The 59,626-nt window shown below is 40.7% G+C and overlaps 1 protein-coding gene across 2 annotated transcripts; it reads left to right on the top strand.

The window, feature by feature from the left end:
• Positions 1–252: 252 nt before the first annotated feature.
• On the top strand, positions 253–35,719 carry LOC125458129 (trypsin inhibitor ClTI-1-like). 2 transcript variants are annotated; one of them, XM_048543029.2, is made up of 8 exons: positions 253–687; positions 10,147–10,288; positions 10,406–10,592; positions 18,717–18,757; positions 33,435–33,552; positions 34,206–34,246; positions 34,463–34,572; positions 35,578–35,719. In XM_048543029.2, the coding sequence occupies exons 5-8, from the start codon at positions 33,498–33,500 to the stop codon at positions 35,627–35,629; spliced, it is 258 nt and encodes an 85-aa protein (XP_048398986.1). In that variant the 5' UTR covers positions 253–687; positions 10,147–10,288; positions 10,406–10,592; positions 18,717–18,757; positions 33,435–33,497; the 3' UTR covers positions 35,630–35,719. The 2 variants fall into 2 exon arrangements, with proteins under 2 accessions (XP_048398986.1, XP_048398987.1); XM_048543030.2 differs by lacking the exons at positions 10,147–10,288; positions 10,406–10,592.
• The last annotated feature ends 23,907 nt before the right edge of the window (positions 35,720–59,626 follow it).

The following is a 59,626-nucleotide window of genomic DNA, read 5'->3' as shown; positions in this document are numbered from 1 at the left end:
AATTCTCCAGCATCTGCAGTTCCCATTATCTCTGAAAATTCATAGTTGCTGTTGTCCATTTTAAAACAGACTCTTGAAAGTGGAACAAATCCAATTAATTGGGAAATTAAAACATTGTTTTCTTACTGACTGCATTGCGACAAGAAACTCACATAAATTTTTAATACTTCGAGAGAGGAGGCACTCCAGATGTGCCATTACATGTTCTGCAGTACTTGGTTTCTACCACTAGATGTTGCAGTGACCAAATCTCGGAAGTGAAGTAGGAGATTGTGTATCAACTGTCTCTATTTACGGAAATTTTCCATTAATGTTGCGTCACAATCTTTAGTAGTGATCTATTGAACAACTGAGCCAGTATTTGAACAAGCTAAATGTTTCACATTCAAACTCAATTGAAGACTGTCAGATCTTATTGAGCAAGCCTTCATGCAGTGCTTAAATAGATAATCAACTATTTTCCTCCTTCAGCGTCTGAATGGCAGTTGAAAGTCTTCAATTATTGTTCGAGCCTGCGATGCAATTATCGAAAGCTGCAGTGGGACAGAGAAACAAGGCAGTTATTTAAACAATAACAGATATTGTCATCTATGCTGTCACAAGGAAATGAGGATAGGAAACTATTTAGGAGAGTCATCTAACCTCATAGCCTCGGGTGCCATCATATTTATGGTTTTCTACCACTATGTAAGTATATGTAAACTGTTTGGGCACAGACGAGTGTTTATTTTAATGCATTATGCTAAAATATATGGTTGAGTCAGTATTTCTTTCATTTGTCTTTCATTCAGAAATAAGTAGGACAAAGGTAAATTTTAAAATGGCAGTAAAATGTGACAAGAATTAAAATTAATTCAAGAAGTGACAGACATTTGCACAACAGAGATTTGTGCTGCCTTTTTACACTCCAGGTTTAATTCCGATCCCCAAAATTATTGACCATGTGATACAATTCAATTAATATATGACAAAGATGACCAGATGAAGATGCAAGTTGTGCATTGTTCTCAGCTAATGGGTATACATATGGAAGAGCAGACTTTAGGCGTGTGGCTCCACTGGCAGTACTTATATTGGAATTGGAAAGTTGTAGGTTAAATTCTCAGTTCAGAATTTGAACATAAAAGTCAAGGCTAACGTTCCAGGGAGTGCTGAACTGTCTTTTAAATAAGATGTTAAACTGAGACCTTGTCAATACTGTCACATGTGTATGAAGTTCTTATAGTGCTATTTGAAAAAACAATAACTTGGGAGTTATCTCTGGTGACATGGTCAATACTTATCCCTCAATCAACATTATAAAAAATGTATTGGATACACTTTTGGGTACTGTTTCCTAATTGTGAAGGAGGCCTAAAATCAGCTTCTTGATGGCAGCATGAAACTATGGGTTAATTATTTGGAAGTTTGTAGGGGTTCTGGATGTGAGTTTGCTCGCTGAGCTGGAAGGTTTGTTTTCAGACGTTTCGTCACCATTCTAGGTAACATCATCAATGAGCCTCTGGTGAAGCGCTGGTGTTGTGTCCTGTTTTCTATTTATCTGTTTAGGTTTCCCTGGGTTGGTGATGTCATTTCCTGCATTGGTGATGTCATTTCCTGATTTTTCTCAGAGTGTGGTAGATGGGCTCCAAATCAATGTGTTTGTTGATGGAGTTCCGGTTGGAATGCCATGCTTCTAGAAATTCTCGTGCATGTCGCTGTTTTGCTTGTCCTAGGATGGATGTGTTGTCCCAATCAAAGTGGTGTCCTTCCTCATCTGTATGTAAGGATACTAGTGATAGTGGGTCATGTTGTTTTGTGGCTAGTTGATGTTAATGTTTCCTGGTGGCTAGCTTTCTGCCTGTTTGACCAATGTAGTGTTCGCAAAAACTGTGACAAACACTACATAGGACAAACAGGCAGAAAGCTAGCCACCAGGATACATGAACATCAACTAGCCACAAAAAGGCATGACCCACTGGACAAGCCAAACAGAGACACACACGAGAATTCATAGCAGCATGGCATTCCAACCGGAACTCCATCAACAAACACATTGATTTGGAGCCCATCTACTGCCCTCTGAGAAAAAGAATAGGAAATGACATCACCAACCCAAGGAAACCTAAACAAATAAATAGAAAGGGGGTCATAACACCAGCACTTCACCGGAGGCTCACTGATGATGTTACCTAGAATAGTGATGAAACGTCTGAAAACGAACCTTCCAGCGCAGCGAGCAAACTCACATCCAGAACCTCAACCTGAGCTACAAATCTTCTCAAAACTCGCTAGTTTGTAGGGGTGTTGTGATGCCTCATTGGTTAGCACTGTGGCCTCACAGAGCCAGGGACCCGGGTTTAATTCAACCTTTGGCTGTGTGGAGTTTGTACATTCTCCCCGTGTCTGTGTGAGTTTCCTCCAGGTGCTCTGGTTTCCTCCCACAGTCCAAAGATGTGCCGGTTAGGTGGATTGTCCATGACAAATTGTCCAAGGCTGTGCAGGCTAGTGGATTAGCCATGGGAAATGCAGGGTTGGAGTGGTTTGGGGTGGGATGTTCTTTGGAGGATTGGTGTGGACTTGTTTGGCTGAATAGCCTGCTTCCACAATGTAAGGATTCTATGAGAAGGAAAGCTTAATGGGAAGTAGTGAGAAGTCCTTTGGCATGCATGTGTTTGATGATTAAAAGGTAACCTTGCCAGAATTAAGTGCACCTTTCATGTTATCCTTTGGAAGTAAGAAACGCATGTCTTCAAATTCACAACTACACATAAACGGCACACAGTAGGCAAGGTAACAAACATGCTGGAGTTAGAGTGACTAGATGCTTCTGTTTACTGGAGAGTGTTCACGACAGGTCATGATTGTGATTTTGCAGCAGCAAGCTAAAGACAACAGTGCAGGTAGGGCTTTCCAAGGGAGAGAAGGAGTTGGCAGTCCGCTGATCTTTCATGGGTGACAGATGAAGAATACTGAATCATACAGGGAACTTCAGACCATAGATGTTCAATAGTTGTGGGGATAGCAAGGCCTACGTTAGGAAGCTTATTTGCAAAGGTCTGAGACTCAAGTGTGATTGTAGGAAGCTTAAGGATGATGGAATGTATCCTGAGGATGATGATTGGCAGGTTGAAGATAATGAAATTGCTAAACTTGGCTGCAGCCTCAGTCAGGCAGGAGGGCCACTTGCTGCCATGCTGGGAAACAGGACCTCTCGCCTTCCCAGACAGTCTGAGGAGAATCAGCAATATGGTATCAAGAAACCTGGAGGCCACTTATTGTATCAGAGATGACATACTCCTGAATAGCAAGTGGCAGCAGATGACATCCTGGCAGGGAAGCGCAGGAAGTTTTGTACACTGCAGTCCACTAAGACAACCTGACTGATGCTTTCAGACTGCAGGGAATGAATGCCTATCCAGGTGCCCTTTAAATATGGTCCTGGGACCGTCAACCTCAGGAGGTGACGGGGTTTGGATGTGAGGTGGGAGAATGGCAGAAAAGTGGACACGAATTTAGGATTGATCAAAGTTTCAGGTCTGGGCGGAGTGTGGTTTTGGAGTCAGCTTGATTAGAGGATGTAGAAACAAAAACACAAATTGCTGGATAAACTCACCAGGTCTGGCAGCAGTGAAAGTGAGTTAACGTTTCAGATCCAGTCACCCTTCTTCAGTTCTGAAGACCTGCCAGATCTGTTGAGCAATTTCTCTTCTTGTTTATAATTACCAGCATCTGCTGCTCTTTGGTTTTTCTTGGTTAGAGGAAGTAGTCAGGATTTGGGGTGAGTTAGGAGCTCAGATCAGGTGTCGCAGTTTGAGCCAAAGTGACTAATTTTACAGCCTACGTAATAACCTTCTTAGAGGTGATCTACTTCCTCAGACACTTAAACATAGGTAAGATATTTTGATCCTGCTTGTTAATCATTAGCTTGTACTTCTGTAGCATCCTCATTTACTGTCGTACAGCCATTTTGGATTTGTAACACTAACTCTGTTTTTCTCTCTCCTCAGATGCTGCCAGATTTTCTGAGTTTCTCAGGCACTTTCTGTTTTTATTTCACATTTAAAACATCCACTAGATCATCTGCTTTGTCCTTGCCAGCTTTGAAAGGGCAATGAAATGATAACAGAAGCAAATGCCAAGTTGTTGCCTCCATTTGAGTTTATCACACATGGGTACAATTTAGACCTTTGCAAATATGACCTATGTCTCCAACTTTGCATCCTTTGGAAGTACAATTTGGCTAAAATGAAAATAACAATTGAAAATGCTAGAAAATAATCAGTAGATCAGGTAGTCTTTATGGGGAGGCAACAGCAATAACTAGGATTTATTTTATCCTCTTTACAAAGTACAGCATGTCAAGGGTGAAAGTGTGGAATCTTTTACTCTCATGATTACTTCAGGGCAGAAAGGGCACATAATTAAGGAGGATGGTGGTGTACCTAAACATGACCACCCCTTGCCTCTGTCAGAATTACTATCCAAACAGGAGGGCCAGAGTCGAGCCTCCTTCTCCACCAGTTGTGGTGCTTTAATCATCAATTAGTGATTATTTAAGTGCCTCATCCTGCTTCCACTTGGATAAATCCAGCAGCAGGAGAACCACTCGCCATGTAACATGCATAGCAACTAAAACTATGCATTCAGCTTGTCATCTTCTGTTGAGGGGGGTGTAGTCTCTTGATAAAGCGGGGACTACGGTGGCTCAATGGTTAGCACTGCAGCCTCACAGCACCAGGAACCCAGGTTCGATTCCAGCCTCGGGTAACTGTCTGTGCGGAGTTTGCACATTCTCCCCGTGTCTGCGTGGGTTTGCTCCGGTTTCCTCCCACAGCCCAAAGATGTGCAGGCTAGATAGATTGGCCATGCTAAATTGCCCGTAGTGTTCAGGGGTGTGTGGGTTATACGGGGATGGGTCTGGGTAGGATGCTCCCAGTGTGGTCTTGTTGGGCCAAAGTGCCTGTTTCCACACTGTAGGGAATCTAATCTAAAAGACATTCAGTGAGAGCCAACTCCCTGCCTTTGCTACTCTCTGGATGTCTTGTAATGCCCACTACACCAGTCCAACCCCACCACCCATAACTATCACCCTCGAGCATATCCCACCACTGTATTACATCCCTTTGGCCCGGGTTTCTCTGTGATGCTGGGAATTTGGTGTCTTTCCTTCCAGTATTGGCCATGACCTCCCTATTGATGCTGCTGAGCACAAGAGCTGCCAAGTTTTGATTGGCTGCCAGGGCTTGTTATCAAGATCTCCACCCCAGAGTCTTGATTCCAGGAGGAGTATCTGCTGCCGGCCTTAACTTTGCCTGCCTGGCTTTACTGGTTGTCTTTTGCTGGCCCCTTCAGTCTGGAGGTGAGAACCTTAATGCCACAACAGAATTCTCCCCAATATTTCAGATCAACGATCTTTCATGACAATTAACATGTTAGAGATGAACAGATTTTAAGCAAAGGCAGAGGCCAGAGAAGAAAGAAATGGGGTTGCGTTTAGACGTGCTTGCTCACAGAGAGGAAACCAGTGGAGATTCAGAGATGAAGTGTGAGGCAGAGTGGAGCTGGTTTAAACTCTCACTGTCTTACTGTTCAATTTGAAATATTTCAATGATCTGACTCTTTTCTAGTCTTTAGAAGCAAAATCAAAGCTCTATTGCTTAACAAAAGCACAAGTTGTATTTTTATGACTAAGCACGACAAAAGTAGAATTTAGTGTCATTACATGTAACAAATACTACTTCTCAACACTGTGACTGACTGTGTTTTAAGGTACATCCAAATGGTTTTTAACTTGAGGTGATTGATTTTTGTTCTTGGCAAGCTTTGTGGAGCAAAGAATTGCACATTTCATTCTATTCTTTAAAACCAATAATTTTTCAAACATTCAGTACAAATATTTCTTTTCCTTTGACTAGACATACAGTTTTATTAGAATTAATTGCTATTTTTTATTGATGTTGTCATCTCTGAAAATGATCTCACTGAGACAAATACAATTACCTTAACCTGGAATTCCAATAACAATCCACATGATACTTTAAAACTAATTGTATATTTGCAAGACCACATCATATCTTTAGAGAATTGAAGTAGCTGTAATTGGGCGTCAAAGCATCTTGCTGTTTTATCTAACCTCTGTAAACACTGATATTATACAGCTGCATAGTCTGTCAGTTCAAAATATAAATATGTAAATAGTTTTTATTTCTCAACTCTAAAGTAAATCCACTGCCTGAGTTTCACAATGCATTCCCATATTAGTTAAGAAATTATCTGGTTTTGAGAAGCTTTTATGAGCAAACTTCTAATACATATTTGTCTACAATGATCTTATTGCAATATATATTTATCTGGCTAATGATTTAAGAGCTTGATTGATAAATGCCAGCAATGTCTGGTTTAGCGTGATTCAATTATTGCGTGCTTTGCTTGAAGTGAAAAGAGACATTTTTCTAATCTTGTACTGTTGTGTGGGCGTTTGATTATTTATCTATATGGTGCCCCTTACGTGAAAAGAAAACAGTATTAGTTTATACACGCAAATTGATGACACTCAGGTCCACCGACCACAATCTCTTCCAACCCGTCTGCAATCTTCAAATTGTCAGACTGATTTAACATCAAAGTACTGTGAATGCTGGAGACCTGAAAGAAAAGACTGAAAGTGCTGCGGACTCTTAACATTTCACATCCCTCTGCAAAGAATAAATCTGTTTCCTTCTCCATGGGTATTGCCAGAATTGCTGAGTTTCTCCAGAACATGTAGTTTTTCTTGTCAGACTGATTTCTACTCATCCACTACTGGTTGTTAGGCAACTTGCTGAACCAAATAGTGGAAGCCCTAAGCCATTACCTTCAATTCCTCCACAAACATTTTCCGCTGGATATTGTTTTCGTCCCTATTCTTGGCTGCAGTCTGAGGCTTAACCAGATTAATTGCAACTTTATGGCTGTATTTGACTCTGAAATGTTCTCCCACCCATATCCATACCATAACAAAAACAGCCTACTTCCAGCTATGTAACATTACTTGATTCTTTCCCTGCTCTAGCTCGGCTGTTGAAAAATCCTCTTCCTGACCTTTTGTTCCTTCTATGCTTGAAAATTCCACAAGACTCCTAGTCAGCATCCTGCATTTTAATTTCTGAAAATTTGAGGTCATCCAAAAATCTCAGCTTATGTCCTAACACACACCATCACACCTGTGCGCATTGATCTGTATTGTTTTGGTGCCAAAGCCCTCCATGACTCTTGCCCCATCCTAAAATGAAACAAAGAACTGTGGATTTTAGAAATCTGAAACAAAAACAGAAATTGTTGTAGAAATGCAGCAAGCCTGGCAGCATCTGCAGAGAGAAAGCAGAATTGATGTTTCAGGTCCTCAGAACTTAAAACTCCCTATCTCTGTAATCTCCTCCAACATCATGACCCCTTGTGTTTCCTGCGTTCTATTAATTCTGGTGTCACACACCCCTGATTTTAATTCCTTTGCCATCAGCTGACCGGGCTAAAAATTCAGAACTCCTTACCTGAAGAAGTAAACCACTCTCCTGCATTTTCCTCCTTTAAGAAACACCTTAGTCTTTTTGACTAAGCTTATAGACACAGGCATTCAGATCTCAAGTTAATTCTTTGTGTATTATCTTTTATTTCATTACAAAGCTCAACTGAGTTAATCTCTGATTTAGACCAGGTATGACCAGTATCAATTTTTATTGGGTTAAGTATTAAGTCCTCTGTAGTTGGCTCAAATCCCTGACACTGAGCTCAAGTTTCAAGACACTCATGAATGTCCTGGGCAATAGAAATCAACCCACTGGAAATTTAAAATACCATAGCCATTATAGTGTACATGAACATATCAGAACTTATGCGAGGGCCCCGATGTGCAACATTCTTAAGCTCAGACTTCATCAGTCTGGACAAAGGCAGATTCAAACTTGTAATGATCAAATGAATAAAGTTTTATATGTATATCTTAGAAAAAGAAAAACAACAAATTATAATCTTTGAACGTTCTTCTAACTCATTTCATTTGTTATTCTTGGGATGAGTTTCTCTGGGAGTTCTGCTGTTCTGCCATAACTCTACTCAAAGAACTGTAGAAATCATGGGAAAATCAAAGGAGGGTTGTCATTTTATTTCTGGGAATCTGAAGCTCTTTTGGATGCAAGGGTGAAGCCCCATCGGAATTCACCCTCTTTAATTAGATGTGCCCTGTTTAAGAATGTCAATGTATTTTGCATTCTGTGTTTTTCTTCTCAAGACTGGAGAAGAAACAGCTAGAAATGAAACTTGCTCATAACATATAATGTTACAACCTTAATGTATTAACAGCATATTCAGAGTAACAATTGCAATTTAATGAAAATGATCTATACTACTTAGTTTATACATTATGGTTCATAAATAAAATTTCTTTTTGTAAAGACACAACAACTGCTTAAAATTAGTTTATAGTCAAAGTATCTGAACGTCATTTATCTGATCTATTTCCTTCCTGTCTCTCTTGGCTCATGATGATGAATTTGTTGGATTCTTGTATATCTATCTTAAGAAGTTTTTGCTGTATATTGTTAGCAATGATTTAGACAAGGTAATCCTATAATAAGCAATTAGATTTATATTTAAGATGGATGTTTAAGTTTAACCAAATTACTAATTTGGAAGCATCTGGCAGCTGCACAGTGGCTGCAAATTGGCTGTAATGCTCTCCGCAAAAATTTTAGATCATGGGAGGCTGAAGGAATACTAGAAAAAGTAATTTGTTACAATTCGACTCTACATTCCAGTCACCAAGAACATTGCTTTAATCACATTTGAAAATTTCTTTATTTTTAAGCTCCTCAGAAGAGAAAGATTTGCCTTGTTTTCTCATCTCTTGACATTCCCAAGCCTTTCCATCATCTACATGGCACAAGTCAGGAAACTCTCTACTTGCCCAAATGAGTGCGATTCCAATTATGTACATGAAAATTATTATGGCTAGAAATCTTTGGTCCACCTACCTGGAGACACACACAAACCACTAAGCAAGAGAGGAAGCTTGCCACAAATTTATCTTAAGCTAGTTGCTTAATTTAAACCAATGAAATACATTATTCAACAGACAGCTGAGTTTAAATAATGTACAAAATTGAGATTCATAGTTATCAGGCCACCATGATCTAAGAGAAATATTTATCAGATATTTTTTGCTTTTATTGGTGGCTTGGAGACCAGGGGCAGTCTAATTAAACTATCAACAAATAGGTTTTTAAGGTGCTATGTTGTTACCTCCAATGCACTGAAATAACCCAAGGTGCTTAATTGAAACATTGTAAAATTAAATTTGACACTAAACTCCATAAAAAGATGTTTGGCTAAATCTTAGTTTATTTGGCCATGTGTGAGTTGCACTGACTATTTCTGATGGATTCTTGTGTCAAGGCTGAAAAAGATTTCTTGCCGTATCTTAACAAATTCGCCTGATTAGCTATCTACCTCACTCCTATGGCACCCTTCACATCTGATTCCATCCCCATCTTACCTTGCGCCATTCCTGGAACAAATCACCACTCACTGGATATTCACCGAGAGACCAGTATCCCTGGCATCCACACCATGTTGAAAAGGCTGCTGTGTCATGCAGACAAGCTGTGGCACTCCAAAGGTGCTCTATTCAGTAATGGACATATTGAAAAGTTGTCGGAGAAAGGGAAGATGGCATTGTGATTACAGGGACTGGAGGTCCTGCTAGACAGGATGGTGTAAAGGAGTGGTGACCTCTTCCCTGAAGACAGACAGAACTGGTCACAAACACCAGACACAGGCAGCCTGGTACAAGGTCACCTCATGGGCAGTGCTGTCTCAGTGGTTTAGAGGAATAGCCAGCAGTGGTGCAAGAAGTTCAATGACCTTTACTGTTCTGTTTAAAGTAAGTGGTACACTCCATCTCTGCGACTGCACGCATCTTCCATCAAGACACATGCTCTGTCATTTTCACTACTGCATGCAATACCTTCTCTTACTAGTTCTCACCTGCTCAATCTTCCACAGCACTAATCTTGCAACTCCTCTGTATTTCCTACTTAATCACCTGGGATGCCGCACCCCTTGAACCAGCAGGAACAGTTGTTTCATCCACTTTAGACACACTCAATTCCTCCCTTTCTCTCATTCCAGGAGAAGTTAGCCCACCATAGGCAGAATGGGTTGCCTGACAGTAGAATCCTCCATCAGCACAAGGACAGAATCCTGTCCCTCACAGAAGAAGAACACAACCTCTCCTACGGGAATGCCAAGACATCGATGTCCCATCAACCAAGTAAGTACCAATCTTCACTCCACTATAAGTCTCACGGTAAATGCACCATTGATGTCACTCACTGCACACCACTTCTAATCATTGGTCACTTTGCCTTGTTTCACTTTTGTCGTGCAGGACCAGGTCACCATCTCTGTGTAGACAGGGCTACCTTCTCCAGATGCTGCTTTTTTGACCACCGAGTACGAGACTAACAAGGCCTCAGAGGAAACATTGGCAAGACTGCCTCCTACACCTCCCACTCTCTCAGATGTTGACAACTCAGCAACAATGTTAGCTTTCAAAATTTTGGGAGCATAAGCTGGTGAGCACCTCTTTGCAGCAGCACAGGGAGGAATAGGAGAGGCAGGCACATATATGGGATGCAGTGGTCCTCATTACCCAGTGGCTGCAGGAGGGCAGCTATGTACACAACTATTTGTCAGCATTGTTGGGCAAATTGGCAGCTGCCATGGGTAGCCAGGTCCAGCACATGTTGTGTTAACTTTCTCAGTAAAACTTTCTTTTCCCCCTGCATCTTCAATAAATAGAGGGGTCTATCAGAAGGTAGATCACCAGATCTACCTTCTGTACTGACAATGTAACGGGAGATTTAAGCACAAAGAAGGTCTGAAGATCGCAAACCAGGGACTTTGCATTCCATTGCCATCAGGTCTTTAAAAGCATGAATGGAGATTAGGGTTAAGATAAGAAAACAGAGTATTTACATTGAATTAAGCCTGTAGTTCACATTTAGTTGAGGAAATCCTTTGTCTGTCATTCCATCTCTTTATCAGGTCTCTTTCTGCCAAGATGGCTTTGCCTCTAGACAGTGTCTGATGAACTGTTCAGGATCCCTTGCTCACTCCATCCCTCAACATCACCACTTGCTGTTGGAGGCCTCAGCAAGCTTATTCCCTGTCATTGGAAAAATGACTAACATTGAAATGACTAATATTGAGAAGCATGTATTTAAGGCAAGAGAGGGAAAGTTCAAAGGAGATTTGAGAGGCAAGTTTTTTTTTACATAGGGAGTGGTAAATATTTGGAATGCATTGCCAGGGGTACTGGAGGCAGATACAATAGGGGCATTTAAGAGGATTTTATATAAGCACATGGATATGCAAGGAATGGACCAAGCACAGGCAGAAGGGATTAGTTTAATTTGTCATCATATTCAACACAACATCATTGGCTGAAGGAGATAATGGGAACTGCAGATGCTGGAGAATCCAAGATAATAAAATGAGGCTGGATGAACACAGCAGGCCAAGCAGCATCTCAGGAGCACAAAAGCTGACGTTTCGGGCCTAGACCCTTCATCAGAGAGCTCCCTGATGAAGGGTCTAGGCCTGAAACGTCGGCTTTTGTGCTCCTGAGATGCTGCTTGGCCTGCTGTGTTCATCCAGCCTCACATTTTATTATCATTGGCTGAAGGTCCATTTCTGTGCTGTACAGTTCTGTGGTGCTCAGTTCCCTTGCACGCTGTCATATGTTAATACTGGCCTTCCTATTAACGTTGATTTCAGCTTTGTTCATGTGTAAGCCACCTTGTTGGTTGGTCTGGAAGTTGAAACAGTTTCTCTGATATCAGTGGTGGAATATGTGCAGGGCCTTTCTAATTTTTCAACTTCACTTCAATGGGAAATCATTGGAAACTCTACAGAAACAGTTGCTTTATAACTAGAAATACTTACCTGGATTAAAAAACAACAGTGATATTTTTCATGATCTACACTTAATTGAACAGAATTACACATTAAATAATGTACTTCCTGCAGCAAAAACTTATTTTTGGTTGTACAGTAAATGGAGATGCGATGCTGATCAGCTACACATGGTGCAACAAGATTAAGGGGTTAGTGTCAACTCCTGTTTCTAAAGCATTTCATTGTTACCAAGAAAAGTAAATTAAAACAAAGAACTGCAGATGCTGAAGATCTGAAACAAAAGAAATTGCTGGAGAAACTCAACAGACCTGGAAATATCTGTGCAAAGGAAGCAAAGTTAATGTTTCGAGTCTAGTGACTCTTCATCGGAACTGTCAGTAACTCAGAAAAACTGGTATTTATGCCGAAGACAAAGTGGAGTGGCGGTGGAGGAAGAGTGAAGGGAGTGGATAAGTGGAGATGGTGCCAAATATAAAGTCATAGAATTCCTATGGTGCAGAAGCAGGGCATTCAGCCCATCAAGTCCATACCAACCCTCTAAAGATCTTGCCACTCAAACCTCTCCTCCCCATCTCTGTAATCCTGCACTTCCCATAACTAATCCACTTTAGCTTGCATACCCGTGGACACTATGGACAATTTAGATTATAGAATCCCCACAGTGTGGAAACAGGCCCTTCAGCCCAACAAATCCACACCGACCCTCAGAGGATCCCACCCAAACCCATCCCCCTATAACCCACCTCATGTACAATTCCCTGAACACTACGGGCAATTTACTATGGCCAATCCATCAAATTTGCACATCTTTGAACTGTGGGAGAGAACCAGAGCACCCGAAAGAAACTCATGCAGACACGGGGAGAATGTGCAAACACCACACAGGCAGTCACCCTAGGGTGGAACCGAACTCAGGTCCTTGGCACTGTGAGGCAGCAGTGTTAACCACTCAGCATCTATGCCACCCCTGAAGTGGGTAGATAAACAAGAAGATTATGGATAGCAGGTCAAGATGAAAGAAAAGCTGCATAACAAATAATAAGAGCCAAGAGTGAGAAAATGAGTTAGCTGTACTTAATGCAACCCTACATAATGCGATAAAAGGCCAAGACTGTGCTAAGAGCAAACCACATCATAACAGGACTGGGTGTGGGGATGGTTTAAAAAGCATGACTGGATCTAATCAGGCTCTAAAGTTATTGAACTCAATGTTGTGTTCTAAAGACTGCAGGTCCCCAAGAGAAAAATAAGGTGTTGCTCTTCAGCTTGTGCTAAGGCTCACTGGAACACTGCAGCAAGTCTGTGACAGAAATGCTGGCATTGGAACACTGTTGTTGCAGGCAATTGGAAACTTGGGGTCAATTCTGCAAACAGAACAGAGGTGTTCTGCAAAGTGGTCACTCTGTTATGATGCTGGTCTCCTACTCTCAGCTCTCATTATTACATATTCACCTGCCTTTCTGTCTTGGCCTACTTTCAATAATCCCCTTGTTTACCTCACCCTTTCATATGTCTTTCCTTCTGGGCTCTGTGCCCACCTATCTGCTTACCTCTCCCTTTCTCCCTCCCTCTAGTTTCCTGGGCTTCAGCAAAAATGCCAGTTTTTCCAAGCTACTAACCGTTCTGAAGAAGTGTCACTGGACTCAAAATGTTAATTTTGCTTTCTCCAACAGATGCTGCCAGACCTGCTGAGTTTCTGCAGTAATTTCTACTTTTGCTACCAGGAAAGGCACTTATTTCCCTAAGTTCTGAATACCATTTTGGTCTAATATGAAAGTAATTCACTCTCAATCAGTTAAAGGAAACAATTATTTTATTTTATATATTACCTTTCATGATCTTAGGACATAGAGCATAAAGCTTACATGGTATGGAGCTATTTACCTGTGGTCTAATATCTTAAAGTTTCAATGTATTCAGAGGTGGAATCAGAGCCTTTCAAGTTTTACTTATATCCTCACATCACATTCATGTGAAGCTGCTGTGTATCAAAGTGTAACTGTAATGTAAGTTCAATGAAACCTCTACTTTTGCAAATCTTTCAAACTCCAATCCACAAATGTTTACACCGTTAATTAAGTTAGCAGGAATGCCCATCCAGTACTTTGAGAGTAATTTATATCCTTCTCTTCACAGAATCCCTACAGTGTAGAAGCAGGCAAGATGGCCCATTTGAGTCCACACCAACCCTCCAAAGAGTAGCCCACCTGGACCCATCCCCCCACCACTGTAACTTTGCATTTCCCAAGGCTAACCCGCCTAGACATCCTATGGGCAATTTAGCATGGCCAGTCCACCTAACCTGCATATCTTTTGGACTGTGGGAGAAAACGCATGCAGATACAGGGAGAATGTGCAGACTCCACACAGTCATCTAAGGGTGAAACCGAATCTGGGGCCCTGGCAGTGCTAATCACTGAGCCACCATGCTGTCCTTTGAGCACCCGTGCCACCCTTATGTTGTAGTCATGGCAATTCTAGATGTTAGAACCCTGTAAAAACAACAAGGCTACTTCCAGTGATAACTACTAAAGCCATGTCATTTGACATTGGTTCCAACAATAGTTCACAAAGTTTTGTTAAATCCTTTGGCAACATGTTCTGACCTTAAATTATTGTACTGGCAAGCATATTAATATTATTATATTTACCAGTTCTCACACAAGATTTAGCCACACAGTCTGAATAATACAGAAAGCACCAATTTTGCACAGAAAATGATTACCAAAAAATACACTGCACACTTTTGAACAATGCCTGGAAATTAAGGAATGTGGAACAAAAAAGTTAAAGTATAAAGTAAAAATTCTCTATTAAAAGATGTTCCTAGTATCCTGCTACAAACAATACAATGACTTTTCAAACTATACATCCATGTGATTTGATTGCAAAACAAATGACTTGTCTCCTGAAATTGGTTTACAATGTTGTGAAGCATAGATTTGCAGACAAATAAATTTAGTCGGAGACAATTTACAACAAATGAAGCATGATTGTTGCCGTTTCATCTGGCAGTAAAGATACTTATTTTCCCAACTATGGATTATGTATAAGAAATTAAATCTTGAAGATATATTAAGTTCCATTTCCACTTACTTGCGCTTATTTCCTTGAGCTGGATTGCCTCAAGTCATCAGAAATTGCTCAAAAGCTCACCTCGTTTTAAATTGGATTCAATGGAAATCACATTTCCATGATTATTTGCATTGGTTTTAAAAGCAATTTTCTCTTGGAGGGTTCCAGATGCAGGGGAATTGCCCATCAATTTCCCAAGCAATTTCCACAGGATCTGCAATGTTGGGGATTCTACATGGTCGCAACAAGCGACTACAGTCTGTGCTGCTTCAACAACATTGGAATATCTGGGTCACCGCACCAAAAGCTGCTACTGCCCATGAAACTGTTCATGTCCTCCTGATGTTTTAATTACTGTTTGGATATTCTGCTAAGTACCACATTTTAGCTTGGCTTTGGAGGAGGACCCACATCATATTTTTTATTTTCTTGTCCAAATTTCGTTCATCGGCATGTTTTAAGAACCCTTTCTGATGAAGGGTCTAGGTCCGAAACATCAGCTTTTGTGCTCCTAAGATGCTGCTTGGCCTTCTGTGTTCATCCAGCTCCATACTTTGTTATCTCGGATTCTCCAGCATCTGCAGTTCCCATTATCTCTGATCACGTTTTAAGAACTGTTTGAATGCATTTTTGACTTAATAGGGAACTGATGATTGTATCCCAATATTTAGTAATTGGCTCTCTCCATTTTTCTTTAAAAATGCAATTTTCTTTACTTTAAAAACTGATTACATACAGGGGATAAATTATACCTGAAGTGGGAAGATTTCCTTCAGTGGGCTACATTTCTTTTATTTACTAACAAATTTCTATTATCATGTTTATGCTGAATTGAAGGAGATACTAAAGAGTACGGGTGTGATATTCATAGGATCTGTGTATTGTATGCAACACTTTTAATGATCCAGAATGTCCTGCAATGGGGGATCTAATAAAAACAACCATTCCTTAAATTTACTCATGAACATTGAGCTTTTTGTTTTTATCACATGGCAAATTTTTGCAAGTATGAGTTGATAGCAGCACAGTAAAAGACACGCGGCATCTGAGACCTGAGTAAACAAGGGAAACAACCAAATCCGTGACAAGTCAGATTGAAAGATTGTAAAATTAACTACTGGCAGGAATTATTTACATGCATGGATGAGTAATGGTATGAGACAAAAACTTTTGAAAAATTGATTGGAGTGGACTGTTTGCAGGTAAAAGACATCTATAGGTGGGAGACATTCAAGAATATGATGACAAGAGTTCAGAGGCATTTTGTTCCTGGTAGAGTGAAGGGTAAGGCTGCTAAGATTAAGGAACAATAAAGATATTGAGATTCTAGTCAAGAATAAAAGAGAATTTTTTTTAGGTATGGATAACTTGGCTCAATTGAATCTCTTAATCAACATAAAGAGGGTAGGGGCATTCTTAAGAGAGAAATCAGGAAGGCAAAAGGGGGATATGACAGTGCATTGGTAGATAAGTTTAAGGATAATCCAAAGAGATTCTACAAAAGCATTACAAGGAAAAGGGTAAATAGAGAGAGGTTTGGGCCTCTTAAAGATCAAGTAGGTCGTCTTTGTGTTGAACCCTCGGAGAATGGAAAGATAGTAAATGAATATTTCACACCAGTTTTCACGGTGGAGAAAGTAATAGAGCCCAGAAAATGCAGAGAAACAAACTTTTTTTTCAGTACGGGAGGAAATTGTGAGAACTCTTGCAGAAATATTTGCATCAGCTTTAACTATGGATAAAGTATCTGATGACTGGAGCGTGGCTAACATTGTGCCTTTGCTTAAGAAAAGTTATAAGGAGAAATCGGAGAACTATAGACCTGTAAGCCCGACTTTGTTTGTGAGTAAATTGTTGGAGGTGGTTCTAAAAAATAGAGTTAATGGACATTTAGAGAGACAAAAATTGATTCGGGATAGTCAGCATGGTTTTGTGCAAGGAAAATCATGTCTCACAAACTTGGTTGAGTTTTTTGAGGGAGTTCCCAAAAAGATTGATGATGGCAGAGGAGTAGATGTTGTTTATTTGGATTTTAGTAAAGCCTTTGATAAGGGTCCACATGGTAGACTAATTATTAAAGTTAGATCACATTGGATTCAGGATAAGTTGCTAATTGGACACATAATTGCCTTAATGGCAGGAGGCAGAGAGTAATGGTGGAGGGTTGCTTTTCGGTCTGGAAGCCTGTGACCAGTGATATTCCATGGGATCGGCTCTGGGCCCTCTTTTGTTTGCCATTTATATAAATGATTTAGAAGGCATGAGTAGTAAGTTTGTGGATGAAGATATTTTTCTAAGATTACAAAGGAGTCTTGATGAAGTGGGTCAGTGAGCTGAAAAATGGCAAATTGAATTCCATCTGGGTAAATGCAAGGTATTGCATTTTGGTACATCAAACAAGGGTAGGGCTTACACAATTAATGGGTAGGACTTTAGATAGTGTTATAGAACAGAGGGACCTAGGGATGCAAGTGCATAATTCTTTAAAGTTTGCATCACATATAGACAGGATGGTTAAAAAGGCATTTGGCTCACTTGCCTTTATTGCTCAGTCCTTTAAGTATAGGAGTTGCAATATTATGTTGAGATTGTACAGGCCTCTTCTGGAATGCTGTGTCCAGTTATAGGAAGGATATAATCAAGCTGGAGAGAGGATGTTGCTGGTTATGGAGGTTTGAGTTATAAGGAAAGGCTGGATAGGCTGGGACTTTTTTCACTGGACTGTAAGTGTTTGAGAGTTAACCCGATAGAAGTTTATAAAATAATGGGAGTTATCGATAGAGTTGATGGAAGCTGTGTGGAATGAACTTCCTGATAAAAGTGGTGGATGCGGGTACAATTACAACATTTAAAGGACATTCGGATAGATGTATGAATAGGAAAGATTTGGACAGATATGGGCCAGGAGGAAGCAGGTGGGATTAGTTTAATTTGGGATTATATTCAGCATGGTTGGACCGAAGGGTCTGTTTCTGCGCTGTATAACTCTATGACTCTATGAGTATTAGGATAGAATGAATAAGTAAGAAGCAGAATAAAAACTGGATTGAGAAAAATAATGTTGCAATATAATCTTTAAAATGAGTAAAAAGCTGAGAAATGTTTTGATGTTTTTGATTAATGGGTGATAATACCCAATGATAATAGAGTTCCAAATTATTTCGTCAGCAATACCAGCAAATAGAAGAAATGACAGAAAACCTCCTCTTGCAACTGAATAAGAAGGCAAATACCGTACCTAGAAACAATTCTGTTAAAAAAAAATCAAGTTTCATTCTTTCAATTCATTTCAGAATTTATTCAATTGGCAATTCCTTTACCGTGCTCTGGTTTTGTGTTAAAAAATTACTTTATATGCAAACGTATTCTACAATCCCTTATTTATTGTTCATATTTCTATTTGCAACTTTTAACACTTGCTCATTTATCTCATGTTTTATTAAGTTTATTACCAATGTCATCCATTTAGATGATGCATGTTGTTTGATAAAGGTTTATGTTCATCTTGCATTTAAAAGATCTGACAAAATGATTTTTTTTATATTCAACATATTTTAATGCTTTAGAAGTACATTTGGCTGGTTCATTTACTTTCAGTTCTACTTCTGTCAAACTTTAGTTGGTTTTGTTTTTAATGCACAATGCATGAAGTTAGGCATGTAATTGGATAACTATATTCTAAATGAAATATTTGTATATTGCAGATGCATCCAAACCTATTAATATTGATGAAGAAACTGAACAAGTAAGATCATAATTTGTCAACTGATACTTAGAAAAAGATTTTATTGTATTTGAATCTTAGTATTGAGTTATGAAACTCTCCATCTCTTGTAGCCTGCCTCTGATAAATCCAATTTGCCAGCATGTACAAAGAATTATGCTCCTGTCTGTGGCACAGATGGCAGCATGTACTTAAGTGAGTGCATGATGTGTTTTGAGATCAAATGAGTGATTTAATTGTTTGACTTTAAAGGGTATGAATATGAATCATCTGAAAGTGAAAAGTATCTATTTGTACAGATACATATATTGTATACCATGTGCGAACTGATTACACTAGTACTGAGCTAAACATATACATCCTAAATAGCCAATAATTGGTTATCAATTATGAACTTTAATAATGGTCTCACAGTAAGTTATTTGATAAGACTCCTGGACTTTTTAATTGAATGTAGAACCAAATAAAGCAACACAAATTCAAATTACAATAAAAATTTCAATTTCAGATGGACAGTATAAATAGATTTCTTCACAAATAGGTACATACAGGGAAATGATAAATGTAAATCTATAGCCCAATGATGTTAACTAAGATAGAAAATAGAATCATTAACAAGGCATTGAGTCAATATATTTTGAATCCTTCTAATATTTTCACACAATAGCCAGTAAAAATATGAAAATTTGTAGCTGAGATAATTGAAATCTCGTGAAATAGATTCTTATTAGGCAAGGTTTGGTAAGGTTTTGAGATAAGACAGCTGAATAGTATTGAGGTAAAGATCAGTTATAACCTAATTGAAAGGGATTGCATGTTCAAAGGGTTAAATGGAAGAGTTCTGTTCTCTGCTGCTTGAAGTGATGCAGAACACCATATTTAATTTAATTTAGTATTGTTACATGTACCTAGGTACAGTGAAAGGTTTTGTTTTGCATGCAGTACAGGCAGATCATACCATACAAAGTGCATAAGGATAGTAGAAAAGAGAAATACAGTGTTCTGGCTGTAGGGAAAGTGCACAAAAGTGTGATTAACATTACCTTTAAAATTTGAGAGGTCCAGGGAAGAAGCTGCTCTTAAAACTGTGCGTTTAAACCTTTGTGTCTTCTGCCCGATGGAAGAAGTTGTAAATGATTATAACTGGGGTGGGAGGTGTCTTTGATTACGTTGGCTGCCTTCCTGAGGTAACAATAAACATAGATGGAGTCAATGGATGAAAAGTTTGCTTGTGTGATGGAATGGGCTGTGTTCACAACTCTGTATAGTTTCTTACTGTCCTGGGCAGACTAGTTGTCACACTGAGCTGTAATGCATCGGGATAGATTGCTTTCTATGTTGTACCTATAAAAATTGGTAAGAGTCTTTTCAGTTATGCTGAATTTCCTTCGTCTCCTGAGGAAGTAGAAGCATTGATGTGCTTTCTTGACCATCAGATCAACGTGGGTCAACCAGGACAGATTGTTGGTGACCACCACTCCTAGGAACTTGACACTTTTGACCATCTCCGCCTTAGTACCTTGCTTACTGAAGTCAATGACCACCTTTTAGCATTTTGCTGACATTGAGGGAGAGGTTGTTACCTTTATGCCATGCCATCAAGCACTCTCTTTCCTTATTCTGATTTCTCACTGTTTAAGATCGACCTACAATTGTGGCATCATCAGTACAGACAGAGTTAGGATGAAATTTGTCCACATAGTCATGAGGCTATCGGAAGTGTAGTGAGGGGCTGCCTATGCAGTTATCAGTGTTGAGGATTATTATGGAGCTGATGATGTTGCCTGTTCTCATGATTTGTGATCTGTGGATCAGCAAGTTGAGGATCCAGTTGCAGAGGGTGGAGGAGAGACCTAACTTTTGGAGTTTGGAGATTAGTTTGGTTGGGATTATAATGTTGAAGGTGGAGCTTCAGTCAATAAGTAGAAACCTGACATAGGTATTCCTGTTCCAGGGAAGACAGAAGGAACCAGGGAAATGGTGTCTACTGTGGACCTGTTGTGATGGTAGGCAAATTGCAAGGCGGGGAACCTACAGTTGATATGAGCTATAACTAACCTCTCAAAGCACTTCCTAACTGTGGAGGTCAGAGCCATTGGGTGGTAGTCATTGAGGCATGCTGCATGAGTTTTCTTTGCCACCAACAGTCTTCTTGAAGCAGGTGGAGAGAGGTCAATCTGTCTGTGAGTATCCCTGCCAGCTGGTACATGCAACATCTGAGGCCAGGGCCGGAGACGCCATCTGGGCTTTCCGTGGAATCACTCTCAAAGAGGCCAATCTGACATCTGCAATGCTGAATGAGGGAATCGATGCATCCAATGCTGTAGGGGCAGGTGATACCATTTCATAGACCTTCTGTTTGAAACAAGCATAAAATGCATTGAATGCATCAGAATGGGTTGTATTTTTACCTGCCATTCTGTTCTGCTTCACTACGTAACCCCTTATGTCATACGGGGTTTCTAGCTTACCTGGTATTGCATCTTGTTATCTCTAACATCCTCACAGAGGTTGTAACTGGATTTCCTGTGAAGGTCCGGGTAGTCTAACTCGAATGCCACAAACCCGGGCATCAGTAGGCAATGGATCTCCTGGTTCATCCATGGTTTCTGATTAGAAAACGTCTGGGTTACCTTCTTTGGCACACAGGAGAAATATACATGGGAAAACAATGCTATAGCATAGGGGAGCCAGAATGTCTGAGAAAATTTAGAATCACAATTTGTACAGGCAACTTCTGAAGATGAAGACTAATTGTCATCATATCCAATTGAATAATAAACAATAAAATTAGAAAATGCAGGACTTACATTATGAGCAGCAAAGTTGTTGTGACAATATTGTCACTTTAAAAGAATATTTTGTCCTGGTTTTTGTTTAAGACTGTTTTAAGCAGAGCTGTCAAGCTGACTACTGAAGACGGTTTTTGTAAAAAATGTATGAGACCTTTAGGTTTTTTTTCAGAAAGTTGGAACAATGGAAGCAGCTTGAATGGGTGCGGCCAGGTCTCACAAACCAGGCTTTCTGATTTTGTTTTAGCTTTAGCAGGCAGAAGCAGTTTGAAGTTTCAGAAGAGTTGGAAGCTTCAGCAAATGATTTCAGCTGCTACTTTCGTTGAAATCACTCCTGATGTTTATTACCTCCTGGATTGGAGAAGTACATGTAAGAATCTGTGTCTGAATTTGCCTTTTTGCCAAAGGGTGTGTTTCTAGGAAGTTACTATATTGCAACAGTTAATTAGAAACAGGGTCTGTACCTATTATTTGGTTAAGGTTACCAATAGTTAGGTTATTCTAAATTCATTTTTTTTAATATTTTAACTATAGTGTTTAAATAAATAGTGTTTTGCTTAACGTCTAGTAGTTTGACTAGTTGCATCTGGAACACGCAATTCACATTTACTTTTAAAAAGAGAATTTTAGGGTTAAGGTTACCTTCTTAAAATATTTTGAGGGTGTCTGCTCTAGTACATATCATTTTTTAACTATAACACTACTACATACCGACTAAAATTAGGGCGTGGCTAAACCGGGGAAAATAACCAGATGGTCAAAAACATTCCAGGGCTACGATAATGAGTAATGGCTTTGTGTTGAGTTTAGGTGTGGGAATATAATGAGATCACACAAATGTATTTCCTGAATATCTGCCAGTATCTCGCTAAACTTCGTTTTTCATCCTTTTTAGTTTAGAATTTCATGAAAGTTCTTCCTTCCATATCAACAGTATCTGTGCTCAGTTGTCTGATTTGTCAGTAACAAAACCCAATAAGGAGCTGTAGCAGCACTTTACACTGAATATTCTGCATTCTTTTTCAGTCAAATAACAGTCAACATCCATATAACGAAACATGCAGAATGCAAAATTTAGACATTCTGACACCAGATGTCAGAGTGTATTTCGTAAAAACAATGAATGAATAATTGTGAACAAAATAAACAGAACTTAGTACTGCATGATTTTGTTTTTCTTTCCTTAATATGTCAGTATGAGGTCCATGTTAGTTTAATACTGTGAGAGCACTTACCTGTTTTTTGACCAGGCAAATTCTTGATAACATCTACTCACCGCAGTGTAGGTAGTTACATTAGTTCTAAGACTAACAATTCAATTAAACAAAGTATGAAAGATAAATACCGCATATAAAGAGGGCATTAGTTCAGCAGGGTTTATACACTATGAATATGGCAGTCTATCACTGTTTAAAGTGGGTACTGAACTTGGCAGAAACAGTTGCGCTGGTATTAACAGGCAAAATGGAAAATGAAAGATTGGGTGTTATACGAAAGTCATTGACTTATTTTTCTTGCCACATACCATAACATTCACATTTGGCTTCCATTAGCAAGACACAGAAGGGTTTTAGTTGAAATTTATATTCCACATTAATGAGGACATTGTGAGGCAATTCTTATTTCCTAGACTTCAATCATAATCTCAGTCAACATTGAACCTGGGCAATTTAAAGAGAACATCACAGGAACAATAGAAACAACAAGCTGCCACTTTTACGTTAATTCACACCCTACATGAGAATTATGAGACAAAATATGACACCAAATCACATTAAGAAATATTAAGTCTGATGATAAAAAACTTAGTGACTGAAAAAGGTTTTAAGAACCAACCTAAGTGATAAAAGAGCAAGATATTGCAAAGGTTTTCCAAAGCCCAGGCAGCTGAAGGATGGTTACCATTAGTAGAACAACTAAACTCAAAAATGCTGAATTGGCCAGAAAGCATGTAATGGAGAGATCGAGGGAATTCTAGTCCAAAAGAAATTACAGAAATGAGATGAGATAAGGTATGAAGCCATTTGATGAAAGGATGACAGTGTTAAAATCGAAGTAGCACCTGGACCACAAGTTGGGAAATAGTCGCAGGAACATAGAACATTACAGCATAGTACAGGCCCTTCGGCCCTCGATGTTGTGCCGACCTGTCATACTGATCTGAAGCCCATCTAACCTACACTATTCCATGTATGTCCATATGCTTGTCCATTGACGACTTAAATGTACTTAAAGTTGGCGAATCTACTACCATTGCAGGCAAAGTGTTCCATTCCCTTACTACTCTGAGTAAAGAAACTACCTCTGACATCTGTTCTATATCTTTCACCCCTCAATTTAAAGCTATGCCCCCTCATGCTCGCCGTCAGCATCCTATGAAAAAGGCTCTCCCTATCCACCCTATCTAACCCTCTGATTATTTTATATGTCTCAATTAAGTCACCTCTCAACCTTCTTCTCTCTAATGAAAACAGCCTCAAGTCCCTCAGCCTTTCCTCGTAAGACCTTCCCTCCATACCAGGAAACATCCTAGTAAATCTCCTCTGCACCCTTTCCAAAACTTCCACATCCTTCTTATTATGCGGTGACCAGAACTGTATGCAATACTCTAAGTGCGGCCGCACCAGAGTTTTGTACAGCTGCAGCATAACCTCTTGGTTCCGGAACTCGATCCCTCTATTAATAAAAGCTAAAACACTGTATGCTTTCTTAACGGCCCTGTCAACCTGGGTGGCAACTTTCAAGGGTCTGTGTACATGGACACCGAGATCTCTCTGCTCATCTACACTACTGAGAATCTTACCATTAGCCCAGAACTTTGCCTGCCGGTTACTCCTACCAAAGTGCATCACCTCACACTTGTCTGCATTAAACTCCATTTTCCACCTCTCAGCCCAGCTCTGCAGCTTATCTATGTCTCTGTGCAACCTATAGCATCCTTCATCACTATCCACAACTCCACCAACCTTAGTGTCGTTTGCAAATTTACTAACCCATCCTTCTACGCCCTCATCCAGGTCATTTATAAAAATGACAAACAGCAGAGGACCCAACACCGACCCTTGCGGTACACCACTATTAACTGGTCTCCAGGATGAACATTTCTCATCAACTACCACCCTCTGTCTTCTTTCAGCAAGCCAATTTCCGATCCAAACTGCTATATCTCCCACAATCCCATTCCTCCGCATTTTGTACAATAGCCTACTGTGGGGAACCTTATTGAACACCTTGCTGAAATCCATATATACCACATCAACCGGTTTACTCTCATCTACCTGTTTGGTCACCTTCTCAAAGAACTCAATAAGGTTTGTGAGGCACGACCTACCCTTCACAAAACCATGCTGACTATCCCTAATCAATTTATTCTTTTCTAGATGATTATAAATCCTATCTCTTATAACCTTTTCCAACATTTTACCAACAATTGAGGTAAGGCTGACTGGTCTATAATTACCAGGGTTGTCTCTACTCCCCTTCTTGAACAGGGGAACCACATTTGCTATCCTCCAGTCATCTGGCATTATTCCTGTAGACAATGACGAGTTAAAGATCAATGCCAAAGGCTCGGCAATCTCCTCCCTCGCTTCCCAGAGGATCCTAGGATAAATCCCATCCGGCCCAGGGGACTTATCTATCTTCACACTCTGTAGGATTTCTAATACCTCTTCCTTGTGAACCTCAATCCCACCTAGTCTAGTAGCCTGTATCTCAATATTCTCCTTGACAACATTGTTGTTTACTAGAGTGAATACTGTTGAAAAATATTCATTTAGTGCTTCCCCTATCTCTTCTGACTCCACACACAACTTCCCACTACTATCCATGATTGGCCCTAATCTTACTTTCGTCATTCTTTTATTCCTTAAATACCCATAGAAAGCCTTAGGGTTTACCCTGATCCTATCCGCCAACAACTGCTCATGTCTCCTCCTGGCTCTTCTGAGCTCTCTCTTTAGGTCTTTCCTGGCTACCTCGTTGCCCTCAAACGCCCTAACTGAGCCTTCACATCTCATCCTAACATAAGCCGCCTTCTTCCTCTTGACCAGAGATTCCACTTCCTTTGTAAGCCACGGCTCCCACGCTCTACAGCTTCCTCCCTGCCTGACAGGTACATACTTATCTAGGACACACAGGAGCTTTTCCTTGAATAGGCTCCACATTTCTAATGTGCCCATCCCCTGCAGTTTCCTTCCCCATTTTATGCTCCCTAAATCTTGTCTAATCTTGCCTTTCCCCCAGCTATAACTCTTGCCCAGTGGTATACATCTATCCCTTTGCATCACTAAAGTAAACATAACAGAATTGTGATCGCTATCACCAAAGTGCTCACCTACTTTCAAATCTATCACCTGGCCGGGCTCATTACCCAGTACCAAATCTAATGTGGCTTTGCCCCTTGTTGGCCTATCTACATACTGTGTCAGGAAGCCCTCCTGCACACACTGGACAAAAACTGACCCATCTATAGTACTTGAACTATAGTGTTTCCAGTCAATATTTAGAAAGTTGAAGTCCCTCATGACAACTACCCTGTCTTTCTCACTCCTATCGAGAATCATCTTTGCTATCCTTTCCTCCACATATCTGGAACTATTCGGAGGCCTGTAGAAAACTCCCAACAGGGTGACCTCTCCTTTCCTGTTTCTAACCTCAACCCATACTACCTCAGTTGACGAGTCCCCAAACATCCTTTCTGAAACTGTAATACAGTCCTTGACCAACAATGCCACACCTCCCCCCTTTTTCCATCTTCTCTGTTCTTACTGAAACATCTAAATCCTGCAACCTGCAACAACCATTCCTGTCCCTGCTTTATCCATGTCTCCGAAATGGCCACAACATCGAAGTCCCAGGTATTAACCCATGCTGCAAGATCACCCACCTTATTCTGGATGCTCCTGGCGTTGAAGTAGACACACTTCAAACCAACTTCTTGCTTGCCGGTGCCATCTTGCGTCCCTGAAACTTTATTTTGGACCTCCCTACTCTCAACCTTTCCTATACTCGAACTACAATTTTGGTTCCCATCCCCCTGCTGAATTAGTTTAAACGCACCAGAATAGCCTTAGCAAGGAGTAGGCCCTTTAATATTAGTTGGGTAAATGGCCAGTATGTCATAAAATTAATTACATCCATAGGTAACAATGTCTTGGATGAGTTTTCAGCAAAAGATAAATGGAGACAAGATCAAAGTCAGGTGATGTTTCGGAAATAGAGGTAGGCAGTGCTAGTGGTGGTGCTGATAAGTGGTAGAAAGTCAAACATGACACAACGGTTGAGAAGGCTTGCTTGGGGAGAGATGCCAGGGACGGAGATAAAGTCAGTGGTGAGAGACTTATACCTGACCTGGCCACCCTGTAGTTGCTTCTTCAGGACAATGATCCTGCATGCTTCATGGCCATTAATTTCCTCAACCATTCCTCACAAGGTTGGCATGGGAAAACCACCAGCTTCACCATATCAGCATGTATGGAAATCACAGGGAAAGCTGTCCACTGTTTGGGATAATTTCTAGAGTAAAGGGTGATGATTTTTCTTGTTGAAATACAATTATCTCATCTCTGGGTCATCAGTATTGGAGTTCAGAAGCCTTGTCCCAGGCTAAGCCATCTTAAACTGCTTCATTTACAATATAACCTTCATAATACAGAAAAGAAGTGCAAATGTTCTGTGACATTTGTACACTGTTCTATTCTAATTACAGTTGCTGAAATCATTAATTGCATGCAAGACCAGGCTTGAACTAATCTCTAGTACATAACATTTTACTCTACACAAGTGCTAATCAATGACTACGTCCACCTGGAGATAGTTTAACTATTTTCCCTTGATATTCAACAGCAGTACCACTGCCAATTATTCCTACCATCAACATCTAGGGGGATTACCATTGATGAGAAATTTATTTGGACTAACCGGATAAAAACTGATTCGAAGAATAAGCAACATGTTAAGTATTCTGTAATAAATACTCACCTACTGACACCACTAAGCCTTTCCACCTTCTGCAAGGCCTTAGTCAGGACTGTGATGGAATATTCTCGACATACCTGGATGTGTGTAGCTCCATCAACATTCAAGAAGTTTGACATTGTCATGTCTAGTATTTTCACGTACAATTCTGAACTTCAAACTAATGTTACATTACTTTAATCTTGTATCCAAACATTTTGTCTGTGAAAGTAAGTGTGAGCACGTGTGGGTGATGTGTTAATTTGGTGTGAGAATAAAGAAAACATTTTTTGTTAAGAACCAGACCAAACCCTAGGGTGATAGGCTTGACACCAACTTTTTCTTATGTTGAAGGTAAGTGTAAGACGTTGTGTTCCAGAAGCAATTTGATCGGTCAAACTATTGAGTTTAAGCAAAACACATTTTATTTTTACATTACAGTTAGAATATGACAAAATAAAAAGAAAGGGAAAGAATTGGTTTTACTGTAGCTCAAAAAGCTTAACAAAGTATTAAGTATATCAACTACTACTAATTAACTGTTTCAATATAATAACAAAACATAAACACACCCTTGGCAAAGGTAAAATCAGTTTCACATGAAACAAATTATTTTACAACAGGAAGAGAACCACAGCTTTTTGCTGTAACAGAGAAAGGAAAAAGACCTTCCATAACCAACTTCAATACCCCAGCAATTTAGAAAGATATATCTAAGAATCCTCGAGTTGTGGAGCTTGACCCCACCCATTCAGGTTGCTTCTATTGTTCCAACTTTTTAAAAAATCCCAAGGTCTCACAAGCTGTTTACTCTATTGGCTTTGAGCGGATTGCTCTGTACCTCTGTCTTAACTTTTCTCATGAAAAATGAACAAACTAGACCTCAAAACCATAATATCATCAGACTACACTCACCTAAAAATAATCTATCAACATGCAATGATGACTAGACCTTTAAAAACCTTTAGCCTTTCACTATTAGTACACTACAATATATATACATTACATTGACTTGAAGCATGCACACATTCAGTACTGCATTCCATTTCAGTCCATTCTTTTCCCACCACCGAATAGCTTTGTCTTCCTTCATTGAAGTCGTGACAAGTGTCAGCTATTATGTTATCTGACCCTGCCATGTGTATAATTTTAAAATTGAACGGCTGCAATAATAGGCTCCATCTAAGCAGTCTGGAATTTTTACCCTTAATTTTTTCCAAACACCTTAAGGGGTTATGATCAGTATATATAATTGGCCTAGACATGTTACTGGCAATATAAATATTGAAATGTTATAAGGCCAACACCAAACTCAAGGTCTTCTTCTCAACTGAGGAATATTTCTATTGATGATTATTCAGTTTTCTGGAAAAATACCCAATTGGTCTTTGTATCTTCTCATCATCTTCTTGCAAGAGTATGGTACCAGCACCCATATTACTTGCATTGATAGCCACTTTAAATGGCAGTGCATAATTAGGATTGGCTAACACTGGGGTGGTCGTTAACATAGCTTTCAGGATGTCGAATGCCTTCTGACATTCCTCTCTCCACTGAAATTTTCTGCACTCTTCAACAAATCAGTCAGTGGAGCAACCACACTGCTAAAATTCAGTACAAACTTCTGATAAAAAAAAATCACTAATTCCCAGGAATTGTTGTACGTCTCTCTTCATTGATAGAATGGGAAACTCCATGGTAACCTTTGTTTTCACATCTCACGGGATAATTTGTCTATTTTCACTGACTTGGCTCAGGAGCATGGTTTGGGCTTTTTGTTACCTCACTCTCAGCCAGGTTTATCACTAAGCCTGTATCAGTGATAATGGGAACTGCAGATGCTGGAGAATCTAAGATATTAAAATGTGAGGCTGGATGAACACAGCAGGCCCAGCAGCATCTCAGGATGCCTCCTGCAGTGCCACAATGATGCCACCCGAAGGTTGCAGGAACAGCAACTCATATTCCGCTTGGGAACCCTGCAGCCCAATGGTATCAATGTGGACTTCACCAGCTTCAAAATCTCCCCTTCCCCCACCGCATCCCAAAACCAGCCCAGTTCGTCCCCTCCCCCGACTGCACCACACAACCAGCCCAGCTCTTCCCCTCCACCCACTGCATCCCAAAACCAGTCCAACCTGTCTCTGCCTCCCTAACCTGTTCTTCCTCTCACCCATCCCTTCCTCCCACCCCAAGCCGCACCTCCATTTCCTACCTACTAACCTCATCCCACCTCCTTGACCTGTCCATCTTCCCTGGACTGACCTATCCCCTCCCTACCTCCCCACCTACACTCTCCTCTCCACCTATCTTCTTTTCTGTCCATCTTCGGTCCGCCTCCCCCTCTCTCCCTATTTATTCCAGAACCCTCACCCCATCCCCCTCTCTGATGAAGAGTCTAGGCCCGAAACGTCAGCTTTTGTGCTCCTGAGATGCTGCTGGGCCTGCTGTGTTCATCCAGCCTCACATTTTATTATCACTAAGCCTGCCTCCTGAAGTCAATTGAGCAATGCCAACAGATACTGCAAATGTTCCTTTTATGTGTGACTAAAAATCACCAGGTCATCAATGTAAACTGCACAACAGGGTAATCCCTAAACAACTTTAATAGTTAGCCTTTAAAATGTGGCTGGTGCATTTTTCATACCATATGGCAAGACTTTAAACTAGTACAATCTATAAGGTGTCAAAAAGCTGAAACTTCCTTCATTCTTTCGAATAAAGGTATCTGCAAATATCCTCTGAGTAATTCCAACTTTGAAATATAAGTTACTTCTTCCACCTTCTTAATATAGTCCTTCAAACATGGAATGGAAAATAAATCAGATTCTGTAACTGCACTGACTTGCAGTAGTCCATGCGTAATCTTTGGGTACCATCTGGTTTTGGCACCATTACTATGGGTGATCTCCATTTGCTGCAATTCGCTTCGATTAGCTTGTCTTTGCTAATACTTTCAATCTCTTTTTGAACCTGTGCCAACTTTAGAAGGTTAAGTCTATAAGGATGTTGTTTAATTGGAACAGGATTTCCTATATCTACATCATACATAATCAGACTGGTAATTCCCAATTTAATCCGACATATCTCCCCATGCAATTGTAATAAGTCTTTCAGGTCATTTTGATTTTCCTCTGGAAAGTAATTCAATAATTTATCCCCATTTTTGAGAACTTCCTCTTTGCTGAATTTGATTTGAAGAATATTCAATTCAGAATCATCAGAACTTGTTCTTCACTCTGTGTTGTAATCAGTAACACATTCTCCTTTTGCTTTCCTTCCTCATCAAAACACCTTTTGAGCATATTCATATGACATACTCTCTGAGATTTCCTTCTATCTGATGTTCTTATAAAATAATTCACCTCACTCAATTTCCTGTCAATTTACTTAGGTCCACTAAAAATGTTCACCTTTAAATGTTCACCTACCACTGGGAGGAACAATAACACCTTATCTCCAGCCACAAAATTAGGAATTTTTGATTTCTTGTCTGCATCCTGTTTCATCACATGCTGTGCTACTTTCAAATGCTGTCTGGCCAACTCACCCACTCTATTTAAACTCTCCCTAAAATTTGACACATTGTCTAAATATGTGGCTTCTGAACTCTGACTCATCAAATTCTCCTTAATTAATTTCAGTGATCCTCTCACCTCATGGCCAAGACCTAATTCAAATGGACTGACTTTGGTTGATATAATGGTACATCCCTAATTGTTAAAAGTACAAGTGGAATTCCTTTGTCTAATTTTCTGGATAGTCTTGACTATAAGCTCTCAACATGGTCTTTAAATGCTCCCTTCAATTCTAGATGGTATGCAGTGGGTTTGAGTTGATTTTTCCTAGCTATCCACAACTTCCTTGAATAACTTTGATGCAAACTTTGACGCTGGATATGATTTAATTTCTGTAGCTAATCCATATCTAGTGAAAAAAGAGTAACTCTTCTACAGTCCTTTCAGCTGTGATAAAACAAATACTGATGACCACGTTTTGTTTTACGTAGGGATCCTTTTCAATCAATTAATACTCTTGTGAAAGGTTGCTCAAATGTGGGAATGGGTAGTAAGGGTGCTGTTTTTATGATTTCCTGAGTTTTTCCAATTACCTGACAAGTATGATATGTTCAGCAAAATTCAACCACATCCTTATGCAGCCCAGGCCAATAAAAATGTTTTTGTATTTTGGCTTGCATTTTCCTTATTGCCAAATGACCTCCTACGACTAATTCATGTGCTACTTGCAACACTTCCTTTCTATATGTAATGTAACTTGATGAACTTCTGCCCATTTCTTATCTACCTGAATATGGGATGGTCTTCATTTTCTCATCAAGATGTAATTTTAAGATAGCAACATTCTGGGATAAACTCAGATTCTTCTTCTGTTTTTCTTTTTGATACAACTGCTTTATTTTATTTCCCCTCATTTTGCTATAGTTCAGCTAATTTCTCAGAACTAAAAATACCCACTCTTTCCTTCACCTGTTCTTGTATTTTTTCTCAACCATTTGATCAAGCATAATTTCTGATTGCAGGTCAACTTCTTTATCACTCCCACCTGTGATTCAGTTATATCTTTACCAATGACAAAAAGTATTTTTGAAACTGAGAGTTTCTCTATTGGTCCTACCACCACTTCACCACTTTTCACCATGCTGTCCATCTGCACATATATAATGGAACACAGCTTTTCTCACCATGAATTCCATGTATTACCACATTTTTTGGTAATGCTACTTCTGAATTTCGTATCTCCTCATTTCTCACCATCAAAGTTTGACTTATTCACATATCTCTCAAGTTTTAATTTCTTTACCCTCTCCTCCTGACAAACATGAGTAAACCTTACCCATACAAGTCAATTTTTTAAAGAGAACTGGCACTTCCTTCTCAACCAAACCCTGATTAGGTTTTACATTCTTATGCAGCGTTTTAGTTTCCACTTTGCTTTCTTTTACTAGTTTAAGTGTAAAAGTCAATTCTTAATCTTTTCTAGTTTCTACTTTTTTTTAAACGTTAATCGTTGAAGCAGTTGCTTTGATGTATTGTGGTGATTTTGAAGGCACAGGCTGTCATAGTGTAACATTATTAGCAAAACGATAACAATGATATTTTTATGCACATGTATACTTAAATATTCAGGATGCCAAATCTCTCATTACGGCGCCACAGTCTGTGTGCTGAGCTTCAAGGAACCAAACTACAGCACATGGTGTGATCGTTGAAAGAAAGCTGTAGTATTTTGGCTCTTTAAGTATGACTATATATGATTCTGTTTTGGGAATCAGAGAATAAAATAGGAAAGCTGATTTAAGTGAAGCACTCTTTCTTTAACTACGCTTTGAGAACTCTAGAAGCTAGGGAATGTTTCTCATTGCTTCCTTGCCTTTCATCCCCAAATGTTTAGCCTTTGCCAAACCAATAAGAATGTATTCTGTGTGTTGTTGTTACAGATTTTATGCACATTGCTACAGGGTGCTATGCATATGTATTTAAATTATAATTTATTTGCAATCTTTACAAATATAGCCTCTTTTGTCATCTATTGAAATCCATGTTTGTAGTTATCAGTACTTGTCTAACTGAGGAAAATTTGGATTTAGGTAATCATCATAAATTGTTAAGAGAATGGAGCAATTATCTTAGTATTCACATTTATTCATAATACATTGTTTAAGTAAATATAATAGAGACAGCTGCAATTTTACTAATGCTGTGTAAGGAATCAGTACTTTAAGTCAAAATATTCCTGATTCATGGAGTTGTGAATGATTCAATTAATGCCCATTTCTTAAATAAATGCACTGAAAGTATAGCATTTGGAAAGTAGCATTGAAGGTGATTAGTAACATAGGAAAAAAGTAATACACTGTTGCAGGTATCAGGTTGTGCAATGATTTATCTTTTGTCATATGCTAATGATGTCACAAACATGCTGACTAGGATCGTCTAAAGATATAAATACTGCTGAAACCAAGGGGGTCAAAGTTACCCCGGAAACTGAGCATGAAGGTAACAAAGTCTTTCCTCATTGCTGCCCTTGTGGCTTTCATTTTTTCTGGTAAGTAAAGTTTGCATCAGTATGTTTCACTGTAATCTTTAAGATGAGTAAAAAGCTTAGAAATATTTTCATTAATAAGGCAATATATAGAATGTTACAGTGTTCCTAATTATTTTGTCAGCAATACCTACAAATAGAAGAAATGTAAAAAAAAGCTCTTGTTGCAACAAGCGAGGCAATACAGCACCTAAACACAAATCTGTTAAAAACATCAAGTTTAACTCTTTTGATTCATTTCGGAATTTAGTCAATTGGCAGTTCCTGTACCATGTTCTGTTTCTGTGTTAAAAATGTACTTTATATGCAAAAGTAGTCAACAATGCGTTAATTATTGTGCATATTTTTATTTGCAACTTTTAACACTTGCTCATTTATCTCATATTCTATTAAGTTTATTACCAATTTCGCCCATTTTGATGATGCCTTTTGTTTGATAAAGGATCCTATTCATCTTGCATTTTAAAAGATCTGACAAATTGGAATTTGTATTTCCCAACACATTTTAATGCATTGGGAATGCATATTGACTGGTTTGTTTACTTTCAGTTATAATTCTGTAGAACTATAGTTGATTTTGTTTTATCACAAACTGCACAGTGCATTAAGCACGTAATTAGGTAATTATATTCTATATGAATTTTTGTATGTTTCAGATATGTCCAAAGCTATTAATATTAATGAAGAAACTGAACAGGTAAGATCATTTTCTGACCTGAAACGTCAACTTTCCTGCTTCTCTGATGCTGCCTGGCCTGCTGTTTTCCTCCAACTCCACACTGTGTGTTATCTCTGACTCCAGCACCTGCAGTTCTTACTATCTCTAAGATCATAACTTGTCATCTGATACTTAATAAAGAATTTTACAGTATTTGAATATGTATTGACTTGTGCAACTCACCATCTCTTGTAGCCTGCCTGTGATAAATACATTTTGCCAGCATGTGCGAGGAATTATGCTCCTGTCTGTGGCACAGATGGCAACACGTACTCAAATGAGTGCTTGATGTGTCTTGAGATCAAGTGAGTGAATTAACTCTTTCACTTTAATGGGTATGATTATGAATCATCTGAAAGCGAAAGTTACCTATTTATGCAGATATCTCTACCATATATTGTATACCATTTACAAACTGATTACACCAACACTGAGCTAAACATATACATCCTAAATAGCAAAAACTGTTTATCAACTACAAATTTTAATAATGGTTTCACTGTAAGTTATTTGATATGAGCCCTGGACTTTTTAATTGAATGTAGTACCTGATAAGGCAAAAAAACTGATCTTTTCACACAATAGCCAGTAGACATCTAAAATTTACTGCTGAGATAATTGGAGCTCTCATGAAAGGAAATGGACTTTTGTTAGGCAAAGTTGATAAGGTTTTGGGGATAAAACACCTCAATGGAACTGAAGTTATGATGCAGTTGAATGAGATTGCATGTTCAAGCGGCTAAATGGCTGTCTTCTGTTCTATGCTGTTGGAGTGCTCTAATTAACCTGCTTGAAGTGGTATGGAACACCTTATACACGGGGAAACAAAGTTCTGGTGTTGAGGTGGCAGAAGGTCTGAGGAAGTTTAGAACAATTATTTGCACAGGCAGCCTTTGAAGAGGAAGACTAATTGTTGTCATATTCAATTCAATAGTGAACAATAAAATTAGAAAGTGCAGGACTTACCTTGCAGTCAGTAAGTTTGTTACTGTAACACTATTATATATTGACTAAAATTAGACCCGGGGAAAATAAGCAGATGGTTGAGAATATTCCAAGGCTACAGTAATGAGTAATGGCTTCGTGTTGAGTTTATGTGTGGGAATATAATAAGATCACACAAATGTATTTCCTGAATATCTGCCAATATCACCTTAAATTCTGTTTTTCATCCTTTAGTTTAAAAATTTGCTAAAGTTCTTGCTTCCATATCAGCAGTATCTGTGCTTGGTTGTCTGATTTGTCAGTAACAAAACCCAATAAGGAGCTGTAGCAGCATCTTACACTGAATATTCTGTATTCTTTTTCAGGCAAAGAAAAGTCAACATCCGTATAACGAAACATGCAGAATGCAAAATTTAGACATTCTGACACCAGGTGACAGAGTGTATTTTATAAAAGCAATGAATGAATAATTGTGAACAAAATAAACAGACTATGAACTGAACTTAATACGGTATTTTCTTTTCCTTTCCTCATTAGGTCAGTATGAGGCCCTTGTTGGTTTAATATTGTGAAAGCACTTGCCTGCTTTCTAATAAGACACGTTCTTGATAAATACTACTAACCACAGTGCAGGTAGTTACATTAGTTCTAACACCAACAATTTAAATAAAATATGAAAGATAAATACTACATATAAGGAGCGAATTAGTTCAGCAGAGTTTATAAAATGTAAGAATGGTAATTGATCATTATTTGAGATTATCCTGAACTTGGTAGAAACAGTTGTGCTGGTATTAAGCAGCAAGTGGAACATGAAAAGCTAGGCCTTATACTGAAGTCACTACTTGTGCCACATACCATAAATTTTAAGGAGTTATGATTAATACATACAATTGTCTCAGACACATTACTGAAATGTTGCAACACCAACACCAAGCTCAAGGTTTCCTTCTGAGGTGTGGAATGTTTCTATTGATGATTGTTCAAATTTCTGGACAAGTACCCAATTCGTCTTTTTACCTTCTCATTGATAGCCACTTTGAAAGGCTTTGTGTAAGTCAATCAGTGGAGCAACTGTGCTGTTAAAATTCAGTTCAAATTTCTAATTAAAAAAACACTTTGTTGTAGGAATTGTACTACTTCCCTCTTCGTTGATGGTACTGGAACCTCTCCAGTAATCTTTGTTTTCACCTTTCCTGTAACGTTGCCCTGGATCAGGACTTGGGCTTTTGCGAACTCTCTCTTAGCCAAGTTTATCATCAAGCACACCTCCCGAAGTCGATCAGACAATTCTGACAGATGTTCCAAACGTTCTTTCTGTGTGTGACTAAAAACCACCAAATCACCAATGTATATGACACAATGTATATAATCCTGAAATGACTTTATTGATTAGTCTTTGAAATGTGACTGGCACAATTTTCATACCAAATGGCATGATTCTAAACTGGTCCAATCCATGTGTATTCGATTCTCTGCAACACATTTTGATTATGTTGACTTTGAGCATGTGTTCAATCTCTTTTTGAATCTGTGCCAATTTTAGAAGGTTAAGTCTATAAGGATGTTGCTTAATTGGAACAGCATTTCCTATATCTGTATCATGCATAATTAAATATGTACTTATTCCCATGTATCTCCCCATTTGATTGTAACAATTCTTTCAGGTCATTTTGATTTTCCACTGGAAGGTAACTTAATACTTTATCCCAATTTTTAAAGAAACTGCCTCCTTATCCAATTTGAATTGAAGAATGTCCAATTAAGAACTTTCTGAACTTGGTTCTTCACCCATGTTGTAACAAGTAACACACTCTCCTTTTGCTGTCCTTCCCCATCAAAATACTTTTTGAGTATTTTCACATGGCATACACTGAGATGTCCTTCTATCTGACATTCTTATCAAATAATTCACCTCTCTCAATTTTCTTTTGATTTGATAAGGTCCACTAAACCTTGCCTTTAAAAATTCACCATCTACGTGGAGTGACACTAACAAGTTACCGCCATTAGCAAAATTAGGAATTATTGATTTCTTGTCTGCTTCCTATTTCATCACATACTTACAGAATTGAGAATGTGGCCAGGTTTCCCATGTGTGGTGTGACTGATGGCAAGAAAGCTAGAAAAATGTAATGAAAATGAATAAAATCTGATGTTGACATTTGTATGATTGGAACCAAGCCAGGTGCATATCATTGACTATGAGATCCTTGACTGTGGCTGTTAACCCGTGCCAATCAGGAAGCCCTGGTTGACAGATATAAACAGGAAATTCAGAAGGGCTCCTCAGTCTGGGGACTGGCTTTGAGCTGGCTGGTCATAGCCCATGTACTGTGTGCAGGTTTTTGATGGGAAGTTAGCCTCAGTGCAGTTATTTCACTGGTGATGAGAGAAAACATTACGTGCCTCAAAACGATTCACTCGCAATAGTCATCTTTGAGTTGGGATAAACATTTCTGACATCATGTCTTTATTTGGGAAGCTTGACTCATTATATTCCGCTGTCAAAGACTGGGCCCAGTATGTGGAAAGAATACAATTTTCTTTTGTGTGCAAACAGCATTGGGGCAATGAGTAATGAGTAAAGCAATGACCTAATCCTTTTGACTGCTTGCTGACCTGCAGCATTTTTGGTTGTTAGGAGCTTGACTATCCCTGAGGCATCAGATACTAAAACTTATCAAGAATTGACAAATTCAGTTAATGAATATTATGGCTGCAACCTTCTCTAATTCTAAGATGCTATCAGTTTTATTTCCCCTGTTTGAGAACCAGGGGACTCTGTATCGGGATTTTTGACAAGATTAAGATGACTGGCAGAGGCATCTGATTTTGGGTTAACCCTGAATGAGATCTGAGAGACCGTTTGGTATATGAGATTCATGATGTACCCATGCGAAAGTGCCGACCAGCTGAAGCCCAACTGGACTTCAAAACAGGCACCACAACCGTCATTGTCATTAGAAAATGCAATAAATGGAGCATAGGAGCTACAGGGCACTCCAATGGAAGTAGACACCCATACCTGTATGACTGAGCTTGGGGAAAACCACTTGAATGTAGGCCATCGCAGAGCCTTATGCAGGGCATATCCAGCCCTTATTCTCAGTGAGTACAATTTCAAGTTGAAACACTGTCCAGGAGGCCTAGTGGCAGATGCAGATGCCTTGAGCCACCTACTACTGGCAGAAGCTCCACCAGTGGTGCCTCCCCTGGAAGAATCTGTTTTGGCTTTAAACTTTCTGGGTACCCTTCTGATTACCACTGACAATATCCAACTGCAGACACAAAAATCCTGTCATGCCAAAACTAAAAAAGCTGGTGGGAATGGGGGAAACAGAAGGGCCTTCACAACCAAGATTGAAGCCTTCCTGCACCGAACAAAAACAGATCGACATGGAGGATGGTATTTCACTACAGGGAGCAAGAGTGAATATCCTGAGTAAAGATCAGACCCAGATACTACCTGAACTCCACCAGGGTCATCCAGGGGCTTCCAAAATGAAAATGTTGTAAGACATCATGTCCGCTGGCCAGGAATGGATGCCAATGTACCTGCATTGGTGGTGCAGTGCCCAGGTTCCAACAAGGACAAAAATGACCACTGGCAGTGCCCTACATTCATGGGAACAGCTGGGTAAACCCTGGACTCGGTTACACTTCGACTGTACTTGTCATTTCATGGGCTCCGTGTTCCTGGTCATTATGGATGCCCATTCAAAATGGCTGGACATACGCCGAGTTCATTTGGGAAATTCAACTATGACAAAAAGCTGTCACTTGTTTGCGAGCATTGTTTGCGATACACGGACTGCTGGAAATGTTGGCCACGAACAATAGGATCCCATTTACCAGCATGAGATTCAAGTGTTTCCTGAAGTCAAATGGCATTTGGCATGTTCAGTCAGCTCCATACATTCCATTGTCCAATGGTCTAGCAGAAAGAGCAGTCCAAACATTGAAGGCAGGCTTAAAGAAACCATCTCCAGCTTCACTCAGGACCAAACCGTCCCAGCTCGTGTTTGATTATTGGATCACCCTTCCTGCAATTACATGGATAGCTCCAGCAGAGTTGCTGATGGAGAGAAGACTCCATACCAGGTTCAACCTGATATTCTCAGTCCTGGGGTGGAGGCTGAAATGGAAGCAGGAACGTCAGTGCTGGCCACATGCCTCCTCTGAGCAAGAGAGACAGTTTACTTAAGGAGACAACGAAATAGCCCTGCGTAGGTGTGAGGCGATGTTGACATGACATCAGGTCCTATGCCATACAAATTTTGGGCAGGTGAGGCAGTCCTGAACAAGCATGTGGATCTCTGGGTGCCCTGGCTGACAGACATAAATAGGAGATTCAGAAAGGCTCTTCAGTCTCGAGACTGGCTCTGATCTGGACGGTCAGAGTCCATGTACATTGCACATATAAATAAAGGGTGACTTGGTGACAGGATACCAGCCTCTGTGCAGTTATGTTATCGTCAACTTTTTCCCCAATTTTTTCCTCAAGTAAATAGTGAATTAGAATTTTGCTAATGAGGGGCACCAGATTACTTCCATGCTTAGTGGTTAGCACTGCAGCCTCACAGGGCCAGGGACCCAGGTTCGATTCCAGCCTCGGGTAACTGTCTGTGTGGAGTTTGCACATTCTCCCCGTGTCTGTGGGGGTCTCCTCCGGGTGGTCCAGTTTCCTCCCACAGTCCGAAGATGTGCATGCTAGGTGAATCGGCCATGCTAAATTGCCCGTAATGTTCAGGGTTGTGGGGATTATCGGAGGAATGGGTTTGGGTGGGATGCTCCAAAGGGCAGTGTGGACTTGTTGGGCCAAAGGGCCTGTTTCCACACTGTAGGGAATCTAATCATTTGCGTCTCATTACAAAGTAACTCATCATATTGATTCACCTCTTCCAACTTTCCTCTCCTTCACTGAGAACTATATGGTGAAAATTCTATATGTGTAAATCAGAGGGGGTACATGGTTGTCACCAAATACTTACGGTGCAATTGTTACTTCAGAACAAAGACCCTGCATGCCCCATGGCCACTAACCTCCTCAATTGGTCATCCACTCAGGTTGACATAGACTAACCACCAGCTTCACCATATCAGCATGCATGGAAATCACAGGGAAAGCTCACCACTGTTTGGGATCATGTTTAAAGTAAAGGATGAGGATTTTTCTTGTTGAAGCCCAATTATCATGTCCCTGAAGTATAAATGTTGGAGTTCACAAGCAGTATCCCAGGCTTAGTCATCTTCAGCTGCTTCATCTATAACCAGACTGTCATAATTAGAGAAGTGAAGATGCTCAATGACATTTGTACAATGTTTTATTCTAATTATAGCTGCTCAAATCACCAACTACACGCAGGAAAACCAGATTTAAACAAATATGTAGCAAATAACAGTTTACTGTACACAAATACCAAGCAATGACTCCCTCCAACTAGAGATAGTCTAAACATTTTCCCTTGATTTTCAATAGCAGTACCATTGTCAATTATCTCTACCATCAACATCCTGGGGGATTACCAATGATGAGAAATTTAACTGAACTAACCAGATAAAAACTGGCTTCAAGAACATGACTACCACTCAATACCTCTGACTTCAATAATCATGAAGTGCTTTAAAGGACTGGTCACAATCCACATCAACTCCAGACTCCCAACCTGCCTCGAACCCCTACAATTTGCCGACCAGCATAACAGATCCACCAAAAAGGTCCCTAGCCCTGCACTATTCCCTGGAACATCTAGACAACAAAGACACCTACATCAAAATCCTGGTTGTTGACTTAGGTGCTGCCTTCAACACCATTATCTCCTCCAGACTCATCTCAAAACTCCATGACCTTGGTCTCAGTTCCACCCTCTGCAATGGGAACCTCAGCTTTCTCACCCACAGACTGCAATCAGTGAGGATAGCTAACTGCACCTCCTTCACAATAACACTCAACACTGGAGCCCTTCAAAGGATGTGTCCTCAACTCCCTACTGTCCTCCCTGTACACCTATGACTGTGTTGCCAAATTCTGAACAAACGTCATCTACATTTCACTGCCGATGCCACCATAGTGGAATGGAAATCTAACAATAATGAATCAAAATACAAAAGGGAGATAGAGCGTTTGGTGATGTGTAACAATGAAAACAACCTGTCTGTCAGTGTCAGCAAAACTAAAGAACTGAAAGGAGGAGAACACCCCCCCCCCCCCCCGCATCTATATCAACAGAACTAGTTGAGAGAGTGAAGAGCATCAAGTTCCTCGGAGTGATGATAACCAACGACCTGTCCTGGACTTCACTCATAGAAGAAACAGTCAAGAAGGAAAACAACGCCTCTTCTTCCTCAGGTGGCTCAGAAAGTTTGGCAGGCCCATAAGGTCCCTCACCAACTTCTACAGAAACACCATTGAAAGCATACTGTCCGGGTGCGTAATGGCCTGGTATGGCAGCTGCTGTACCCAGGTCCTTAAGAAATTACAGAAGATTCTGTGCACAGGCTAGACCATCACAGACCTTCCACCCATGGACTCTATTCACACAGCTCACAGAAAGGGGGCCAACATCATCAAAGACCCATTTCACCCTGGTAATGACCTCCTACAACCACTTCTGTCAGGCAGAAGATACAGAAACCTGAACACATGCACAAACAGGTTCAGGCACAGGTTCTTTCCGGCTGGTATCAGGCTGTTGAATGGACTCTAACCTCAAATAATGTAACCTGCAATGTGACCTGTATGCCTCTAAGTCCTTTTGATTTGTATATCCTTTGCTTGATGTGATCTGCCGGAACCGCTCATAAACAAAGCTTTTCAAAGTATTTCAGTTCATGTGACAATCAATCAATTAAGCCACATGTTAAGTATTCTGTAATGAGTGCTCACCCACTGACTCCAGTAAGCTTTTCCACCATTTACAAGGCCTAAGTCAGGAGTGTGATGGACTATTCTCTACTTGCCTACAGTTATTGTGCACAGTTCCAATTACCACACTACCAGAATGATGTGGATTGTTTGGAGAGAGTTCAGAAAATGTTTACCAGAATATTGCCTGGTATGGGGGATTTTAGCTATGAAAAAAATTCGAATGACTGGGTTTGTTTTCACTGGAACACAGGAGGTTGAACGGTGACCTGATGGAAGTTTATAACATTGTGAATGGCACGGATAGTGTGGAAAGTATGAGGGTTGACAGAGAGTTCAATTTCCAGGGGACACAGTTCAAGCAGAGCTGATGGAAATTTAAAAGAGATATGCGAGACATGTTTTTCACACAAAGGATGGTGAGTGCCTGGAATGCGCTGCCAGAGGAGATGGTGGAAGCACACACAAAAGCAGCATTCAAGAAGCACCTGAACAAATATATGAATAGGAAAGGAATAGAGGGAACAAAAACAGAAGTTGCTGGAAAAGCTCAGTGGGTCTGGCAGCATCTGTGAAGAAGAAATCAGAGTTAATGTTTTGGGTCTAGTGACCCTTCCTCAGAACTGATGATAGCTAGGAAATCATTGGTCTATACGTAGAAAATAGGAAGGGGTGTGGGGTAGAGAGTAAATGACAGGATAAAGGATAGATCCCAAAGGGAAAGAGAAGAACAGTTGGATAGACCAGAGATTTGATAATGACCTAGTTTGGAGGGTGAATAGCTGTTAATGGAGACTGTTAGTGACTAACAATAGGTAGTGTATGATGGTAGGCTATGTGATAACAAGGCCGATGTGTGGGGTAGAGAGCTCGGACTTGTGAGAGTTTTGGCCTTAAATTTATTGAGCCCGTTATTGAATCTGAAGGGCTGCAAGATTCCCAAGTGGAAAATGAGGTGTTATTCTTCCAGCTTCTGCTGAGTTTCTCCGGAACACTTTCTTTTGGTTTTTAAGGGAATAGAGGGAAACGGATCTTGTAAGTGAAAACAATTTTAGTATGGAAGGGCAAAATGTGTTGGTATAGATGGAGGGCTGAATAGCCTGTTCCTGTGCTGTATTGTTCTTTGTTCGTTGCCTGGATGTGTGGAGCTCCATTAACATTCAACAAGTTTGACACCGTCAATTCCAGTATTTTCATGTAGTATTTTGAACTTCAAACTGATTTTTTACAATACCTTCATCTGTATTCAATCCTTTTGTGTGTGAAAGTGACTGTGGGAACATATGGGTGATGAGTTGCATTTAATTTGGTGTGAGAATAACTAAATACTTTTAGTAAACTCACCAAAATATTGCTGCTGAATTACTTATTTTGGGATCCACATTTCTAAGCATGAAAATATGCGCCCCTTATTTCAAAAACCGCATTCCCTCTAATTATATTTCTGGCTTTGTGAGTCTCTGAGGCCTCTGCAAGGTGGTCAGTTTGGAGCTGGAAGTCAATGCTGCCATTGGCCTCCAATGTTGAATGTTATGTGTGGAAGCATGGACAATAAAGGAGACATCTAAGTTCTGTCAGTGACAGACACCATTAAAGAGAAAGCAACATCTTGGCTGGCACACTATCCTCCACAACAATCATTTACTACCTTCACTGTCAGTGTATTATGGCTGCGGTGCATTGTGATGGTATTATGGCATGAAGAATGGCATTTTGTCCTGGTTTCCTTATGAAGAGAGGTTGAGACAGAGGTGGCAAGTGGTTTGTTTCAAGCTAATAAAGTAAACAGTTTGGGAGGCCTGAGGATTTTTTTTAAGTTGGAACAACAGAAGCAGCATGAATGGGTGGAGTCATGGTCCTACAGAGCCAGTGTTTTAGTTTAGTTTTTAATGGTTTTTGGGGTTTTGAAACTGCCATTCATCTCTCTCTGCTACAGCAAAATGCTTAATTTCACTCTATCTGGCAGAATTTTTCTTGATGTTGGATAGGGTAAATAGACAAGGTCTTTTCCCTGGGGTGGGGAAGTTAAAAACTAAAAGACATACATTTAAGCTGACAGAGGTAAGATTTAAAAGGGACCTGAAGGGCAACTTTTTCACACTGAGCATGGTGCACATATAGAATGAGCTTCTAAAGGAAGTGGTGGAGGCTGGTATAATTACAACATTTAAAAGGCATCTGGATGGGCATATGAGTAGGAAGGGTTTAGAGAGATATGGGCCAAATGCTGGCAAATGGGACAAGATTTATCTAAGATATTTGGTCAGCATGGATGAATTGAACTGAAGGGTCTGTTTGCATGTTGTATGGCTCTATGACTATGTTCTTTTATCCGGGCCTGGAGACACATTGCATATGAGACAATCTATTTTACTGAATTTGCCTTTGCCAAGGGTGTGGTTTATGGGGTGTTACTGTATTGGAACTGTTGCTTTAAATAATTTATTCTTCTTTTAAGTTTTCCAACAGAGTTAAGTAATATCAATTCTTCTTTCTTTCTTTGTATTCAAACTATAGCATAAGAATAGCATGTGTTCTACTTAAAGCCATGTAGTGTAACCAATTGAATTTTACACAGCAACTTACATTTGCCTTTAAATAAGGTAAACGTTGGGGTCCAGGTTATCTCCTTGATGTTTTGAGGGGGGCTTGCTGTGGTCCATGACTTATTGGGGGTCTCATCAGGATCAAAATCTCTAATTCTAGGATGGATCTATGATTATTGGACTCAAAGACAGTGAGTAGTGAGTGTTTATGTTTTTATTTTGGCTGTTGCATTCAGTTGGTTTGAACAAAGTGTGCCTCATACACAGTCATTTCAGTCACTCTTGGGGTGGAAGAAGTCAGTTTGGGTGTTTTGCTGAAAGTGAGCGAGTCAAAATCTTTGGAATTGGAAAGCAGCTGAAGTTGGAGTTGCCCATGTCTGTGAGGAAAGGGGAGAGAATTATGGCCATAGCCCTGCAATTACAACTGTCAGGAATGCATGGAGAATAATTGGAAATTGCTAAAATTCAATTGCAAATATTAAATTAGAGGCAACAGTAAGAGAAAAAGAGAAAAGGAAATCAATCATTTTGAATTACGATTAAAAGCAGAGGAAAAAAAGGAAAGGAAGCCCCAAGCAGAAGAAAAGGAGAAAGTGAGAGATTTTGAACTTTGGAAGTTGGAAATGAGAGAGGTAAGTCGACATAAATTGGCGAAAGTTGGAGTTAGGAATAGTGATGCTTTTGTGATGAAGAGCAAACTCAGCATAGACAAAGCTCTGGTAGGAATCTGTTCAATTATGCCCAAACGTTGCCAAAGTTTGATGAGAAGAATGTAGAAGTCTTTTTCATTCCATTTAAGAAAGTGGTTAAACAAATGAAATGGCTGGTGCCCATGTTGATGATGCAAACAAATATGTTAGGTAGAGTGAGTGAGGTATCTGGGAAGTATGAAGAGGTGAAAGAAACAATCTTAAATGCAATTTTAAAGTGCCAGAAGCCTACAAACAATGTTTTAGGAATCTGAGCAGGGAACCTGGTCAAACAAAATGACTTTATTAGGTGGACAAAGTCATTGAACGTAGATCAGACATATGATGGATCGTCTTAGAGACAATATTATTTTGTAAGAGTTCAAACATTCACTTCCTGAAGTAATGGGAACTCGTGTGGAAGGGCTGAGGGTTAAAGGTGCAAGATTAGCACCAGAAAAAACAGAGGATTGTGAGCTAGTTCGTAAATCAAAGCTTGGCATCCAACATCAATTTTAATCTGTGAGTGTTAGAAACTGGGGGCAAGTGAAATCCTCAGGTGGTAAGGGAAAAAAGGAGATCTCATAGAAGATTGTAAAGAAAGTTTACCATGCTTTAAAAGTAGAAACCTGTGAGGTTTCTAGGAAGGAAAATACCTCAGGTGTTTTCACTGTAATAAAGCATGACACATGGTATCTCAGCGTTGGTGGTTTAGAAAAGCACTGGAAAGATGGGTGTGGGAAAACACAGTAAACCAGTGGGGATTATTAAAGTGGTAAACAATATACCAGTGGAAGGTAAAGACCTGCCAAAGCGTGCAAAGCCTGGTAAGGAGTTGTTTAATAAGGAAGTTCCAGATCTCTTTAAAGAATTAACCTGCGTTGGTAAGGTTTACTCGTGTACCAGGAGGAGTAAGTAAAGAAATCAAAATTTTAACAGATTCAGGAGCAATTCCATCTTTGATGGTGAGAGAGGAAGAAGTATGTACTTTGGAAGGAGTGCTGTCAGAAAAGGTGGTAATATGTGGAATTCACAGTGAGATGAGAAATGGGGTTTCTTAGTGTAAGTTGAGGTGGGAGAGTCCAGTGAAAAATAGTCACATGGTTGTAGGAATAATGGAGAAATTGTCCGTTCAGTTTATCCTCAGGAATAGTATTGCTGTATCACAGGTGGGAGTGATGCCTACTGTGGTTAAAAAGCCAAAGTGGAAAGTCAAGCAACTAACATGTTCCAGGCAGTATGTCGTGGGATTTTTCACAAAGCCACAAGTTGACACAGGAGGAGAAATCAAACGGTGAAGATGAGAAAATTTAAGTATAATGATCAGAAACTATGTTTGATAAAATGGTTGAGATAAAATATACAAAAACACGTGGAGGCCAAAGTGGATATTTTTAGTTCAGAGAGGCTAGTTGTATTACACCAAAAAAAAACGAACAAATAAAGGATAATAAAATGTGAGGCTGGATGAACACAGCAGGCCAAGCAGCATCTCAGGAGCACAAAAGCTGACGTTTCGGGCCTAGACCCTTCATCAGAGAGGGGGATGGGGGGAGGGAACTGGAATAAATAGGGAGAGAGGGGGAGGCGGACCGAAGATGGAGAGTAAAGAAGATAGGTGGAGAGGGTGTAGGTGGGGAGGTAGGGAGGGGATAGGTCAGTCCAGGGAAGACGGACAGGTCAAGGAGGTGGGATGAGGTTAGTAGGTAGCTGGGGGTGCGGCTTGGGGTGGGAGGAAGGGATGGGTGAGAGGAAGAACCGGTTAGGGAGGCAGAGACAGGTTGGACTGGTTTTGGGATGCAGTGGGTGGGGGGGAAGAGCTGGGCTGGTTGTGTGGTGCAGTGGGGGGAGGGGATGAACTGGGCTGGTTTAGGGATGCAGTAGGGGAAGGGGAGATTTTGAAACTGGTGAAGTCCACATTGATACCATATGGCTGCAGGGTTCCCAGGCGGAATATGAGTTGCTGTTCCTGCAACCTTCGGGTGGCATCATTGTGGCAGTGCAGGAGGCCCATGATGGACATGTCATCAAGAGAATGGGAGGGGGAGTGGAAATGGTTTGCGACTGGGAGGTGCAGTTGTTTGTTGCGAACTGAGCGGAGGTGTTCTGCAAAGCGGTCCCCAAGCCTCCGCTTGGTTTCCCCAATGTAGAGGAAGCCGCACCGGGTACAGTGGATGCAGTATACCACATTGGCAGATGTGCAGGTGAACCTCTGCTTAATGTGGAATGTCATCTTGGGGCCTGGGATGGGGGTGAGGGAGGAGGTGTGGGGACAAGTGTAGCATTTCCTGCGGTTGCAGGGGAAGGTGCCGGGTGTGGTGGGGTTGGAGGGCAGTGTGGAGCGAACAAGGGAGTCACGGAGAGAGTGGTCTCTCCGGAAAGCAGACAGGGGAGGGGATGGAAAAATGTCTTGGGTGGTGGGGTCGGATTGTAAATGGCGGAAGTGTCGGAGGATACCCCTCCCCCCACTGCACCACACAACCAGCCCAGTCTTCCCCCCCACCCACTGCATCCCAAAACCAGTCCAACCTGTCTCTGCCTCCCTAACCGGTTCTTCCTCTCACCCATCCCTTCCTCCCACCCCAAGCCGCACCCCCAGCTACCTACTAACCTCATCCCACCTCCTTGACCTGTCCGTCTTCCCTGGACTGACCTATCCCCTCCCTACCTCCCCACCTACACCCTCTCCACCTATCTTCTTTACTCTCCATCTTCGGTCCGCCTCCCCCTCTCTCCCTATTTATTCCAGTTCCCTCCCCCCATCCCCCTCTCTGATGAAGGGTCTAGGCCCGAAACGTCAGCTTTTGTGCTCCTGAGATGCTGCTTGGCCTGCTGTGTTCATCCAGCCTCACATTTTATTATCTTGGAATCTCCAGCATCTGCAGTTCCCATTATCTCTGAACAAATAAAGGAGTTGCATCAAAAATTGTAAACAGAAGGAGAAGTATCCCACAATGATGCTATCTTAAAAACAAAGTCTTGAAGATGAAATGGAGACCATTATATACTCAGGCAGATGAAAAATGGGCAGAAGTTCATCAAATTGTATTACTGGTATGTTATAGAAAGGAGGTGTTGCAAGTAGCACATAAGTTAACAGTAAGAGGTCATTTGGGGGTACAGAAAACTCAAACCAAAATACAAAACATTTTTATTGGCTTGGGCTGCATAGAAAAATGGGGTTGAATTTTTCTGGACATGCCATATGTGTCAGGCAATAGGAAAACCTCAGGCAGTGATAAAACTAGCAATGTTAATATCTATTCCACCATTTGAAGAACCTTTTACGAAAGTCTTAATTGATTGCATAGGACCACTCCTTAAACCAAAAAGTGGGAATTAATATTTGTTGACAATAATGGGTACGTCTACAGGATTTCCAGAGGTCCTTCCATTACCCAATGTCATAGCTAGAAGGATTTTAGAAGAGTTACTCAATTTTTTTACTAGACACAGACTATCCACAAAAATACAATTTGATCAAGGGTCTAGTGTTATTACAAAGTTATTCAAGGAAGTTATGGGTAGCTTAAGAATTAAACAATTTAAATCAAATGTGTACCATCCAGAATCACAAGGAACATTGGAAAGGTGACATCAAACAATAAAGACCATGCTGCAGGCTTATTGTCAAGACTATCCAGAGGATTGGGATAAAAGAATTCCATTTGTACTTTTTTTTGCAATTAGTGATACAACAAATGAATCAACTAAATTCAGTCCATTTCAATTAGTTTTCAGAGATGAGGTGAGAGAACCATTGAAAATAATTAAAGAAAAACTGGTAAGTCGACATTCAAAGACCACTTTTTGGGCTATATGGTAAATTTCAGGAAAAGATCATTTAGAGTGGGTGAGTTGACTAGACATTATCTGAAAGTAGCACAGCATGTGATGCAACAGGAAGGAGACAAGAAATCAAAAACTCATAGCTCTGCTACAGGAGATAAAGTGTTAGTAATACTTCCAATGATAGGCGAACTTTGAAAAGTAAGGTTTAATGGGCCTTTCAAATCAAAATATAATTGAGTGAGGTGAATTATTTGGTAAGAACACCAGAAAGAAGGAAAACTCACAGGTATGTCATCTGAATGTGTTCAAATGGCATTTTGATAATGAAGGAAAACAAAATGTACTTGCTACAACACAGAGTAAAGAACCAAATCCAGATAAATTTGAATTTGATATTTCTTTGATATATTTGATAATAAAGAAGTTCTCAAAATTGGAATAAATTATTGGGTTATGTTTCAGAGGACAATTGTAATGGACCATAGCAGTGAATGTTTGCATGCTTAGAGTCAATATAATGTATGTGTATTGTACTATACTAATGGCATGAAACTAAAGTTTTTGTTTTAAAAAAGGAAACATCTCTGTTAATTGATGGGTTTTTTTTTAAACAGGTAATGCCATAATATGACAATACTATGGTTTTAAGAAATATATCTTGTCCTGGCATTTTTTTTAAATGAAGAGAAGTTGAGACAGAGGTGACAAGTGGTCTGTTCCAATCTAATAAAGTAAACAACATGTGAGGCCTTGAGGTTTCTAAAACTGGAACAACAGAAATGGCATGAATGCATGGAGTCAGACACCTATAGAACCAAGGTTATGGTTTAGCTTTCAGTAGTTTTTGGGTTTTGAAGCTGCCATATCTCTCTCCCTACTACAGCAAAATGCTTGAGTCATCTCTCTCCGCCAGAATTTTCACTTGATATTCTTTCCTCCTGGACTGGAGGCACATTTCATGTGAGACAATCTATTTTGCTGAATTTGCCTTTGCCAAAGGTGTGGTTTACAGGATGGTACTATATTGGAACAGTCACTGTTTAGTGGCTAAATAATCTATTATTTTGCTAAACTTTCCAATCGAATTAAAGTTCTACCAATTCTTCTTTCTTTAGTTTGTATTTAAACAATAGGGTAAAAATGATGTGAGCTTTGCTTAACGCCAAGAAGTGTAACCAAATGAATTACATCTGGAACACTTGTCTTTACATGAAATAAAACTTCGGGTCTAGGCTAACTCCTTGATACATTTGAATGGGGTTTAGGCTGGTCCATTACTGTGAAATGCACTGTAGGAACTGATTGACATTGCTTTGACAGCATCTTCCAAACACTCTTTACCTCCTAAAGGAGTAGAAGCAGCAGGCACAATGGAACACCACCATCTCCAAATTTGCCTCCAATCTCACACCTGCTGGACTTAGAAAAATATAATAATTGCTTCATTGTTCCTGGGTCAATTTCCTCCAACTCACTCCATGAGTTGTTTGCAGCAGGTTAAAAAGTCAGCTTTTCATCACATTCTTAAAGACATAAAGAGATGGCCTATAAACGCTGGCCTCGCCAAAGACTTCTGTTTCTCATTGACAAATATAAAATCTAAGTGCCTGGATATTTACATGTTTTATGAATCCCTTGCTAGAAGTTGCGTGTCATCTTATATAAGATCATTGTCCTCAATTCCAAATGATCCCACCTCACAGGCTAATAGTAACACCTCATGGGTGCCACAATATATATTAAAAGTTGTTTTAGAATAGGCAGTGTCTCATTAAATTCTTCCTTATTAGATGAAAAGAAATTAAGGCCTGAATTCTCCCAATTTTTGGCAGTGTTTTGTCAAGTGAGATTCATGGTCAATGTGAGTTTTCGAAAGGAACATTGACTTCTTCATCTCATTAATTCAGCCACTGGCCTCTTGGGAGCCCATCTTGTGAAATCTTGCACCAAGAGATGCTCATTGGTGCTGAGGTTCCATCATATTTATGCTGTTATTGCCATATTTAAATTGTAAATCTATCTCCCTTCATACACTGCAAATTAGGAACTGCCCTTTACAATGTTGTCCTGTACTATTATCCTGAAAGAAATGACTCAGAAAAAGAAGTTTGGTCCTTGGTTTGCTAACAGGAATCCAGAGATGCTGTTGCGTAATGCGATGGTAGGCAGGTCAATACCTCCTCCTGTTAACTAGCAAAAGAGGCCATGTTACCAGACTCAGCCAACACAGACTGAGCTAACAGTGAGGACAGTGTTCCAGTGAGACATATTGCATAACAGTGCAGGAAGGAGGCTAATGATCTTCTGCGTTAATGGGAACTGCAGATGCTGGAGAATCCGAGATAACAAAGTGTGAAGCTGGATGAACACAGCAGGCCAAGCAGCATCATAGGAGCACAAAAGCTGATGTTTCGGGCCTAGGCCCTTCATCAGAAAAGGGGGATGGGGAGATGATTCTGAAATAAATAGGGAGAGAGGAGGAGGCGGACCGAAGATGGATAGAGGAGAAGATAGGTGGAGAGGAGAGTATAGGTAGGGAGGTAGGGAGGGGATAGGTCAGCCCGGGAGGACAGACAGGTCAAGGAGGTGGGAAGAGGTTAGTAGGTGGGAAATGGAGGTGCGGCTTGAAGTGGGACGAGGGGATAGGTGAGAGGAAACACAGGTTAGGGAGGCGGGGACGAGCTGTGCTGGTTTTGGGATGCACGGGGGGGAGGGGACGAGCTGGACTGGTTTTGGGATGCAGTGGGGGAAGGGGAGATTTTGAAGCTTGTGAAGTCCACATTGATACCATTGGGCTGCAGGGTTCCCAAGCGGAATATGAGTTGCTGTTCCTGCAACCTTCAGGTGGCATCATTGTGGCACTGCAGGAGGCCCAGGATGGACATGTCGTCTAAGGAATGGGAGGGGGAGTTAAAATGGTTCACGACTGGGAGGTGCAGTTATTGATTGCGAACCGAGCGGAGGTGTTCTGCAAAGCGGTCCCCAAGCCTCCGCTTGGTTTCCCCAATGTAGAGGAAGCCACACCGGGTACAATGGATACAGTATACCACATTGGCATATGTGCAGGTGAACATCTGCTTAATATGGAAAGTTTTCTTGGGGCCTGGGATGCGGGTGAGGGAGGAGGTGTGGGGGCAAGTGTAGCACTTCCTGCGGTTGCAGGGGCAGGTGCCGGGTGTGGTGGGGTTGGAGGGGAGTGTGGAGTGGACAAGGGCGTCCTGGAGAGAGTGGTCTCTCCTGAAGGCAGACAAGGGTGGGGTTGGAAAAATGTCTTGGGTAGTGCAGTTGGATTGTAGATGGCGAAAGTGTCGGAGGATGATGCGTTGTATCCGGAGGTTGGTGGGGTGGTGTGTGAGGACTAGGGGGATCCTCTGTGGGTGGTTATTGCGGGGCCAGGGTGTGAGGGATGTGTCGTGGGAAATGCGGGAGACACGGTTAAGGGCGTTCTCGACCACTGCAGGGGGGAAGTTGCGGTCCTTGAAGAACGCGGCCATCTGGGATGTGCAGGAGTGGAATGCCTCATCGTGGGAGCAGATGTGCAGAGGTGAAGGAATTGTGAATAGGGGATGGAATTTTTGCAGGAGGGTGGGTGGGAGGAGGTGTATTCTAGGTAGCTGTGGGAGTCGGTGGTCTTGAAATAGACATCAGTTTCTGGCTGGTTGCCTGAGATGGAGACAGAGAGGACCAGGAAGGTGAGGGATGTGTTGGAGATGGCCCAGGAGAACTTGAGGTTGGGGTGGAAGGTGTTGGTGAAGTGGATGAACTGTTCGAGCTCCTCTTAGGAGCAAGAGGCAGTGCCGATACAGTCATCAATGTAACGGAGGAAGAGGTGGGGTTTGGGGCCAGTGTAGGTGCGGAAGAGGGACTGTTCCATGTAACCTACAAAGAGGCAGGCATAGCTTGGGCCCATGTGGGTACCCATGGCCACTCCCTTTGTCTGTAGGAAGTGGGAGGAATTGAAAGAGAAGTTGTTGAGGGTGAGGACGTGTTCAGCGAGGCGGATGAGGGTGTCAGTGGAGGGAGACTGGTCAGGCCTCTGGGACAGGAAGAAGCGGAGGCCCTTAAGGCCATTTGCATGAGGAATGCAGGTGCATAGGGACTGGACGTCCTTGGTGAAAATGAAGTGTTCGGGTCCATGGAATTGGACGTTCTGGTGGAGGTGGAGGGCGTGTGTGTTGTCACAGACGTAGGTGGGGTGTTCCTGGACCAAGGGGGAGAAAATGGAATCTAGATAGGTGGAGATGAGTTTGGTGGGGCAGGAACAGGCGGAGGCAATGGGTTGACCAGGGCAGGTGGGTTTGTGGATTTTGGGAAGGAGACAGAAGCGGGCAGTGCGGGGTTGGGGAACAACAGGGTTGGAGGCTGTGGGTGGGAGGTCACCTGAGGTGATGAGGTCATGGATGGTATTGGAGATGAAGGTTGGTGCTCGGGGGTGGAGTCATGATCAAGGGGGTGGTAGGAGGAGGTGTCAGAGAGTTTGCGTTTGGCCTCGGCAATGTAGAGGTCAGTGCGCCATGCTACTACTGCGCCTCCCTTGTCTGGGGGTTTGATGGTGAGTTTGGGGTTGGAACGGAGGGAGCGGAGGGCTGCCCATTCTGCTCCACCCTGTGTCATCCAGACAGCCCTCCACCGTGCCTCCTCCATTTCCTGCTCCACAGCTTGAACCACCAGCCCCCCTCCAAACATAATAAAGATAGGGTCTCCCTTGTCCTCACTTTCCACCCACCAGCCTTTGCATCCAACGTATCATCCTCAAACATATCCACCAACTCCAATTAGATCTCACCATCTGCTGCATCTTCCACTCTCCACCTCTTGCTGCCTTCTGCAAGGACCACTCCTTGGTTCACGACACACTCCCCTCCAGCCACTCCAGCCCACCCAGTGTCTTCCCATGTAACCATAAAAGGTGCAACACCTGCCCACAAACCACCTTCCTCACTTCCATTCAAGGCCCTCAATAGTCCTTCCAAGTGAGACAGAGCTTTACCTGCATCTTCTCTGATCTCACCTCTTGCATCCAGTGCTCCCAATGTAGTCATCTCTATGTTGGTGAGACCAAATGTAGACTAGGTGACTATTTTGCTCAGCATCTCCACCTGGTCCATTACGCCAAACCTAACCTCCTGGTCACCACCCATTTCAACTCCACGCCCTGCTCCCTCTCTGACATGTCTATCCTTGGCCTCTTCCAGTGTCATAGCCGCTCGCAACACAAATTTGAAGAACACTACCTTATCGTCTGCCTGGGCACTCTACACCCCGGAAGACTCAAAATTCAGTTCTCCAATTTTAAATAACCTTCACACCCATCCCCAACCCCACTTCCAGCCCCACCTCCTCCCCCCCATTCCACCATCTGACCGTCCCCTTCCAGCCTCCAACCGGATTCATCCCTCTCATCGATCAACCACGTCATATCTACTATCAGCGTTCACCTATCACCACTATTCTGCCGCCACCCCTCCCCCTCACTTTATCTGCAGTTCCCCCACTCCCACATTCAGTCCTGAAGAAGGGTAATACCCGAAACATTGACTGCTCCTTTCCTCCAGATGTTGTCTGACCTGCTGTGTTCTTCCAGCCTCCTGTTTATCTAGTACTGATATTGAGTCTGGTATCTCTAACTGAGGTGTAAGGTGCAAAAAGGCAAGGAAAGGCAAGATAGTGATTGCTTGAGCATCTAGGTAGGCTCAAAGTGAGTGAGCACTAAGAGGGCAAGCAAGCAGCCTGAAGATGCTGCCTGGTACAGTCCATTCCTGTCCCTGAGCTCAAAATAACTTTGCTACAGCATTGCAATGACAGGTTCCATTGTGCCTAAGGTGATGTCCATTGATGTCCAGAAGCACACTGTAAGTAGATCAGAGATATTCCACAAGGATTCTTAGAAGCTGACACAGGTGGATTATCAATGTTCATGAACATGGGTACATGTGGCTAGTGTCCATGGAGCAAAGCCTGCGATGTTCGTACCTGGCATCCAAAATTGAAGTCCTTTGCTGCAAAAACTGCAATTCATTGAATTTGCTAGGCACTCGATCTGATTTCCATGTCAAGAATTCTCAGCATCTAGCTTGCTTGCAGGGGATGCTCAGACAGAAATCTGCATATTATTGAGGCAAGATGTGCAGTTAATAAAATTATCAACAAACAATAATCCTCCTTCATGGGCAACACACTGCTGCATAGCAAAAATCTTGCCTCAACACCCCAAACTTAGTTAAAAGATGCAGCATGATGCTTCTGATGTTAAGGTCGGCCTCACTGGATTTCTCATACAATTTTCCCACATTTCACATCATAGCCCATGTTGTTCAGACCCCTGTAAGATTCTGACCAGAGTTTCAGATTTTATCCAAAGTCAGCTGTAATTTTAATTTTCCTTGTAATTCTAATTAATTACAGTAACTAAAAGAACATTTGTTCTTTTGAACTAAAAGGACAACATAGTTGCTATAAATAATGCAGCAGTGTTCCTGATTAGGAGCAATTGGATGTACAATGGGCAACAATAATGGAAGGTCAAATCAATCAAAAATGTGCAACAGGTTACTTGCCATTCTCTTCCTGGCAGCCTTAAACTTGACAGAAAAGAACAGTGACAAAACCTGCCACCCCCAAATTAGAAAACAAATGCAGTTTCATCAAAATCATGACTTTAGGGCACATCCAGCATAGACAAGAGGGAAAAAACAAATGCTTTGAACACAAGACAATGTAAATACAATATAAACTATCAAGGAGAATTCAGGCACAAATCGTTCTGTAGATAAAAGAAACAGATCTTTCAAACTCACACCTGCTATGTCTGAATGCTAAAGTAGTAGAATTCAAACAGCTTTTCTTTAACATTATAAGTCGCTAATAACTGACAAAGAGCGTAGCCAAGAATGACATATTTCCTTCAGTATCATAGAATAAGTAAACATAAATTTATGGAGATGTGTGTGTTACTGAGTGTTATGTTGATTCTTCATTAGGAAAGTTGGAAAGGCTGTGATGCCTGCCTTGAGGGAAACAGAGAAACCTAAAATGAGTGATAATGGGAACTGCAGATGCTGGAGAATCCAAGATAATAAAATGTGAGGCTGGATGAACACAGCAGGCCAAGCAGCATCTCAGGAGCACTAAAGCTGACCTTTCGGGCCTAGACCCTTCATCAGAGAGGGTCTGATGAAGGGTCTAGGCCCGAAACGTCAGCTTTTGTGCTCCTGAGATGCTGCTTGGCCTGCTGTGTTCATCCAGCTTCACACTTTAAACCTAAAATGAGAACTTGTTTGGGAATTTTTTTTCCTTTCTGCCTGCAGCTACAATGTTGTTGATATTGGCAATGATAATCTAGCAAACAGGACCTCAGAGGCATAGAAATGAAATCACCTGATGAGCTGAGGAAAGCTTGCAATGAAAAGCTGCAAAAAAAAGATTTCCAATAAGAGTTAGCATTTTGTGTCATTAAGCCTGCTCCCTACTGTCCGCAATACAAGGCAATGAATTAACCAGAAACCACTTTGTGTCTGTAAAAAAAAAGAAACTGAAAGGAGATTTCAACTCATTAACTCAGCTTAAATTATTTATGCTTATGTAAAGGTTTGATGATTTAAGAAGAAGATTTGAAAGGAAAGAGTTTGGCTCTGAGCTTAAATCTTCCACTATTTAGTTTGTTTGTCTCAAATGTCCTTAAAAATCAGTTAAGTACAGAAAAATAGTCAAACATAAACTTAAAAATTACATATTAGTATTTCAACATTTCATGTAGCTTATGCTGTATTATCATTCAGCAAACAAAAGAAAATTCAATTCAGCCAATTTAAAAATAAAATTGACCTATTCACATTATTGTTTAAAATCTCATATTGTCAAACTGATGTGATGAAATTTCACATATAGCAGGCTTGCTGTGTTCATCCAGCTCTACACCTTGCTATCTCAGTTATAGTTCTTTTTGCTTTTGCAGTGTTATGCATTGCCCAGATGATCACTTTTAACATGTTAGCCTAAACCATGAGTGCCTAAGAGAATCTGACTATTTTGAAATCAAGTGTTTATTAATATTGACATACAGATTGTCAAAGCCAAATTTGTTGCATTTATGGATTGGTTTAATCCTCTACACTACCCTTTTTAGGTCAGGCTTAGTTGATGTCAAATGTAAATCTTCTGCTGCTGATCTAGTTGATATCAGCTTAGATCAGTAAAGACCAGAAACTGTAACCTGTCATTTCCTGACATTACCTGGATCATTGTATTTGATCACTGAGCCTCTGGGGATGACTTTTCTTTAACAGATCACTGTGATGGAAATCTACTAATAGCTAAATAATAAAAACATTTGAAAATTAATAATGAATTCAGTGAGAGAAGTTTCTACTGTCTGCATGGGGACTCTAAATCTTAAAATGAAATGAGGGAGAAATTCTGCAGGGGCTCTTTAAATTTTCCATTAACGTTAGTGGATTATATATAGCAGGCGTGGAGAAGCTATTTTGTTTTCAATCATTTCTGCTATTTCTCAGGGCTGCAACTAGAAAACTTGACAGAAGCATTTCAACTGCAAGCCTCAATCCTTGTATTCTCGATAAGCCTTATTTTCCTATGGTCCTACCTTATACATGATATCCAGAAATAAGCCTTAAATTCAAACATGGTTTTTATTTAATTTACATGTTTTCATATTCATAAGTCATGGCAAATTTGATTGTTGCATCGTTGATATCAAATAGCTGTAAAATTTGCTGACAGAAAGCACTTCTGGCCTCTTTTATGTTGTTATTTTTAGAAAGAGTTTCAGCTAATACTAATGCTAAATTGACTGTTGATATATTTGTGGCTTTCATTGTGAAAATACTTGGCTGAAACATAGACTTCACATTCAATTCAGAGTCTGCTTTGTTACAGTCACATTTCTATGGTGATTATTTTAACTTTGCTTTACTGATGATATCATAAAGAAGCTATTGATGTGCTTTGATGTCATAATGTACCATGATATACTATGACATAAGGGATAGTTTGATGGATTAGTCGATGAATCATGTCACATGATGCCGGTTTATAATTTTTAAAGACAGAATTTGATTGGCCAATGACAAAGTTAGCAAAACAAAATATGGATATATGCTTTATAGCTAGCCAACTAAAGCAGTTAAAGTGTAGGTCACATTTTAAGACATCTAAAGTCAATGCCCAACTCACTAAAGGAATTGTCAGCCATTACACATAACCTACAGCGATTTTTAAAATTATTTATTCATGGGATGTGGTTCAGTGGCTGGGCTAGTACTGGGGAAGGGAAGATGCTGATCATTCAGATTAAGTGATCAGAGAGAATGGCAGAACTATGGTGTTGAAAGAACAGACAGTCCTGCTGGTGACCCCTGAAAGAGCAGACAGTCCCAATGAGGTGGGGCAAGGGGAGAGAGGACATAGTGACAGAGAATGTAACAAGGAAAGCTAAAAGAAAGGGAAGAAATGGGAATTGGTTCACAATTTGAAGGCCAAATTGAGGAAGGGTCTGAGGAAGGGTCACTGGACCCAAACCGTTAACTCTGTTTTCTCCTCCACAGATGCTGCCCGACCTGCTGAGCTTTGCCAGCAACTTTGTTTTTGTTCATACTTTGAAGGTGTTGAGCTCAAAATTTAAGTCCAGAAGGCTGTAAAGTGCCTGGTTTGAAGATAAAACAAAAACAGGACATCTGTGTTCTGCTCACAAAAAAAGACCCTGCGCTACCTGTTGCCTGCCATGTAAACACACCACCCTGTTCGCAGGCCAACATCTGTGTCTCAGGCTTGCTGCAGTGTTCCAGCGAAGCTTAACACAAACTGGAAGAACAGCGCCTCATTTTCGGCTTGCGGACCCTGCAGCCCTCCGGATTCAATATCGAGTTCAATAATTTTAGACCCTAAATTCTCCCATGTCTTAGCCCCCATCACACTCACACCAGGCCTTGTTATCACATAGTCCGTCATTACGTACCATCTATTATTAGTCACCAACAGTCCCCAGTAACAGCTATTCACCCTCCTAGCCAGATCACTCTCAACTCCTTTGTCTACCCATCCTCTTCTCTCTCTTTGGGCTCTATCTTATCATTTACACCCTACCCCATCCCCCCTCCCTACTATCTGTACCTAAACCAACGTTTTCTCAGCTACCATCAGTTCGGAGGAAGGGTCACCAGACCTGAAATGTTAATTCTGATTTTTATTCACAGATGCTGCCAGAGCTGCTGAGCTTTTCCAATAACTTGTTTTTGTTCCTGATTTACAGCATCTGCAATTCTTCCAGTTTTTTTTTAGTCTGATGATGAAATGTTGCTCCCCCAGTTTGTGTTATGATTCACTGGAGCACTGCAGCATGCTGAGGACAGACATGTGGGGATAAGAGCAGGATTCTGTGTTAAAATGACTGACTACAGGAAGGTTGGGGTCATGCTTGCGCATAGTCTGGAGGTCTTCTGCAAAGCAGCCACCTATTTTGTGTTTGGTTTGTGCAATGTACAGGTGGCCACATCGGGTGCAG

This window comes from Stegostoma tigrinum, chromosome 13 (assembly GCF_030684315.1).
Source record: "Stegostoma tigrinum isolate sSteTig4 chromosome 13, sSteTig4.hap1, whole genome shotgun sequence".
Classification (NCBI taxonomy): Eukaryota; Metazoa; Chordata; class Chondrichthyes; order Orectolobiformes; family Stegostomatidae; genus Stegostoma; species Stegostoma tigrinum.
The sequence above is the reverse complement of the archived record's forward strand: the minus strand, read 5'-3'. Positions and strand labels throughout refer to the sequence as shown.

Excerpts from the sequence above, each read along its gene's own strand:
- LOC125458129 (XM_048543030.2), top strand. The coding sequence starts at position 33,498 with ATGAAGGTAACAAAGTCTTTCCTCATTGCTGCCCTTGTGGCTTTCATT. Across the intron at positions 34,247-34,462 it reads TTAATGAAGAAACTGAACAG|CCTGCCTGTGATAAATACAT; the intron begins GTAAGATCATTT and ends CATCTCTTGTAG. Across the intron at positions 34,573-35,577 it reads TTGATGTGTCTTGAGATCAA|GCAAAGAAAAGTCAACATCC; the intron begins GTGAGTGAATTA and ends ATTCTTTTTCAG.